We start from the raw sequence: 72,089 nt of genomic DNA, 5'->3' as shown, positions 1-72,089 counted from the left end.
TTTAAACACCTGTGTGTCCCTTAGTGGTGAGTGACACTGCAAGCTGAAACATTCCCATCAATAAATCATGAAATAAACTGATTGTGTCTGCTGTCATTTATGAGTGCCAGTCTCTCCCAACGCCTTATCCTACTTCAGATAAGGTCGAACAGGTCTAATGACGCGCTCCTTTGGGGAGGTGAGCTCAGCACACGGCAGAGGAAGTCTTTCTAGAATACTGAAATGAAGGTCATTTTTCTGGGCCGCTGTTTCCCACAGTGACCATTCCGCCTGGGGAAGAAGAGATGGAGGATGCAAAACACGACCGCTGCACAGTTACGCAATACCAGAGAAAGTGCAACAACAGCATTGAACCCTTGCTCAGAGGAGGGAAAGTGCCAACAGTACACAAAAGACAAAGGAGAGCAGGAGGGAAAAGAGAGGGAACAAGAGGAGGAGGGGGTAATTCAATCACATCAGCGTCCTCATTCACAGGACAGAGAGACAGAGAGCCAGAGTTATGAACAACTAATGAAATAAGCAAAAGCTGAGTCAGATATGTGTGGCCTGTCTTGCTCTCGGTGGAAGGAAGGTGGGTGGAGGAAACACCAGGAGCAAAAAGCTGGACAGACAAGCAGCAGGGCTCACACTTTGCTACAGTAACTCCTTCATTCCTTCAGGTCAAAAGGTCGTGAGTACAGCAAGAGAAGAAAGTCCCCAATGTAACTTCCCATCCACCCTAATCCCTCTTCCCATCCATCCTAATCTCTCATGTGAAGCCTCTGGACTCCTCCAGCTGCTCTGATGGTCACCAAACAGATTCATGACTCTTCATATCAACCCTATGGTCAGAGAGAACATTGATATTTAATGATGTAGCCAATTGACATAAGAGCTGCACTGCTTCCTGCATTGACACAAATGTAAATCAGATGTAAATTGCTCATCACAGATTCATCTGATAAGAATTCCTCATGATACTGGGCTGCTTTATATAAATGTAAAGCAGTTTCACCACTGAGATTTCACCAAGATACAAATAACAAGTCAGAGGATTCACATACTGATGGTTTACATTGGTCATATCAAATCACATGAGTTAAAGAGGTATATTCCAAATAGAATCAGTCCAAAGAAATCAATACATTGAAGAAATTCTTAGGGAAACCACAGAATACTTCATTGTATTTTATGAAAAACATTTTTGTAAAGCCAGAATAAAAGTCCATACACTATAGCTCCTAATGCAGGTATAGTTTAATGGGGCATCAAGAATAACCCGGGGCAGTTATATTTTAATGGGAGATCAAGAATATCCCAATGCAGGTATAGTTTAATGGGACATTGAGAATATCCCTATGCAGGTATAGCTTAATGGGACATTGAGAATATCCCTATGCAGGTATAGCTTAATGGGACATTGAGAATATCCCTATGCAGGTATAGCTTAATGGGACATTGAGAATATCCCAATGCAGGTATGGTTTAATGGGACATTGAGAATATCCCAATGCAGGTATAGTTTAATGGGACATTGAGAATATCCCAATGCAGGTATAGTTTAATGGGACATTGAGAATATCCCAATGCAGGTATAGTTTAATGGGACATTGAGAATATCCCAATGCAGGTATAGTTTAATGGGACATTGAGAATATCCCTATGCAGGTATAGCTTAATGGGACATTGAGAATATCCCAATGCAGGTATGGTTTAATGGGACATTGAGAATATCCCAATGCAGGTATAGTTTAATGGGACATTGAGAATATCCCAATGCAGGTGTACTTTAATAGGATATCAAGAATATCCCAATGCAGGTATAGCTTAATGGGACATTGAGAATATCCCAATGCAGGTATGGTTTAATGGGACATCAAGAATATCCCAATGCAGGTATAGTTTAATGGGACCAAGAATATCCCAATGCAGTTACAGTTTAGTGGGGATATCAAGAATATCCCATTCTTCTGTCTTTACAGGTTTAGTTCATCTATCCAGCACCTGTTTTTTTCTTTATAGAACAGACTCACATCACATCCAGTCGAATCTCTGTTTCACTTATTTCTGTAACCCAGCGGAGAGTTTCTTTTGTAATCATTTTTTCTCAAAAATTCAAACACAGTCCTTCGGTTTATTGTAGATATTCAAAGATAAACGAGTATCTCCTGAAGCACTGGTTATTACAATTTGAACCCTTTGTGATATTAAGAATGATACATTTGCTCCCATGACATCTTTTCAGCATGGCAGTGTGCACATAATGTTTATTATCTTATCAGTGATTATCTGGTGTTCTCTTCTATTGTTATCTTTTCTTCTTTTTTTATCTACACCCTCTGCTGTTTAAAAAAAAAACCTCTACACCATTCAGCTTATCTCAACTGGCCCTCGCTCTGCCAACCTGCTCTGTTTCTGTGGGAGTGAACTGCACGAGCAAAGTTTTGGTTTAGGCTGGATTTTTCATATGTTTCAATATTAACAATTTCAACATGGTTTTAAATGAGGTTTTCTTATTTTGGAAGAGAATGCAGAATTTCCTGTTTCACTTTAGCACCCTGTCTTTAAATTCTTACGGTTTTAAAGACGTTTCAAATAGCTCCTGTTCACAAAGAAGGTCAGCAAGACTTGGCGAAAAACAAGAAGGGATAGCTGCTGTTTAAGATTGTGTCCATGTCTTTAATTTGTACTTACTGCAGTGTATTCTGTGCACACACAAATATAACATCATCCTACAGACATCTGAACAGAGAGTCTAAATGCAGGAGACGACACTTCCCCTCTGTGCATGCTATGAAAACCACGCTGTGCGCGAAAATTGTAATTCCACTCCTGCTATCCTCTAGTTGTATCTCATTCTTCATTTGACTTGTCCAACCCTGCTGTGACTCCTTCTCCTCTCCTTCACTGTGTGTGTGTATGATATCTTGGCAATAACATCCATCTATAAATTATTCCTTTTAATCAGAAGCATAACTTTGTATCTGCAGCAGCCTCCACCTCGTGTCAGTCTCGTACTCTTTGAAGAGGTGGAGGATTGACTGTGATGTTTTCATCCACGTAGTGAAGTGATAGATATCTGGGACTTAACTGCAAGCGGGATTCATCACAGTGCAAAAGTGAATGTGGTGAGTGTCAATAAGTGTTGCCTAAATGACTGAGGGCTAATGAGACATGATCATCGCTCGCTAAAGCAGGTGATAAAGAATCTGACCATCCTTGAAACCCCTCTGCTTCTTTCCTCATTCAAAATCCATCTTGGCATAGACCGTCTAAGAAGGAATTTGTTGACTATTGCTGCTCTGAGAGCTTACACGCTCCCTTTAGGAGGGTGTCATCTTTGATATTTCTGTCATGGTATAACGCCGGTTACTCAGGCCAGCTGTCCTTTCAATGAGCAGCCAAACTTAGTCCGGAGAGACCACCGACTGTGAGTCATCACCAACCTTTGGAGTTAATAAAAACCTTCCCACCACTCTGTCAAGTTCTGTCAGGTGTGACATAGCGTGGCTGATGTCTGGCTCAGATGGTGGACCTCAGTGTGTAAGTGTGAGGGCCTATCCCATTAACACTGTTATCCACTGACTGTCTGATGGTGACTTAGATCTGGAGGTATATGTGTGAGTTTGCGCGTGTGTGTGCTAGTATGAAGAAGTGAGCTTTTGGGAAATCAGTAGACAATTCCATTAAAGATCATGTAGCCTATAGGATGAAATAACATACGCAACATAACCTAAATCACAGTAGAGAGTATGTAGAGTATATTCTCTACTGGATACATATGGGAACATTATAGTGATATGTGTATAATATATATGTTATTAGTTTCTCTAATCACTACAACGAAAATGTGCTGCAGTGAGTTATATTATTAAAGACAGCATGGTGCGCCATCATTCTATGTTGTGACACACACATCTCTGTTTTAGTGGAGGAGAGAGAGGGGGAGGAAAGTAGGAGGAGGGCTGTGCGCAACGTCGGTGCCAATAGGCGCAGCGCTATCTAATTAAACCCCTACCACGTAATCCCAACGACTCCCCCCCCCCCCCCCCCCCCCCCCCCCCCCCCCCCCCCCCCTTTAAATCCACTCCACCGGCACACACCATTTAAACACACTGTCCTCCGCCGCTATCCCGTCCCATCCCGGCCCCTGGAGGAGAGGCACAGCACCGCACCTCACTGCAGCACCGTCACTGCTGCCTCTCGCCTGCACGGTGACATGGTTTGCAGGACTCGGCTGTTGTAGCCAAGGGCCACTTTAGTCAGTCACTCAGACACTCGTGGTGCGTGTGGATGTGTGTGTGAGTGTGCAGTAAAGGAGCAGCAGCAGCAGTAGTAGTAACCAGCTGGAGGATCTCAATCGCTCCTGCAACGTTATTCATTAGGAGCTCCGCAGGAAGGAGTCCAGAGCTAGCCAAGCATCCCTGCATCTCTTCCCCGGCTGTCCTGCACACCGGCCCCGCTGAATCGGAGCAGGGACACCCTTCTCCCCCACCGACTCTACCTCGGTTTTATCGGGTAAGAAGAACATTTGTGTCGATATTCTTATGCAGTACACATGTTTCTCACATATATTAAACATGCATGTTTGATATCATGTCATCACCGTAACAATAAAGCGATGCAGCTGCTTTTGTTTACCCGAGGAAGCGGTGCGTATTTCGGATGTGTGGTGACAATAAACCGCGGAGTATCCAGCGTGAACAGCCGGCACGAGCTGAAAACATTCCCGTGTACCCCCTGCGGTTTGTTTCATTCCTCCCAGACAGATGTTTGTGGTTACTGCACGCTCTTCTGAAAGCTGCTAGCCGAGCTATTCACTACAATAATCACGAAAAGGGGTACTTTGTTCAGCCAATAGGATGATAGCGATGCAGGCCTGCCATATTTATGAATGATCTGAACACGGGACAAGAGGAGGAGGAGGACGGATGCGAGTGGTGGTGCTCTGGATCTTCATCTCTCCTCCTCCATGAGCTGCATTGCTACTCTCACTCCCCCCTCCCAAAAAAAAAAAGCATCATCTGATCTATTTCTACACAGCTTATAATTACTTGTCCTGTTGAAGGACATTGTTATGGATAAGACATTTGTATTGTGTTTATTGGCTTTCAGTAGTAAGTTTATAGTTATTTTATTAATACTCAATTATATTTTGTTGCACAGGTTTGCTTTATAATTTAGATTGCAAATAAGGATCCAAGTTGTAAGGTTTGGGCCTTTGCAAATGAGGCTATCTTGCTTCTTTGTACTAGGATAAAAATAGCCTAATCTATTATTGTGGTTGTAAAGCAGTTCATAGTCTGCTCAGTTACTTTACACCCTGTGAAAGCGGTGATCTCAGCATGATCTGTAATCATGTAAAATTCATCATCTTATCCATATTGGACATGGAAAGTTGAAGCTCTCTGACTGATTGACATCAGTGTTAGGGACTAAATAAATAACATAAGAGACAGGAGCCCAGTGGCCCCTCAGGGTATAGAACATGTCATCTTTAATCATCATTTGTCACTTAGATGTTTAGGATCTCTGCTCCTCTTTTCCGCCTGCTTTCGCCCGGGTTCAGGCCATGCACTGATATGATACACTCCATGTTTTCTCCCTTAATTGTCTCCCAGTTGTTTTCTCACCTTTTGTATAACCCTTTTTCTGAATTAACTGGTTTCATTCAGGCTTGTTATAAAGCACAGAGATATGAAATTGAACCTGTCATCCACTTAGAAATATTCAAAGTCTGCACATGAGCGTCAGTTACATTGTGGAAAGACACTGTAGTCATTTTCTAGTTGTCATTTAGGAGACCTTATAATGAAGAGAATGATGAGAGATACGATCATGTGGCCGTTATTGGGTGTGACCTCGGGTTAATGGGAATGTGGTGCACGGTGGAGGCACAACCCCTAACAAATTGATTTATATTTGGGGGGTGGAATGTGTCCTGAGGAAATCTGCTCACCTCTATCTGCTCGGGTCGTGTTATGGTCAGAGTCCCGTCTGTTGCTAATGTGTGTTTGGGTAGAGGCAGCGCTTAGCCTCCATGTGCTAATGCTAGTGTAGTTGTTACATAAGAAGATAAATATGTCCCGGAGCATTACTCTTTCAGTTACTCAAGCTCACGAACACGCTCGCCTGCACACACACACACACATACACGCTCATAACTTGTATACACGTCAGCAGAGCCTTTAACCCTCAGGCAAAAGCACCTCAAAGCAGATGATGGATGTTGTGGTCAAGGTGTTTTGCAATGAGGCAGGTGAGAAAGGGAAGAAAGGTGGGACATTTTTTGCAAAAGATATCCTCTTTTCTTTGTCTCACTTTCATGGCTATTTCATGCATGCCTCATATGTGTACAATGCATTTCTTACTATATCCTAGACTTGAGGCTCTCTCAGTAACACAAGAACAATCCAGTGTTGCTCATATACTGTAGGTGACCTTGATCTCATACTGTATGATGCTGCTAGAAATTCTTGACAAGATGCCCCTCTGACCGGCTGGTACGCATGGAATACATAAGAGAAAGGGCTGAAAGTCACTTTGAATTAAGGTTTCTGTCTCGTCATGTGAAGGCAGGTCAGGAGTGGATCATGAGATACGAGCACTCAGCACTGTGGCTTGTTGCTCTTTCTTCCGAGGAGACAAGCGAGAGCTTTCAGTCTTGACGCTCAGGAGACCTTGGTTGAACAGCAGCGGCCTGGGGGGGCATAGGGTAAGCTTAACTACCCCCACAGAGGCCTGCTGTTTGTTCATCTTCCAGCAACATGATGGATGTAGAAGGCCAATGGAATTATCTTGGAGGACAATTCTAAGGGCTTTATGGGAAAAAGAGAGCCTAATCATTTAGAGAATAGCAATGAGGTGGGCTTAAAGGCTCCATGTAAAATGGCTCTGTGGTCTGGTGGTATAGCACGGTAATGGAGAGGAAATGGTTCTGTTTATCCTTTCCGAGTTATGTTACATTTTCTCTTTAGTGTTTCTTTTCTCGTAATTAGCAAGTATTGAGCTGCCACTTTGCAGCAGCATCACCATGATTGTAATGGTGATGAGTGCTTTAAAGTTTTTGATGCACTCAGTACAAAAGATTGTCCCCGACTCAAATACAACAGCATTGGTCATTTGTTGCATGTATAGACTGACCTAATTTAACACTGTAGTTGTGCAAAAGATGACAGTCCTCACTCAGAAGTCAAGGTGGAAGTAGTGTGATGTAGGTCTGTCACGATAACTACTTTTGTTGGACGATATATTGTCTCAGAAATTATTGCGATAAACGAAATTATTGTCATTTTATACCACTGATATAATGATAATATAATAGCATGATAATACAAGGGAGCGGGGGTTGGGATTTGAGTGTGGGCGCTATGCTTCTGTAAGAACACAGGGTCCCATTAAGGGTCGGGACAGAGTTATTTACCTTTTATTCCATATAAGTGGCGCTGCTCACTTCTACAGTCTCTACTCAGGACATGCACAGTGAGGAACATTTTGCTCAAATTGTCTGATTTTGACAATATAGACTATGGTTTTAGCATTTAATTATTAAGTATTTCATGGAAAAATAAGCAATAATTAAAGTTAAAGCTTGTAAACATAACATTGAGTTATTTATTAAGAGCTAAAGCATGACAAATCTCAATCTGTACATTAGGCCCACAGCTTTCAGCAGATGTTGACTCAAATGCTGATAAACTCTTGATTGGTGGACAAAAATGCATGACATCACCTTTATTTAAAAATGAGGCCCACCCACTTCAAACCAATGAGACTAATGAGGATAAAGACACAAATACAGGAATATCTGATGTGAAATAACATCAATTGTAGCAGACAATGTGTTGTGTACTTGTAGGACCCCCATCACTTATTGTAAGAAGCTGATTGAGAAAACATGTTTTCAGGGCTTTAAGCCATGAACATGAACTTTCCCTGACCCGTTACAGAGTTGTTTAAGTTGCCTTAACTTAAAAATACAGGTTTCAGATCAGAAAACACGCACAACATGGTCCCTTAATCGTTGGAAGCTGGTTGAGAAAATAGGTTTTTAGGGCCTTAAACCATGAACACAATCTTTCCCTGACTTTCACTCCGTAGTTTTAGTCGTCCAAACTTAATGATAGAGGTGGTAAATCATAAAACACCCATGCTGCACTGCAAGCAGGTCTGTGCCTTCATGATTTACAGTACTATATTTGCTTTCATTCCTCTGTAATGATTATTCTGCCCAGCTAAATCAACAGCCACCTGTGTAAATGTTAGTTTAAGTTTGAAGCTGCCATATCTGTCTAATAGCGTTCTGAAGAAGCTGAAAAGAACTGAAAACATATTAAAGGGGTTCTCCATTTATTTTGTATTGCACTTCCAGAAAGTTGGGGGACTCACAGGTGAAAGGTTTAAAAAAAGAATGGTCAAAATTGAGGCAGCAGAAGCAAAGATATTCCATGTTTTAGACTTTAGTATGTGTCAGACTCCTGAAACACTAGATCCTACAATTCCCATAATGCAACCTAAAAGCATCTTTCATTAGACCTTAACCAAATCTCCTAAATGTCCACTTCTTTCAAACCCCACAGCTCTAGTTTTTAACACAGGCTTTCTGTTAAAAATGTTACGTCTCAAAACCAAGCCAAGACAACCCTGATGACATCACTGTGACATCTGCAGGGTTATAGCTCAGGCTTTGCAGAGCTCCTCCAGAGCCACAGAGGATATTACACAACTATTTTCACATACTAAATACTGCGACTCATGACAAGTAAACTGCACTTCATGTTGTAAAATCATTGCAGTGCTCCTTTAATCAATGTCGCTAACCATAATTCATTGTCCTCGGGAAGCCTGGATGACTTTTTACATATGTAGGGGAGTGGGATGATTGGGATGTGGCCTGCATTGCATGGGTTGACATGAGGTCTGTGTTTCCCATGCACACTACCAGCCCTATAATCTGCTCTGATCCTACTGGGAGGGGCGTCTCCTGCCCGTCAGACATCCAGTCTGATAAAGCCTACAATAAGGCTGAGAGAGCAGCTGCTCTGCTGGAGGCAAAAGGCCTGAAGGAAAACACAGCGCTGCCCTAAACCAAAGACTTTACCAATCACTCCCAGGTGGCGCCATAGCTTAGAGCTTAGAGCCTGTAGTGAACCTCAGAGCGTCCCACATGTATGATTTGGGAATTGGTAGTCGTTATTGTTTGGATTTGTTCCATAACTTTTTATGAATGGACCAGACTGACTGCGCTTAAGTAGTACGAACAAATCAGACATGACGCTAAAGCACAAATCCCTTGTTATAGAAAGGGTCTTACAGCTCAGCCTCAAGAGAATCCAATCAAAAGACACTGGCGTGGAATAATTTGACTGAATTGGTGTGTGATCCCTCCTCTTCTCTTCAAACAAAAGCATAAAAAGCAAATTAGAGACGAACAAGAAGACCACCATGAAAGAGCAAGCGGGTTAAAAAACAACAGAGCGGCTAACATGAAGGATAAAAGAAATCAAGTGAAAGCAACTGTGAAAATAAGTTTTCAAGCAAGGATTTTTATTTTTTAATAAATGAAATTCTACTATTCAATTCTACTGTTTCACCTCCTTCTTCTCTCCTCTAGCCATTAGGAGGCTGAAAGGGCAGCCAATTACTCCCTGAGCCCGGCATGTGGTTCGGCTAATGAAGTCAGGGGAGGGAGAAAAGTGTGTGAGTGTGTACAGTATGTGTGTGTGCGTGTGTGTCCCTTAGAATAAAAGGTCCAACAGCTCTCCACTGATAAGGCGTGGTGGAGAACACACGCTCGCCGCACACTCCAATACCTCTGTAGAGATTATATCTCAAAGTGGCTTCTTCCTCTTTCCCTTTATCTATCTACCTCTTCTGCCATCCATCACTCCTCTTCCTGACCACAAGACTATTCTTCTCCCTCCCATACGTTTCTCGATGTGATTTTTCCCTCCATCTCTCCCACTCAATCATTTTATATCTCGTCCTGTCACGCTTTCATTTTCCATGTTTTGCCTTTTATCTTCTTTCACTACATTTCTCTTAGGTTCACCCTGTTTCTTTCTGTACATTTTTTTAAAGGCTCCCTGAGAAGTACAAGAGTGGTTTAATTAGTCCCTTTACACTAAAAAAAACTGTACAGTAGGCACAACAAAAACCATTTCTGTTCTTGTTGCTCTCCCTTGACTCGACTCCTGGAGGGTTTCTCTCTCAATTTAGATGCCTCCTCTTACGCCTGAGTAGAATGTGAGGTATGTTATGGAAGAATTACCACCAGCTGTGTCTCTACCTCCGCATAAATATAAACAGAATGGTGGACGTTTTTTATTTGTTTTTTTTAATAGGAGAAGAGAACAGTAGTGCCACAGTGAGCAGAGTGAGTTACAATGTTCTGGTTGAAAAATTACAACCTGTTTCATATGGTGACAGCATCAATTAAACTCAGCGTTTTCACCCACCCGCCTCTCGCAGGGCTCTCTGGGCAATAACAGAGGGCCAATCAGAAATAGAAAAATCGATCTGGCGCCGGCTGGCTTGGATGCATTTACAAGCAGCCATAATGACTGCAGACTCGTTTCTCCGGCTGCTGGTGCAATCACATAGCAACCTTTTTTCTGCCGAACTGTGAGCAAAAGAGCAGTGTTATTCTGTAGGCTGTTCAATTAAATGTGCTGTCTGCCTCCGAGGGACGCAACAGGGTAATCTTAGCATATGAGATGATATAAAGCTGTCCCCTCCCCCTTTTGTGTTATTTGACTGACAGTTGCTAATTTAACTTTATTTTGTAAATGTAAAACTTAATTTGCAAACATGCTCTATAGCCTGACTGATTTAAACATACTACGTATAATAGATTTTCCTATTTTAAATAGGACTGTAATTGTAGCAGAACCCATGATGGTGATCAGTAGTAGTAGTCTCACCAAGTTCCCATGAACAATGCTGGGCTTTGAGGCAATTTGAAATAGTTGCCAAACCGTGTAATTACAACTTCTACATCCATCACATGATGCACACTGGCCCAAAAAGACTTTTTCCCATAGTGAAAGAGATATGTATATATCAGTGGATAAAAGTGAAAAGTTTGAGTGTCACAATCCCACAAAATGACTCATTTAATTGCCAAAATATGATCCATTTGATCCAGAAACATTTGAAAAGTCTAGAAGAGCCACACAATTTAATTAATTTAACCCCATGTAAGTTAGACTTAAAACATTGCTCCATAGTGCTACTAGTGGTCAAAACCTCCACAGGGTTCCTTTAAAACCTTTGTATCCGAGGGACGCAACATGGGGTCAAAATTTTCATCCCTTAGTCTCAAAATCATAACGCTGCCAACCCAGAACGCACATCATACACACAGTTGAAATCAGCAGAACTGTTTCTCTCTGATATGTCAATCCACTATGAAATTGTAGAAAATTAAGCTCCTCATAATTTGCGATCTTGGCTGATATTCATAAAACTTTTTCTTCAGTAACAGTAACTCAGTCATTGCTGTGTAGCCGTGGAATAGATTCTCCATCATTGGAAAAAAGAAAAAAATATGTATTTGGTATTACCGTGTGACATAGAGTGGCTTATCCTATAAATGGAATGGAAAGAAATTAAAAATGAGCAAAAACATCCCAGAGTTCAATGGGTAAATGACAACCACCCAGCAATATAAAACAAAAAATCGGAAGACCTACCACAACCCATTCTGTCAAGTCGATTACTTTGGCAAAGCAGAGTTGGATGGCACAACTCAACTAATACAATAATTTGTTCTATTTGAGACTCTGTGGGGTCCATTCCCCTCAAAGGTCAGCACTGTCGAGACAAATTGGAAATTGGTCAATGGCACAAAGTTGACAAGTTGACCAGTCAGGAAGAGGATTCTTATATTACATAGAAAATACGCTACTTAAAACAGCCCAGAAACAAGCTGGCTCCTAACCACGTGTTTTCATGCTTTGCTGTAATGTCTAAAGAAGTGTCAAATTATGTTAAATGTTCCTATTCTTTTTATCATGCACTCAGTTGAGAATAATACTTTTATTCATGATTACAGCCAGAGAACAGTTTAGTTTAATTATTTCTCCAGGTGTGGGAGGACCTTGACAATACATGGTTTCAGGACCAAATAACCATGGTAAAATATAAAACCGCACTCATGCAGACTGTAAAAGCCAGCATTTAATAGGATAACATGTTGCATGTGTCATAATCCTGCATTTTGCAGAAAATCCCAAATACGTTTTGATGTTTCCCAGAGCAGGGATAAGCAGTGTGGCAGTTGTAAATAGAACCGTCTCTGTAGTTGATACATATGGCAGAATACACACAGTAGGACAAAACAGAGTAGAGGTGGGCTTAAATGGAAGGAATGACAGCGACTGTTGAAACTTACCAGGCTTTCACTGATCAGAGTGCTGTGCTGGTGTGCAAGCTGTGACTCTCTGCGGTGGAGATGTGAGATGTGTCATTGCTCGCACGTCAACCAGTGAAAGAGAAAAAAAACAGATGTAGAGAAAAAGAAAGATGAAGAAATTAAGGAAGGAAGGAGACAAATAAGTCAAGAAAGTGAGAAAGGACTTCTGGTTATGCCATCAAGCTGAGCAGCAGCACTTCCCCTGCTCTGTAATTTCAAGATAATTACTGCATAACCACCCAACTATTCTTATGTAAGTCTCTTAAATTTAAGTTAAGGCCATTAAAAGTCAAATATGCCCGGAGCAACAAAGAAGTCAGACTTTCAAGTTAACATGGACATTGTCTCTGACTTGGTGCTCAATGAGGGCGACGCCATACTGATGGATACAGACAGCGGACAAGTCAACATCATTACCGGCACAGACATTATGAAAGCCATCAAATCCCTTAAAAGGGCCTTTCATACCGAAATGAGTTGTGTACTAACAGCTAACAGCCATAAGTGAATGAGATGGTCGCATTGCACAGGCTGAAGAGCGTGTATCCACCACCAAGGATGCAATCAGCAGTCTGCAATCAAAAGTCAATGTGCTGGAAGGAAAGATTAAGTTCTCTGCAACCATGACAGAAGATCTCTAGAATACTGGGCATACCAGAGTAGGGAGAGGAGATGGATCCTTGTGGTTTCCCATTATGGAAAAATGATTTACAAAAGCCCTCAATGACCCCCAGTGGTACTAGAGGGAGCACATTGTATCACTGGACAAATGCGTAGTTCTCCTGAATCTTCATAGGTTTTTTAAACCATCAAGACAAGGGACGTGTGGAAAGCATCAACAGCAAAAGGTCAGCTGTAACAATAAAATCAGGTTCCATCCAGACTTATTGGCTTAAGTATGCAAACAACAACAAAAATTCTATGGAGCACCACGGAAACATCAGATTCTTTCCCCTGCAAAGCTACTCATGCACCACAAAGACTCACACTTTTGATACACTGTCAGCAGTTACCCAGTATATCGCTGGTCTAAGAAGAGGCATAGGGAAGAAATGGTGGATATCTGACAGTCATAGACCCCTGTACAGACTGAACATTGTCCCTCTTTATTTTCATCTCTTGATGCTATGAAAGGGCCATTTTTTGTTTGTTCTTTCAGGGAGAGAGAGAGATAGGTAAATAAAGATAACTAATGGCTCTTTACTTGAATGTGGAGGTAAGCTATTCATATTTTGTTTGGTTAATGAGATTGGTTTTGTTCTTTTTATATAATAATAATAATTATTATTATATAGGCTGTCTATTATTATAATTATTAGAAGCCCTTTCTTTATAAACCAGACTAGATATTGGAAGCATTCTCTGCTTTAAAAAAAAAAAAAAGCTTTACTCAAATATTGATGCATACACTGACTATGAAAAATGAGACTACCAAACACAATCTATAGATGGTCCCCCAACGGTAATGTAAATGGTGGAGGTAATTTAGGGTTTGAAAAGCGGCAAAAGCCCAGTTTCAGATGGGTATTCTCTGAATTCTACAAGGTTTTCACGAAAGCTTATACTTATGCATTTGAAACTGGGTAATTTCCTTAAAATTGGAAGGAGACAATTATTTCAGTGACACAAAAGGAGGGTATACAGACCCTACAGAGTGTAGCTCTTATAGACCAAAAGCTCAAGTTAATGAAGTGTCTTGGGACTTTTGGTGTTTACTCAGGTTATAAAATAAATGTGACCGAAAAAGAAGCATTAGCCTTGATTCCCCTCAATTGTAATCCTTATTCTTATCCATTTAGATGCCCCACGGAAGGCATCAGGTATTTGGGAATAAATATACCCCCTGACCTCAGTTTAATAGACAGGGAAGTGGCTATTAGAATGAATGTACTCCCAAGACCTCCTTTTCTTTTTCAGACTTTACAAATTGCCTCTGATTTAGTGGTTATTAGAGTAGAAGATGGTTCAATATAGAACAAAGTTGTAATATTGATATGCCTTGATCCATGGTAACCATTACTAGGATTAAATCAATTAAATCAGGACTCTCCTGGAAGATTCAGGATGGAAAACATGGGGATCAGCAAATAACTAACATATAGAATCCTAGCTTTAATGTGAAAGAAAGTGGGACAGAGAGCCACAACAGGAAATAAGGGAGGAAATTTGGCAAGAGATCTGCACTCAGGCCCATACAGGGCCTAATGCCAAATTGTGGAGATAATTTCAATGGAAGATAATGAAAAGATTATTCAGAACACCACAAACTGTGGCAAAGATCCAAACAAGTCAAGTAGATGTTGGAAGGCATGTGGAGAGAGATCATAGCTACCGCTTTGCATATATTTTGGCAATGCCCATTGTCAGATAACTTTCGGAAATACATTTTTTATCAATGTGAACAAAGTATTAGAGCCTCTAATAGCAATTCCTGTGATGAAACTGGATGTATCACCTACAAATATGATCAACAACAGCAAATTACAATATAATGGCTTTCAAAGGACCTCACAACTGGACATATAGATTGTGCATTTTTTTCAGAAGCAATGACTCTCACTGATCAAAACTGATGCAATATAACTGTATCCCAGCATTAAATATAATCAAATATACGAATAACTAGTAGAAAGTTGTCTTGTTGTTGTCTTATTGGATTTAACATCAAATTTAGGAAAAAAATATAGTAGAGATTTAAACTGTTTTGATACTGTGATAAACTGTACACTGTGGTGTTACTAATTTCTGTCTTGAGGCACATTAAAGCAGGTAGTTCAGTCTTTGTCTTTGTCACATCTGGACTGTTGTAAGCCGGAATTGTTCATTGAGAAAAGAAGTCGAAAGCAAGAGTTTGATTTGTTCTGTTTTTCTGAGGTATCTGTGTTTTTAAGAAGCCGAACAGCACAAAAACATGAAGAAAAAAAAAGTGATGGCAGGTACAAACTCTTCCACATCCCATAAGTAATGCTCTAAAGATTTTCGAGCTCATTTGATTATGAATTATCATCAAAGGCCAGGTTAAAAATTCCTTTTTATAAACAGTTTAAAAATGAATGAGTCATTGTCAGAAAAACCTCAAACAATCACAACTATGAATTAATATTCACATATATTAGTTGTAAAAACATTGTATAAATTACATGTACATGTAGCTGAATCTAAAATACTTTCTCACATTAGTTTTCAGATTTTCAGACTTATCCGTTCATCACAGTTTGCTACTGTAGTTTTCTCCAATTTGTGGTAACAAAGAGAACAAGCGTAGCTTACTGATAGGACAAGTTAAATATGTCCTGTCATGCTTATGCGCTGTGAATTTAGAATTTTGTCATTTACTGGTTGAATATTCCATTTTAGTTTTTCCAATTTTCCCCCTATTTAAAGTGTTATTGAATTTTGAGACAAAGCAATGAGTTTAGACCGAAGACAGTCTTGACTGATACAGGATGTACATAGTTTCTTATATGAATAGATCTGGAAATAGTATTGTTTTCTGCTCTTTTTTTTTTAGGCCAGGGTGCCACAGATGGAGTTTATGATGCTTATCTTTATAAAATATTATCACGGTATGACACTCTGTTTTTATGATTTCAGCAATACCTCAGATGTATCACTGTCTTGAGGTCTTGTGCAATATGTTAGACATTTTCTCACAGGATTTACTCTCGAATTCAAATGTTTAACAGGTTCAATATGCAGCGCTAATTGAAGGAGCAGAATGTATTTTCATCACATCGTGACAGGTTTTCTTATCACCCAGGTGTAGTAAAGAATCACACTTCCAGCAGTTGTAACCCACAGGTCAGCAGTAAGAATTAGAATGAGCATTAGATCTGCCTCTTTTCTCAGTATGAGAAGAGTGATGTATGAACTTAATAGCCAAGCCTGCAGGAGATGAGGAGGGAGGATCTAGAGCGGCAGCATAAGAGAGTCTGCAAGCAAGACAAAAAGTTGTCTGAACGTGTGATCTTTCCATCTGAGCCCACAGCGAGCCCTGCACGCCATTACAGTACAAGTCACGGCACTGCATTGTGGGATATCTCCGTCACGCAGCTTGCGGGCCTCTATCAGTGCGACATGATCTCTTGTGAAGGGGAAATTCTCGCTGAGTTGGTCATTTGCCTTCCTGACAAAACAAGGGACTTTTTTTGGTATTTTTAAATGCTTTTTTGCTCATTGACAGGAAATAATAAAGTGACACTGTTATAATGTGGCAAGGCGGTATGGCATATTTTTCCAGTCACCCGTCGCCCCCCTCTTACAGCAGCATGAGATTGAGGTTGTTTCCCAAGCTTTCTCCACCTCCCTGCATATCATACACTGCATGCCTCTGCCTTCTTTGGGAATTCGGGGGCGCATTTGAGTCACATAAGTGTGCTCTAGACTTTGGGTTCGCTGACATAATATTCCCCTAGCACTGTTAAAATACTATTGAGGCACTTGATTTTCCATTTAAAAAAAAAAACCTGCTGCGTACATGGTAATGTGCAATCAACTACGCTTGATCAAATCGTCATTGGATGAAGAGAAGTTGCTGAACAGCACGAAATAAGCAAGGCTGAGTAAGAGTTAGATTATGGTTTTGAGAACGCGAAGTGGAGGCTAAATCCTCTTTATGTAAGTATATTAGAGAGCAATGTTCTTTGCCTTATATTAATGTGACGACTTTTAGCCAAGAGCTCCCATGCCCCCACCCCACCCCTACGAGAGGGAGACACTTCAGAGCCCCAATCAGCGTAATCGCCAAGTGTTGCAGACCAAGGGGATTTTGTCTTCGTAAGATTTGCAGATCTTCTCGGGACGACTTTGCATTATGTAAAGATAACAAGATATACAGAGTGCAAAGAGCAACACAAGGCATGCCATGAATAGCAAATATCTTCATTTAACATTCATCGCTCTGTGGTTGTGAAGGTGAAGCAATATAGCGGACGGACACCCGCAGTTCTCCAACACATATATACCGTCTGTAAAGGCAAACAAAATGTTAGTTATTTTTATAGATTAATTTAAGGCATGTGTGATATGACTCATACATGACGAAGGATGTGTGATTAGTTTGTGTTAGGTGGGAGGGGGGAACGTCAGCCGAAGGAGTAATCGGGGGGGGGGGGTCGAAACCGCCTGTATTGCGTCTGCCTGGTGTTTTTTAATGGGTGATTTGAAAATACATTAGATGTGTCTGCGCTAGTAGAGATGTGATTAAGTGGAAAGAGGCAAGAGTAAGACGCAGAAGAAGAGAGGGTTAGAAAATGAAGTGGAAAGACGGCGGGGGGAAGACAAAAAGTGAAAGCCGGAGGGGTCGCAACCTTGTCGTCAGTGTGTGTGCCAGCTAGCATCTGGAAAAGACTGATGCTCCTGCTTCCCCCATCTGCCTGTCTCATCCTAGCCTCTCTTCAGCTCCAGCTGATCACAGTTTCCTCTTTGGCTTTTGTTCCACCATAAAATCACCTTCTTTTTGTCTCAATTAAAAATATATTCTTTGAATGTTTAGTTTCCCCCACGTCTTTTAGCTCCCCCTCTCTACTGCCACTCTCTGGGCTCGTGTCGTGCCTCCAAAGCTCTTGATTGTTGCCCAGTGTCAGATCATTAAGCTCTGGCAAAGTACCCGCCTGTAATCACATTTAATGTAAAATCGTTCAAATCCACTTACACTGAACTAAATTTCTGGGAACAATGTGGCAAATGAATGATGAGATATGATTTGGTCTATATGTGATGAAATATCTGACCAACTTAGAGGGAACAAGGATTGGGTCACAATTCCTAAAATCCATCACAAAGTTTGTGTTTGAAGTCCTTCATAGGTCTTTAGTAACTACTAGGTATAGCTTCCAACTATTCATTCGCTGAATTGTGTTGCTCCATTAAAAATAAATAGTTTCATAATGTGTACATCGTGGCTATAAAACTATAAAGCTGTCCAATCATCATCAGCTATGCAAAAAGGTACATGCGTTTTTTTATCAGTTCAGCCAGCTACCAGCAGTTGCACCTTGCAATCACTATCTAAAAACTAGTTTGTGTAGTGCAACCCAATTTAATTTAGTGGTACCTATATCTCATATAGTAACCACTCACCTTATTACTGGGCTAAGTTTGAATGTCTGGACAGCAGGTGCAACCCTCCTCGATGTTCTTCCAAAGTCCAGATTTCCAACCACCTCTGCCAAATCTTTGCTTTTATTGTAATGAATAGAAATCAAATTGGACACTTTGGCTAAACCATGGGAAGTGGCACAACTTGCTAAAACCAACAGAAGCACACGTAGGTGTCTATCTTCTTTTATTATCAATTTCTCACCACCAGAGCAATCCTTGACCTGGATAAGGGAATAATTGCCTCCAGTAACAAAGGAAGGAAGTTGATGCTGGGAGAATAATTACCATCTTCATCTGGGGAAGTGTGAGTCCCTGTAGTGTGTGTCTTTTTGTGACTCCTGCACGTGGCTTTGAGTGTGTCTTTTGAGGCTCTCACCGCTGTGCCGGTGCAGCGTGCTGCTCTGGGACATGAGCTAAAATACACTTCGGTGCCTCGAAAGCCCTTCACCCTCGAGGCCTCTCACAGTGAGGGATGTCCCCTTTTTCAGAGCCTGTAGAGAGCTCAAAAAGCAGCGCAGTAACCCTTTAAGGGCTTTTGCATGTGGGACAATTCACTTCCCAGGCAATGTGATACTGTTGTCAATTTGAAAGGAGAGAGGTTTGATTCAGTGGCCTGTTTAACTTGCCCTTACAATATTATGTACACTGGAGCTACAACTAACCCTAACCACAAGCTTCAATATGCTGAACGGACATGACAAGTATACAGTTTCTCTTCCGATGCATGCAGGTTTGTACTTAATAGAACTTTTTGAATGATTGCATTGTAGTGAATGGGCATGCATGCAAAGGACCAGACTATCTCATCAAACCTGAGGGCTAATCAGGTGTACAAGGTTAGCGTCTAACTGCTCTTAGGCTATACTACTCCTCAGCCAGGCAGCTAAACCAGGACACTGCGACTCCTAGCACAAAGCGACACATCTGAACCCACTTTTTGGTCGCTTGGTAAAGAGTAGACAGGCCAGAGGGATGGTTCTAGCGATCTTGTTGCCAGTTTGCATTGGCAGGAGCAGGGCACAAAGATCTAGAGCAATGATACCAGGGGAGCTCAGGCAGCAGCAAGCTAGGCCCAAGGCATTTAGTAAGGATCAAGGGCTGTTAAGAAATGACAAACTGACATTGGAGGCGATTTAGAGGAGAAGGGAGATGGGTGGAAGAAAGAGCAAAAGAAAAAGGAGAGGCTAAATGAAAGGATAGGGAAGACGGGTGTTGTATGTCAGCAGATCGATTGCAGCTAAGGATAGAACTATATCAGGATTCTCCTTCACCTCAGCAGCAGGAATAGCAACACTTATGACCCCTGAGGGGAATGTGTGGATGCTATAGATTTGTTTAGGGGTCAGTTTCACAGCCAGGGTCAATTATTTCTTGGATGGGAATCTTGGAATACTATTTTGGCCTAGGAATACGCTAAATGGGTATTTCGCCCCCAATGACTCTGTTGCGAGAACGTAAACTATTGTGATTTTTGAGTTTCTGGCCTTTGTTACTACAAGTACAAGTTACAGGTGTTCAGTTCCTGAATGACCTAATCTTTAACATCAAATCTTCAAGAATCTGCTGAAACATCAGTGCCACCTACCAAATCAGTAATATTTAGCACAGAAACTTACCTCACTGGTGACGGAAAAGACTACTGTCAGTTCCTCCTGGCCTCTATAAGTGGTGCTTAAGTTGGCCTTTTGACTGTGCTGAACGAACAGACCGAACATACGAATGGATAAGAACATAATCTAAGAGTTGCTAACGGTGAAACGATCACTTAGCATAAGAAAATACAAACTGCATTGAGCAAACCTATTCAATCATTGAAATGGATCATCACTTTCACCTCTATTTCATATTCAGCAGGTGCTTAAAGGTACGTAAAGTCTGTGCATGCATATCATTGGTGAGAACTGCTCCAATAATCTGCCTATAATCCGTAGGTTATCCACAGGATTATCTTGATAGCTGTGCTGTGTGGTTGCTATACCTTGGCAGGTTAGGATGTTGGCGTTTGACTAAATTAACATGCATTAGGGTTCAGATAATGGTTTGAGTGGATTGAAAGAGGCATGGGTGCTTAGTCTGATTGGTTATTGCTAGAAATGTGCTTAGCTGAGAAGCAGATTTTGAAGAAGTCATTGCTTTGTTGAATGAACAGGCATTTCAATCATTTTGCCCAACATTTTTTACAGGTTGTTTCTTGAAAAACAATGTGACTACTCTCACTACAGGTCAATGTCAATGATGTCTAAAGGTTTTAGTGCTTTTTGGAAAGGCATTCATCTTTAAAAGCTTCCTCCTTTGATTGGATACATCGCTTTTTAAGTTAGTTTCTATTAAAGCATGAATATCTGCCAAAGATTCCCGACAATGGAAAGGATTAACTCAAAGGAGAGAACAGCAGAGGTGTTTAACAATGAAATCTAAAAATATCAGTGTGCTCTTGAAGTACTGGACCCATGTCTCCTTAAGTGTGTCTAGCTCAGCTGCTGAGGTCAAGTTGTTTCCAAGAGGAAGACGAGCTAACTTGTGGCCGTGTCTCTCACCCCCGGGAGTGAGGCTGCTGCTAATATAATAGGCTGTCTGGGTGGAGGGCCACGATTTGGCCTGTCAGCAGCCAAGCCGAGCCGCCAGTCTTCCCTTTACTCAGTGTGCTGTGCAGACTCTATGGATTTTCATATATTATTATGCTCATGCCTCATGCTAGAATTACACACTTGCTAAAGGTCAAAGCGCTGCACGGTGCAGATACTGAGACAAAAACAGAAGGAGGGGAGGGAGCAAGAGAAAAAGAGGCATTAATTATCCATCAGCGTTCCTCTTGTTTTTCTTTAATCTTTTCATTTGATCTGCTCTTCGTTTCCTTTCTCTGAGCATGTCTCCACATTCACTAAGTTGGCTCAGTCCTCCACCTTTACTAAATACACTACCTAACAAACATTTTCCACCCATATCCTGACTTGTAGTCTCACATATTGTGTAATCAACAAATGCTAAGCTCAACTCCCTTTGATGCCCCAGCTGTGCAGGTGCTCGGCTTGTCGTTTCCCTGCACCTGACCATTCCCACAAACACATGGTGGAATCTAGCTCGAGCATGGACAGATGCAGTGTTGACCTAAGCCATATGCTGGTGAACACAAGTCTTTCTCAAAGCAACAGCTCAGAGTGTTCACAGCGCTGAGTCAAATGCTTGATTTCCTTTATATTAACAACAACAACAAAAACAATAAGGCTATAACTGCCCACACTTTTCTCTTTTGGGATACTCACAATGCTCTATATCTAGGCACTTTATTCATTTGCATGCATGAAACTGCCAGTGTAAACAGAGGAAAGTGCATTGAAAGAATTGCTTGGGCAGTGTGTGTGCATGCCTCTGCTTAATGTTCACTTCCCAACAGGGCACAAAATTAAAATTGCATAATTACAACACAGAGTCCTGAATGGATATCGCTTTTGTCTTCAACACAGTAGGACAAAATTCATTCATATCATGGTGTGCTTTTTATTATATGCAAATGTCCAGAATAATTCAGGAATTTTATGCAGTATTGTCTCTTATGTGTAGAGTGTAGCAGCTACAAGTCTGAAGTGTTTAATAAATGTGTGCTGGCTACACAGTGAATTTCGTGTTACCAACTGTGAAGATGAGCTTCCCTGTGTAAATATTTCATAAGGAAGGGCTGCGAGGAGGCTCAACATGAGTCTCTCTTCGTGAAAAATATCATATAGATGGTATATAGTACTTTCCCCCTTTGGTATCAACTGGCTCATATCTCAATCCTGCAAGGAAAAAGTAAAGAATATTTACGTGTATGTTCCCGTATGCTGACATATTTGTTCATGTGCATGTTTGAATTCTTTCTGATTAAAAATGAAGCAGCCATAGAGGATTTTCTTTGGTGAATATATCAATAGAAAAAGACACGAAAGTTGTTTTGCTGGGCGTGATTGGAAAACAGTTATACAGTGAGATGTCTCATGATGTAAAAGCTACCAGTTGGGCAAGAAAGAAACATGGCTCCTCATTAACCTCTCAAACTCCCTGAGGACACTGGCGTTCTCGGCAGAAATTAATGTCTTTCGGAGGCTGTAGCGGCCTCAGTTTTGAAGCTGTAGTGATTATTCTTGTATTATATTAAACTATAAGACCTAAGGCATCAATTGGTACCAGCCATGTCATGCATGGTTGGTACCAATGGATCACAGCTTGTCAGGAAGTGCTCCAAAGTTGGACTAAATTTTGGTACAGGAAAACAGGCATGATCATTTTTAAAGGAGTTCCTTGACCTCTCACCTCAAGATATCTGAATTAAAATGGGTTATATGGGACATTTACGGACATGTCCACTTTATGATAACCCCATGCATTTCTGTGCAAAAACCATGCCGTTTTTGCAGGCAGTGTAAATGTGTTATTTTCTTCTGTTCTGAAAATGATGTAGTTGAATATATTTGCATACTGGGGTCCCCTAACAGTCTTGGAATTGCATAAATTGGGTATAACTGGAAAGTTGAGACTCTTGTGGAGTCAATGAGCCCCACTGTACTGATGTGTGGTGATGTTAGTCCCCATAGTAGCCATTTAATTGTAGTGAGGCCAAAGTTAATCTCACTGTATAAAGTGACTTATTTCGACCTCTAGGATAATCACAGCCTAATGACACTTTACAACCACAAACTAGAGACCTTGGGCATTGACAGCATATATGGCTTTCCTGGGTATATTTACAATAAACTGTAATTTTCTAAGCAATTTCCAGAACAGAAGTGCTTGCCATCCAATTGGATTTTTGAGTGGTCAAAAATTGTTATTTTTTGCATCATATCTGTGTAACAAATGGTATCAACTCCAAATTGCTGCGTCTTATGAGTTGAACATGGGAATGGTCATCCTTTACTTCCATAATGTTCTAAACCCTTATAAACTCTTACCTTTCAAAATATGAATAGGCCGATGCACAGTGTTTATTATAGATTTATGACTAGAAAAACTTGGTCAACGGTGCAGAGCTGCATCTAAAATGAATCTTCAGGTTACCAGTTTTCAGATGTTGTTATTCATTTTCTATCTGGCATACACTGTTGACCTGCTGTTACCCCTTACAGATCCTCTGTCCCCCACTAAAAAAGACAAAAATGGGTCTATGGTCGGAATGGGGGGTGGGGTGGAAGAGATTAACCAGGAGCAGGACTGAATGTGCTTCTTTCTGAAATCTCTACACAGTGCCAAGAAAGCTATTATCACAAACTGCTTTATTCTCCACTGAGGTGTTTCTGGGAATAGATTTACCTGCATGACTTATAAAGGTCCTTAAATAGTTCCAGATTTCATCGCAGAGAATTGATCAGTATTTACTTGCTTTGGATAGGCGGTGGCACTCTGCTGCTTGAAGTTTTCGGTCACATAACCAAGATCGCTACTTCTTGATGGAGGACATTATTTCTTGTCTTTGTGACCCAGATGGAAATAGCATTGCCCTCCAATGGACATGATATAAATGAGGTCAGTCTCCTCCGAGATGGAGTTCTGGAAAAGAGAAAAGAGGTCTACCACTGTGGTCCTTCTCCAAGATAAAGTATTTGTTAAAGCTACATGAAGACAATTCACATGCTCGAAATCCCACAGAGTGGCAAATAAAGCCGTATACAATGTTGCACAATATGTCTGATATGAAAGGTAGTGCTTTTAGTAATTTGTATGACATTAAAAATCCCCCATGTAGAGGAAATTATTATTTTTTTCTTTCACATTCATCATTTTAAAGCAACCAGCAGGTGGCATGAGTTGACTCCTTACCTTACTACCAATCATGGGGTGTTAAAAGGACAGGTTCACAATTATTCAAGTCTTTCTTAAAACAACTGTCAGGTGCCCATATGAACGTTGAAAGAGGTTTTTCCCCATTGTAATCATTCTTCATGTTCATACTGGCTATCAAAAGATCCCCTTCAAATGAGCATTTGATCTAAGTGATGGGGGCCAAAAGCATTTTGTGCAAAAATGTATTTAAAAGTTTATTTAAGGATTACATGAGGCTTCAGCAGTCTGAGTTCATCATATCAAGTGGATATCTGTGACATTTACAGTCTTTTTCAGTCTCCCTCTTTGTGTTTCTTTGTTGAGCTGTAGTGGAAGTATAGTGACAAAAAGAGGGACTTTGGCACTAAAATTACGAAAGATATCTACTTGATTTGACTCATTTGGATATTTTAAACAGGAGTACTGTGGATTTTGGCCCCCATCACTTAAATTGAAATTGCATTATGAAGGAATCTTCTAATGGTCACTATGAACAAGAGGATTGATTATGGCAAGAAAAACCCATCTTACTGTTTCACAGTTGTGAATCATTGAAGTAGGTAAGCTAAATATCTGGCTGGTGGGTAAAAGTGGCAAAGATGTTCAGCTACGATGGAGTAGTCCAGTTTTCTTGACTCGAGTACCTACTCCTTCCAGAGAGACAGACTGTATTTTGTCTCTTTACATTTTTATCAACTTATCACATCCCTCTTAAAAAAAATGAGACTAACATGCAGAGAGTCATACACAGTTTCAGTCCATGGATACCCAATATTCAGCATGAAGAAGTCATGTACAGGTTAACAAGAGAGTAAACCCATCTGCAGTTCTTTGGATTTGATTAAGATAATCTCTTGAGTAGGATTTTACCATTAGTCATTATTTCACCATGAGTTCCATCAAAAAAAAAAACAAGACATCCCTGATGACCCTAACTCTCCCTCTCTGTCTGTCTGTTTCTCTGTCCGTCTCCTGTCCTCTCTCCCAAGTGAATGCCACATTAGCCTTTTAAGCCTTTGACCTTAAATGTTACTTCATCATATGTTCCTCTTTCCTGCTCTCTCAACCCTTGCCAAAAGAGTGCCTGTATGTTTTATACAGCAGTGATCCTAAAATAAAAAGAAGCACGACTTCCAATCATACAGTGCGACAGTATAAGGTATGTGTGTGCATACATGTGTGAGTACACGTGCATGCATGCACTCCCTTTTTGACAGAGAGTTATTATCATGAATTGGACATGCTCTGAAAACTCTCTTAGTGCAACGGGAGAGAGCTCCACACGGAGGACCAGTCCTCATTCTTATTTTTAACCTTTCCATTAATGTCTTTTCCTTCAATAACTCTCTGTATTCTCATCCATCCTCTGGCTCTCCTCCCTCCTCTCCACGTGCCTCTCAAGATGGCAACATGGTTAACGTGATATATGACACATTAGCATTTTTACCACAAATAAATTAAGTGATTGGCAGTGTTTATCAGACCAGCAGTGGATATATATCGTTGTAAACCACAAATAGGAATCTGGAAGCATAGGATTCATGGGGAAAGTAGTCTTTAAAGTCCCCCTCCTCTCAAAAGTGTGTTTTGCTTGTTGTTACTTCATGTGGATGTTTGAGCTCTATTGTGCAGAGTGAGTCAGGATCGTTAATGATCTTAAACCATGTTTTAGCCTCATAAGCTTTTGAAATGAGTTGTATAACTTCCCTGGTCCTGGATAGTAGGGAGAGGAGGTTGGTGTTGGAGTAGGTAAGGAGTGTGGTGGTGGAGAAAGTCAGTAAGGTAGGAGGGAACCTGGTTATGGAGAGCTTTGTGGGTAAAGAAAAGAATTCCAGGTCGAATTCGTGGGACAAGGAGCAAGTGGAGCTGCTTAAGGACAGGAGTGATGTGAGTGGGTGTCAGTGAGTAATGGAGTTAATGAGGACCTTGGAGGATGTGAGAATGCGATTGCAGTAGTTGACTCTGGATATGATGAAGGCAGAGTTTCAGCAGCAGAAAAGAGGAGGCATGAGTGGAGACAAGAGAGTATGATTTTCAAGTGGGAAAAAGCAGTTTTGGCAATGATGTTTGTATTGAGTTCGAATGAGAGAAGAGGAACAGGAGAGGACCAAGTAATGATCCCTACAAATGTCTTTTCAGGCCGTTCAATTTAACAGTGTCAGAGTTTCTCTGCTAGTCCCTGAATACAGCAAGGAAGAGCTTTCAATACCATTTTTTTAGAGCACCATTGCCACATTTACCATATTGCCGTATTGCAACTTGTCATGTACACAATACACCTCACACTGCATGTGCAACATGAGCAATATCGCCATCATAAGTGACAAAAAGAGGAAGAAAATGGACTACAAGCTGTCAGTGACAACAATGTGAGAAAGAAAAGCAGATAATGTGAGGCTATCACTTCTCTCTAGTGTGACACAGAGAAACGACGGGATGGAAGTTCCATCAGAAAAAAAGAAATACCACGGAGTAGAAATTATGGGAAATTGCGAGTGGGATAAAAAAAAAAGAAGAAAAGAAAATCAGGAGGGGAGGGATACAAAAGAAAAGAAATATGGATGAAAGGTGTAAGCTGCCCGCCGTCTCAGGTGGCCTCTCAGATTGCAGTGCTTTGAGAAGAAGCAACGGGAGACGAGATGCAGAAAAGTGAAGAGGGGTAAAAAATCAATGGTGCCTGTCAGTTGTTTTGATCTGTCGCTTTTTTCACATGGCACCAACTCTGTTTGCTTTATTCTACTGCTGCATACCACTTCAGAACCCCCCCACCTCCCCCCTTTGTTGTCTATTTTCCCTTCCCCTCTCTCTAGTCCTCTTGCTTTATTTTCTCTTTCCATCCCTCTTCCCTAATGATTTAGCGTGTTGGCAGGCAATATGAAGGCAGCATTTTCTCGTCTTAAAAGCACATTAAACAGTCGAGAAAAAGACTCGCTCTCCAGAATGTTAAATTGGACTTATCTCTTCTCTAACTCTCTCTGACTTTCTCTTTTTCTAGTTCGCATTCCTCCTGCCTCTTTTCTCGTTTTCCTCTCTCCATCTCAATCTGCTCTCCACTGCTTTGCTTTCTTCCTCGGTTTATTGGAGCTGAAGTTAGGCTGACGCACTGTAACAGCCCTTTTATTAAACACCTGATATTGGCGAGCCGGTGTCATCTACTTCTGTGATGATGGTGGTACCCTCCCTGACCACAGCCAGTCAATATGCTTTTAATATTTTTTTATTCCACATGGCTGCCCAGAGAAATCATTTCAGTCTGGTGTGGGAGGATTTTACACAACAGTCTGTAAAACCTACTTCCATCCTCCTTAAGGAGCAGCAGCAAACCCAACTCAAACCCAACTAAATTATTTTTGTGTCCAGTGATGTGATTTAAGGAGCTACTGAGGAGTTCTGGACAATAAAATAGCCATATTAAAAAAATCTAATTATAATGTTGGCACAGACTCATCAGCTGTTGGCAGCTTCGTAATTTTAACATCAGATTCTGCCTTCAAATACTTTATTTTAATGTTTTAACTTAGCTCAAGTTTGTGCCTCTCGCATGTAGGCTATTATCATTAAATTCAAGTATGTTTTTTTTCTGAAAGATTAAATTAACCACACTCACAGCATTTGTTATATTCCATAAACATTAAAGACTCCATCTGGAGGGGGAAATGTTCCTTCTGCTGCATGACTAAATAATATAATTTGAATATTTGCTAATCCAAACATGCTAGATAGAAGTGTCATAGCTCCTAGATTTAAACAAAGTGTATATTTCTCAAGTTATAGAAAAGGGCTAAGTTTATGCTGGCCATATATATGAAAAATGTCATTAATTACTTATAACACATTACTCACTAAAAGAATAATGACTAATTTCTCAACAAGAAAAGTGCTTAGTCACACTACTCACACTAACGTTAGCTTAACTTTAGCCCTTGACTGCACTCTCCAGTTCTGAACAGAACAGGTTTGTTCCTGAATGCAGGCTTATAGGGTTAACGTTAGCAAGGCAGCTAAAAACACACAACATTTAAATGAAACCGTTTTGGTTTTACTGGGAGCAGCATTCCTCCTTTTTTTATGTAGAGGTTAACAGCTCTAAGCTAACATGTAGCGCACCAGTCTATTTGCTGAACGCAGAGATGGAAATGAAATTAACTCTTCAACAAACTGCCAGAAAGACAGTGAACAACTGTCAACCCTGAAATTGTAGTAACGAAAAGCAGCGTTACTTTAATTACAAAAAGTTGTGATATAATGACGGAATTTCAAAGTGTCGTCAACGGCATTCACTGTTAGCTCGCTGGTTAAGATGCATGCCACATAACATCAACATCTGCGGCTTGAGTCCTTGTTGCATTTCACCCCTCATCTCTCTCTCCCTTTATCTCCTGTCATATCTACAATGTCCCTGTAATGAAGGCATAAAATAAGTGTAAGTGTGTCATATAAGTGTCTAAGCCTTGTTTTCTCCAATAGACTGTCCAATAGACCACCTGATAACAACCTTTCTCATGAAGAACCTCTTGTCCTTGGATCTGATTTTTTCTCTCACCCCAGCTCACCTTGTCTCTGATCCTGGTCTTACATCATTTTTCTACATGTCTTTGTCCTTCTTCTTTCTCTGTCTTTCTCTCCTTCCCCCACTGTGCAAGAATAATCAGCGCCGAGGTTGGTGACCCGCTTAGTAGCTCTGGAACAGATGTTCAAGGGGCAGAGTCTGCGTATGTGTGTGTGTGTGTGTGTGTGTGTGTGTGTGTGTGTGTGTGTGTGTGTGTGTGTGTGTGTGTGTGTGTGTGTGTGTGTGTTGACTTACGATGAGGCTGAACAACTAACAAAACACTGGGCACATAGTCTGGAGAGATGGATTAGTGCTTTATGCCTCAGGATGGAGGGATGAACTATAAAAAGATAGTAGGAACGGATTGGAAGTAGGGTTTGGGTTTTGGGGGCCACAGGGAGATTAAAACTACTGAGGCCTGTTAATGATAGAAGCATGGCATTTTTACTATTCTGCAGCTCTCAACAGGGAAGAGTACAGTTAGCTTTCACAGGTCACAGCTGGGTTGTAGAGTTAAAAAAAAAAAGGGAGGGGAAAGAGTATTGAGCGCAATGAAAAGGTCATCATGTAAGAATAGGATTTGTAGTGTGGTTAAAGAGTACTGACAGCCTTCCTGTCCGTTTACACTCTGCCACTTTATGTAATTTGGTCTCCAAAGGATTTTTTAAAACCTGCATTGGGCTGTCGAACACTTCCTCTGGTCACCATGTTGGATGCCCATAGTATAAAAAAGCAAAAAATGATGTCTCTAATAACACAGCACTTTCAACCTAACAGGCATGGTTCATTTCTATGATACTGAAAAAGGGTGGATGAATTTTCTAGATCTTTTCTGAACAATTTTGTGTCTGCTTGTTAGCTTAACACTGGAGCCGTGTCCCAGATCTGTGATATATACTAGTTCAAAGCATGTGTGAAGTATGTAGTGTGTGAAAAAATTGAGTACACTCATAGCAGCATTCTAAAATCCCTTGATTTTTAAGTGTGCTGTCAGTGGATGCTATTCTAGCATAATGCAATTCACAAAGGAAAAAAATTTGCATCTTGTTGAAAGAGCTCAAGAATATTTCAAAAAACAAAAAATTACTTTATTAACACATTCTTTGCTGTAACTTTGATTTAATTTAACCCTTTAATTGCAGTGACATTGTAAAGTCGCAGTTTGGTGTTAGCACACATTTTGAATATTTTTCTGTATATTCTATTATTATAGTACACTAACAAAAACAGTACACTATAAAGATCAGTACAGTATACTGTACATAATATACAAACATAATTAGCACAGCATGTAAGATGGAATTGGGGCGCATCATGTGTGTGGCTAAGTAGCTACAGGCTAATTTAGCTTTAGATGTTCATGTCAAATTAGCCTCAAATTAGTTAAAAAAGCCAATAGTTTTAGCATTGTTACAATACAATGATGTCTAAGTTTCCTATTTGTTTGGAAATAGTCTACATTACTGCATCATTACACTCAACAAATATCCTCTAGAAATTGTGTTGCATTGTCATTTATAAAATGAATTTGCTGTTGGTAATATGAAAAGAAAAGAATACTTTAGACATCAATTTATGTCAGTTACTGGCCAATTACCATATTGCCTGGCTGAAAGAACAGCAGATCAGACTCTTCCAGTAAATGCCTTGTTATTTGCCATATGTTAAATGACATTTTAAATGTCCTTCAAACAGCCATGCAGTCTATTGAAAGGGCACTCCACTGATTTTATTCTTAAATGTCAGTTAACTGGTTATGAAAGTACTACTCAACCTGCGAAAACAATTGCATAATTTCTTCTTTCTAAATCACAAAAGATAACTCAGATGATGCCATTAAGATGTGTCATTTTAAAAGGCAGGAAGGGTCTACTGAAAAGACACTATAAAGTTGCATTATGGAAAACATATATTAAGTGTTTTGGGCATTGGATCTATCAAATGGGCACTGCGGAGAAAATGACAGTTGAGCCTGGGTATAAATTGAAGACAATGGTTAATTGTTGAGAGTTGGCAAGTATTACTGGCACTGTATGTACTCTGTCTCATAGAGAATCAACAGAATTAAGTTGGAACAGTAAGGTCTGCTATGATGGTGTTGGCCATAGTTTCAATAAATGTATCATATTACTGCAAAGCGTATAAATTGAGTTATCCAGTAATGCACCATGCTTTTAGGTCACTTTGATTTACACATTTAACAAACTCAAATGATATGTATAAAATACTTAACACTTATATTTTTATTCACTTACTTTATTCACTTTTGCTACAAGCCAATTAGGATGAAGGTTTGCTCCGTGTGTCATCATGAAGCATTGCTTGCTATAACAAGGGTGTAAAGAATCTTCATCTCTCCAATTAAATTGAATTCCTCTCTTCCATGCTTTGCTCCTGATACAACCCCACACACACCCACTCCCACCCCCCTAACCTAACACACTGCCAACCCACACACACACACACAGAGGCACAGACTGTTTGTTTTGTGGTTTGTGTTCTGTTGGTGACAGTTGGACAGCGTGGGCGGCTATTATTAATTTCTGCAGGTACTAAAAAGTGTGTGGGTCAGTGCGTGTATGACAGGTGTGTTTTTTCCAGACGCTCATCTGAGGCACAGCGGTGCACTAGTCTGTTCTCTGTCCGCTTGACAAAAACACAAATTACAGGTTTATGGTGAGACCCACACGTAGCTTCCAGTGCTGCAGCAAGTCAGTTACTCCTTGAGGAGAAATTAATCTGTGCCTGCTTTTGTCTTTAGATTGTGTATTGGACTAAGGACTTACTGACCTGTGCTGCATGGTACAGCAAAAAGGGACAGAATGTAAACACTTAAACCTCATACGGCTAATATGTCCCCATTTCACATGTAGACACCAGAGAACAAAGGAAACAAATCAGATAAGGAACAGATGAAATGAAATGTGTGATGTCAATTTAATAGGACAGAAATATAAAGAAAGGCACTGAAATGTTCTTTTGGTGTGTTTTTATGGAAAGATGTGAACAGTTGAGCATTTTAACAACACTGCAGTTCAGCAAATCATACCTAGCAAATTGTACGTTTTTTTTAATGCCAGGTCATAGTGTGCATCATTAACTAGTCTCCAAACAGAGAGGAGGAAATTATAATTGATGGCTACAGTCCTCCCTTCAGTAGCCTGGGAATTGGCTGCAAACATTGCTGTCAGTGTACAAGCATTCGCTCTAATGCCTTCAGGATGAAGGACTTAATATGAGTCTAATTGTATTAGAGTAAAGAGACAATCGGGCGTGTGGGTTTTGTTTTGCCAGGCAGAGATAAAGACCTGCAACACCCACACCGTCAGTCTCATATGCATTACACATACTGTATGATTTTCTCAAATCTGTACGAACACAAACAGGCCTGTGTTTCTTTCTCAGACACACACACACACACACACACACACACAAAGTTGTTGGTGTAATTACCCAGCGTGACTGAGGAGAGGCTGGAGGTCGGGGAGGTCGGCCAAGTCGCATCGGATGTGTTCAAGCCCTGGTGATACTGTAATTTATATCACTGCTTACACACACACATAAACAAGCAACCACTTTGATAGTTGAACACGAGCTAATTAGCAGACTGGTAAATGGTAGAAAAACTAACAAGCACAAGTTTGTTGTATTATTTTATACACAGAATATTAACAGTGTCGTATCAGTGGTAACAGTGTCGTATCAGTGGTAACAGTGTTATATTAATGAATAAATGATTTCACCACGTTTCTCTGCATGCACTATGAATAGCATTAATTTATCCTGAATGTACACTTGAAAACACACCAAACACCTTAATCATTAAACAAAGTTTTTTTGAGGTGGAAATTATGATATTTTAAGGGAATTGTATTAAAAACAGTACTGGGATATTATAATATATTAAATAACGGGTAAAATTACAAAATAATACATCTACAGATTAAAGTGAGTATGTAATTTTGGAAAAAAAAGAGATACATTCTTTCTCATACAAAGTTAAAAGTTGAGTCAATATATTACATTCCATTGATTATAACCCTGAAAACCCCCTTAAAATGTACATAATTACATGATAACATTACAAGCACAATTTGTACCTTTAGAGGACCTTAATTTCTCAATTCAGGTGCACTTCTATGGGTAATCAAACATGGTAATAATCAATGGACTTGTACTTACTAAGATTTTTTTTTTTTTTAATTGTCCCTAAAACAAAACAAAAAAACATCTTTGATTTTTACATTGATTAAAAATGTTAACCTTTTTTAAGTACAAATCAGTAAATGTTTTTATGATTTTTGTCAATTTAAAGGACACTATGTCCGAAAATTAAAATAGAGAGTATATTATAATCCATTAATTCATTCATTAGATATAACCTTAAAATCCCATCAGAAACACCCTATTTACATCATTAATAGCAGGTAAATGAATATGATTTTAAAGTTAAAACTTAAGGGACTCTGTTTCATAGTGATGAGTGCACTACATGGTTGCATCACTGAAACTGTGTTTTGTTACTGAATGAAAGTTGAGCTGAGATGAAGATTAGGAGATCTGAACACACACAGACACACACAAACCAAACAGCTGATTTGACACACAAACACACAGCTGGCCAGATAAACCCATAAATGTGATCAGTGGGCTAGACGTCACAGGGGTGCGTTCGGGATTATTTAATGTTTAGCGAATGTGATGCAGCAGTTTAAAGACCTGCTGTGTTGCATAACATCCCGTGTGAAGGGGATTGGGATACAATACTGTGGCAAGGCTCGCTTTTATTTTATTGAAGAAAAAAATGCAGAAAGACAGTGCAGCTGGTCAAAATCCTGCTCAATTTGTCAATGTCTTACAGGAAACTGCTTTATGTTACTTATCCGTTGCTTGCTTTGTGATTAGATTTGCACAAACTGAATTGTTGTCTATTGCAGCTGCCTGGTAGTGGTACCCTATAGTTAACCATCTTGGTTTGAAAGTGCTTTTCCTTGTACTTCCAACTGTGGCTGACAGTCAGCTGTGCTAGTCTTACTTTATGATTTCTACACTCCACTTGTTTTATTTGTGTTGTATGCAGACTTTGTCCTCTTCTCTCAGGGTTCATAAGAGTGCTGGAAATCCTTGAAAAGGCTTGAATTTTAATGTGGTAATTTTCAAGGTTTGTAAAGTGCTTGGAAAACAGCTTGAATGTTCTCACTAGACATACTTTTTTTGTTTATAATGCTTGAATTTGATTTAAGAAAAGATGTAAGAAACGTGTTCTTTTTAATTGCGGCTGACCTGTTTCTTTGTCTCTGATTGACAGGTGTGAAAAGGGGCCTGGCTAGTGCTATAGTCACTGTTGTTGTCAAGGAAACCCAGAGCCCTGTCCCGTTACCATGGGGAAACAGAACAGCAAGCTGCGGCCAGAGATGCTGCAGGACCTTCGGGAGAACACAGAGTTTTCCGACCACGAGCTGCAGGAGTGGTACAAGGTAGATAGACACACTGCAAACAGAGTTTACATCCACACTTTGTTTGAAATTATAGTACAAACCACTTGTACTACAAATTCAGAGATGGAAAAGAATCAAGCAGTACAGTATACTTTACTTGAGTCTATCCCCTTTTATACTACCTTATTATACCCCGATACTTCAGATAGAAATATTGTACTACTTACTTCATTACATTTATTCGACAGCTATATTTATTTCAGTAACTTTGCAAATACATTTATTAATAACAAGAAGTAAAGTTGTTAAAATTGACCAGCTTCAACATAAAAATGTTGCTTACATGTTAGTAAGATAAACTGTTTACTGCTTGTTTCTGCAACCCTCAAGTGACCAAAATAGATTCAAATACAATTCGAAACACAGGACTTTTAATTGTGACAGAATACTTTTACATGCTTACAGCCCAACTGATATATCAGTCAGTCAGTATATCACTCGTATATGTTTCTTTTTTTGGTTTGTTCCGCATGTTTTTTATAAATTCATAGCTAATTCTAATGATTAAATCCCCAGAGAGTAAACTGTTTTAGTGCAGCAATGTCATTTTATATAATAACGTTTGTTGTTAAACTGTAAAATATCATACCTTCATAACATTTGAGGGATCCTTACAAAAAAATATTTGTTTATCTATATATTCTGTACAAGTAATATTATCGATATCATAATTTTTTCATTTCCTAATATCAGTACTGGAATCGGCCCCAAAATTCCAGTATTGGTCAGGCTCTAATTACTACTTTTAGTTAAATCACAAGATCTAGGATCTGAATACTTATTACACCCCTGAACAAACTGAAATTAAATGGTGCATTTCTTCTTCATCTTCTGAAAGTCTCTTATTAAATTTGAGTTATTTCAAAACTCTAATTACACCTTTCCTCTAAAATGTTTAATTGAACTGTCATTATATTCCTACACTGCTCGGGTTAATTTAAGAAATATCAGAAGGAAAAATCGCAATACTAAAATCTGTTCTACTGTGCTCCACTGATCATTCACAGGACAGCAAACTGACGTTTTGAGGATAATGTCAAGGTGTGTTAAAAGTCACCAGTACAGAATGCTACTGTTGTTACACCTATCAGAGGTAGTTCAACACTTCAGTCACTGTCAAACAAGGATAAATAACACTTAGTACACGTACAATAGAATTAGAACAACTGAAGTTACATTTTGGAGCTGCTATACAAAACTGAATCTCCTCCAGAAAACCTCCCTCTACTGCAGTCATGTTTAAACAGTAATGAGTAACACTGACAGCAGCCTGCAATCTGACTATTTGTCTTCTTCCAAGGCCAAGCACCATCCGCCATCAGTCTGTTAATCCACTGGGGAGACCAGATTAGATCTGGGCATGATGAAGTGCCGCAGTGACCTTACCGTAGGAATTATCTCATCTTGTGTGCATGAATGTGTTTGTGTAATGGCTATATGACTTTATGTGTGGATTAGACCTATGGAACAGCTGTGTGAGCTGTCCTGAATATGAGCTATTCATGTTAAACTGCCACCTCCCTGACCTGTGACTTAAGCCTCCATGACCCCCGGGTCCCCTCACACCGACAGTGGTCATGATGGTGTTCACTCTCAGCAGATTAACAGCTCCTGGATGCTGTCATAAAAAACTGCATATTATATTGTACTGAATGCGACCTCTGTGAATTTCTCCAGCTTGTCTTTTTTGGTGGATTTATCACCGATAAATCTGTTTCTTTGAGTCGGCAAGCCTTACTAAAAGTTGTGACGCTCTCTCACAGCAAATGTCAGACACTGGCGATGAAATTTTATTAGGGGCAGGGCCATGCTCACTCTCCACCTTCACTTACGAGAATATTTGATATGGTGATCAAAAAGTAATTCCAGCCTTCAACTCAGAACAATGACTTTGTCACCTCGCTGGTTCTATTTTAAAGGCCTTTGTAAAAAAGAGCTTTATTTCTGCCGAACAAAGACCAAGACTGACATGACTTTTACCTCCCTTTTCTCCTCAAACACAATGCTGCTTTATCAAATGTGACTCCCTGGCAAGTAGATAGAACTGCTTTCAACCATCCAAGACAAAGCTTCTTTTCCACCAGACTAGGTCAAAACCTAGTAAATGGCTGGAAAGTATTGTTAATGTGCATAATGCATTTTTTACAGGGATATTCAGTGGTAGCGTCAGTCATGTAAATTCATGATTCAATGTTCTGTAAATTAAATGAATAAATAAAATAATAAATTGTCTGTATTGATTCCAGTAATATTTGTTTTTAAAGTGTAGTGATGTAGCATATCACTGCCATGGCTAAACAAGGTTTGAGTTATAAAAAAAAGGGTATAAACACAGTTGTGAAAAACATATGGATGAGACCATATGGTTACGTAGGATGAGCATGCTAGGCTAACTGTCAGCTGTGTGACTTTATATCTGCTTTAAAAAAACACCAGTCACCTGACCAGCACGGTGCTGTTAAACCTGAAACACTGTGGCTATACTTTATTTTTATACAGTCTATAGGCTATACACAGCACAGATATACTAATTATGCTAGTTATGCTAACTAGCTGTTAGCCGCCATGCAAATTGGTCAAATGGATCCTTTGCGTCTCTTTGTATCACCCCCTTAGGATGTAATTGAAACCCTTTGCACCCATTCATTTTTAAAGCGTAACAGCCAATGGGGATACTCCAACACTGGGCTGGCCGACCAGTGGTGTAACTTCATCAGTCAGTCAGTCAGTGACAAACAGTCAGGGTTACAGGGCTGGTATGTGGCCAGTCCAGCCAATAAGTACATCATCATTCTGTCCAGAATAAAGTGTTACATAATTTAAACATCTACTTTAATTACAGGCATCTGATTCCTGGTTGTTCTGAAGTACTTTAAGAAAGCTTTGATTTGGGTAAATTATAAAAGAATGTCTACGAATTTAAAAATGTATCATAGATATGTATCATATTGTCCTGGAGACCGAAAGAGAAAGTGAGAAGTACTTGTTCCCACTCCTGTCTTATCTCATGTCATCTTTTTTCTCTTCTTTAGGGTTTCTTGAAGGATTGCCCCAGTGGAACCCTGAATGTGGAGGAGTTCAAGAAGATCTATGCCAATTTCTTCCCCTACGGTGACGCCTCCAAGTTCGCTGAGCACGTCTTCCGAACTTTTGACACCAACGGCGACGGGACGATAGACTTCCGGGAGTTCATTATCGCCTTGAGCGTTACATCGCGGGGCAAGCTGGAGCAGAAGCTGAAATGGGCCTTCAGCATGTATGACCTGGATGGAAACGGGTACATCAGCCGCGACGAGATGCTGGAGATTGTACAGGTGAGCAAGGGACACTGGGTACTGAAGTTTGTTTGGGTAATTTAGTGCTGTAAATTACTCCATACCAACTTTCTCACATTGGAACAGCAATGGAAACTTTCCTTAATGGAAACATTTAGGAAAGTTGGTGCCAGATGAAATATTAATGGATCACCACAGTTACTACACTCCATCCTGAGGGGGCCATGAATGCCTGTTCCAAATTCCATAGCCATCCATTTGTTAGTTGTCAAGATTTCTAATTTAAAACCACAAATGTTATCCTCATTGTGGTCCCACAAGAAAAGTCAGGGGATCACCAAAATAATCAGGATTTATTGCCTGGGACAATGAGTGTCTGTGCAAAATTTTGTACCAATCCATCAGTAGATGTTGAAACATTTCACCAAAAAACAAAAATGTTAACCTCATGGTGGTGCCGGGAACAGTCAGTCTTTTTGTCAGACTCTGTTTTCCTGGTAATTACTCACATCTTTCAAACTCCAGTCTGTAATGCATACCTTCTGTTGTTGAGCAACCCAAAAGATTAGTCATATGGGGACTGATCATGACTCGTGTGTGATGACAGAGAACCCCAAAGTAATGTCACAAATCTCTTTGTTATTACATCTTCAAATTTCCCAGCAACCAACAACTGTACATTTTACAATTATATAGACTTCTGCATAGACAGAGAGAGTGCATATAATTGCTCACTTCAATGATGTCACTTGATACATTTGATTAACTGCATACAGAGAGCCTTGAGAACTAGTGTATACAGGCTTTAATAGACATACTTAATATTGGCAACAGTTGGTATGGAGACTGTTAAGTACAGTACTACATTAGTGCTGCTTGTAATCCTTTCACTTTTGAAGAGTAGAAAATATAGATGCTCACATGGCTAAATATTGGGCTGGTGATCTGGCAGTATGTTCAATGTGTCTGTCTGTGTTGTGTGCGCTTCTGGGTTCTCATGGATTAGCGAGTTAAATTTAACCAGAGTTTATCCCTGAGTGTGCAGAATACTGGGATTATCCTCAAGCTCATTGAGGTTACGCACCACTGGATGAGAGGAGGGGCCCATTGTGTCATTGTACACTGAGAGAGAGAGAGAGAGAGAGATTGTCGTGATAGAGAAAGGCAGATTTTTTTAAAACCAAATTATCACACATACCATCTTCACTCTCCACAACTTGATTAGTAGATATAGAACATTAACCTGAGAGAGAAATCTATGACATAATTAAAATGATCTGTAAATTCATATGTTACCATGTTTTGTAAAAAGCAATATTGAAAGAGATTATTTTTGCCTAAAACAAAGGTGTAAGACGAGGTTGCACTGGAACAATAAGATATCCTGCTGTTAGATATTCAAATTAGATGTGTTCTTTGACAAAAATATCTTTTATACTTCACACGATTTTTACACATCAAAGTCTGTTTACAGGTCTTTGGGAGTACTTCTGCAAATATGAAAAAAGTAGTATAAAGCCTTTTGTGGATCCAAAGGGAGTCGCACGGAGTCTGGTAAATTGCCTCTAGTGATGTCGCTTGAGTCAGCATCAGCTGCAAGTTAAGTCAAACTACAAGTTTGAACATGAAAAAAAGGAAGAAATTGGGGACAGTGGAGTTAGACAGAAGTAAAGTTAGCAGACCTCTGTACCTCCTCGTATCTGCTTAAGGCTACATTAGCTGGTACTTGCATAACAAACCTGAATATCCTGTGGAACTGTTGGCGGTTATGTTGCCTTGTGGGTAATGTAGGCACCAGAAAAAGGGAGAAGATTTTTTTAGAAATTTTTTTAACTGTGCGTCATGATTCGGACAGTGCAATTGGTGCAGTACTCCTTATACTGTAGGCCCACTTAGCATACTAATTTTTACAGCTTTCAACAGTATATCATTGTCTTCATGGCGGAAGTTTCCTAAATATTTAACAAAATAATTCAACCCTTTAGGAAATATGCTTTTTCACTTTCTTTCTGGAAGTTAGAAGAGAAGATATTGGAACCGAGCCAACAGGAACAGTGCCAGGTGACATTGTGGACACATTGTTGAATTACAATTTACAGGTCTTCCTGCATACAATCATGGGAAAAGGAGCATAGTATGTTTTTAGCCATGACATTTCTTTACAGTTGAAAGTGTTTTTTTTTTTTGTTTTGTTTTTTTTGGGGGGGGGGGGTTTCGACGTTGTATCCAGGACCTGGACCGAGAAAGTAATTAGAGTGGTTGCATAGGGAAACACCTATCCTGGCTCTCTTGAATTTTCAAAAATGAGCATGTTGTATCTCAGTTTGTTTAATCTGCACACAACACAATTTATGGTGTTATAGGAAGTTATAAGCTGGATCTAAAGTCCAGATAATGTGGGAGGCGGAATTTTTCCCTATACATCTGGTCATCACCCTTTTATGGAGGAAAATATGTACACTTCAGTTTATAGTCGGAGAGATAACATTTTAAAGCCTCTCTGATGTACCAGAAAACACAGAGGGCTTATTCATATTTCCCATCTGAGGGTGCTGCAGTGACACTGATCTACGCTGTTTAACACACTATTTTCCCAATGGAGGAGATTTAATGGGCACCTAATTGTAGATCTGTGCCTGAGGCTGCTTGATACTCCGAGCTTTTCCGTGCTCAGGGGTTAGTTTAATGCTGTCAGGGGGACAACAGCTGGTCGTATCCGTCAACAGATAAAGATGTATCAGATCAATACAGTAAGCTCTGCTCGTAAGCCCCCCCTCCTACCCTGCTGGCACATGCAAGCTCTGTCACTGTGGTACAGTATGGCAGTTTGGCCTGCTACAACAGACCCTGCGTGGGTATTTGCGGGACAGCTGCCCAGGGAGCAGCTCTTAGCATCGGGGAGTAACAAATGTGAGTGAATCATGTGGACTTTAGAAAGCCTGTTTATCAGCATGTTGAAAGCTACACTGACTTTATTTTTCAGTTCAGTTGTGTTTTAGCTCTCTCCAGCAGAGTCTACTTAATGGGTCCCTGCTGGCTTGAATTCACTTGTCTTTCTTTCCTCCCCACCCCTACCCCCACCCTCCCACCCTGTCTCTCTCCTTGTTTCTCTTTTCTCACACTCTGTGTCTCAGGCCATCTACAAGATGGTGTCATCTGTGATGAAGATGCCAGAGGATGAATCCACGCCGGAGAAGAGGACAGATAAGATCTTCAGACAAATGGACCTCAATAATGATGGTGAGGGGAGGAAATGGCAAGATGGAGTGATCAATATGTTGTGGAGAGGAAGAGGGGCTGGAATGATGAAGAATGCACGATGAATATGACAGTTTATAGAAGATAATCTTTGAAATGTGTTCATGTTGTATTGGAAAGAATATGTTAGTGTTGTTATGTTGTTTATTCCTGTGTCAGGTCAAACAGTGGACTCATCACACACACACACACACACACACACACACACACACACACACACATTACAAGCTTCCGTTGCACACACACTGAGTGACTTTACAGTGAAGTAGGAGACTTTTGTAACCAGCATATGGTGAAGGAGGACATTTTAAGAAGAATTTCTAATGAGGTAATTTAATTTTTTTGAGGAAAAATACAGTAACAAGACAGTAATTGCTATCCAAAGCACAGCAATTTTATATGTCTTAAAACACACAATATCCAGAGTGGATCCTAACACGCAAATGTTGCCCATTCATTTTATATAAATATATAAATGTCTATCTGATTAGCTTTCTTTCATATTCAGTAACTAATACCATAATTGAGTTAGGCATGTTACTTAAAAAAAGTATATATATTATTTGTTACATGTATGAAAGTCATTTCATTACTGTATTAAGATGTTCAGTAAAGCAGTCACCCTTTATTTTGAATTGTATTTGTATTGTATATTTACTGACCAACAGCTAGCTTAAGTAGCTAAATGTAGCAACACTTAAGAATTCCTTCACTCATAGTGAAGATTCAGGGTTCACACCATCTAACAAAACCAGGTGATTCTTAAAGTAGGCTTACCAGTGAGTTACGCTATTCAACTAGCTCAGAAAAATGTCTACCAAATTTCTCCTCTTTGGTAGAGACTAGCGGACATCCACACCAGCAAACATGCAGACATGTAAAATGTTGAAGTAACAAAGTGTTACTAAAATTATAAAGTCATAATAATTACTACATTTCCAATTGTAATCCTTTAAACTACTCATCACTGAAAAAAAAATCCCATTACTGTAACAATGAAAGAAGACTTTACGTACTGTTCATTGAAGTAATAGCTTCTTTTCTTGTTTTTTCTCTTTCTGTCTACCCTGCAGGCAAATTATCCCTGGAGGAGTTTATCAAAGGTGCCAAAAGCGACCCCTCCATCGTTCGGCTACTGCAGTGCGACCCCAGCTCGGCCTCCCAGTTCTGAACCCAACACACCCTCCACCCCCCCCCCACAACCCCCTGCCGCGACTGCTTCTTCCTCACCCTCTCTGTTGCTATTGAAACAGTCACTCAAACAATGCATGATGGTTCTTCGTCTTTCATATCATATTCATTTTTTTGTGTGTCTGTGTGTGTGTTTGTGCGAGGATGTAGGAGGAATTTTTAAAGAGGATTAAGAAAAGTCATCGCTCTCATTTTACTTTCATTTTTTTTATATTTTTGAAAAAATGAAGGGACACGCATAGGTTTAGTGATCAGTTGACAGAGGCATCTGCTAATGTTTCCGAATAACTCGGATTTCCAGGGAGCTGGTGTGAATGTTTGTTGCTGGGGTTTTTTGTGTTTTTTTTTGTCTTTTTGCAGGATGTGATGATTTTGAGAAGTGTCTTGCTCAGTTTCTCCTCCAACACACATGTATATCATGTATATACTATATGTCTATGTATATCATAAGATGAAGTACATTCGTCTTCATGTTTGGTGCACACGCTCTGGCATTGAACGGCAGTATTATGTAGCGTAGCCTCCTGGTCTGATCTGAATAAGTGGGGTTGGGGTGGACGTGGGTGGGAGTTGGGGTTTTTGGGGGGATTATTGGGATTTTACTGCTATATGATCTTTCGCTGAGAAAAAGAAGGCCTAAGATCCCATTTCGATTTTTATTGCTATCTACTGGCATTTTGTTGATTTTTACATTTTAAATGATTTCATTTGTACATAATATTGTTTTTCCTCCTTCATGCTGTTTTATTTATTCATTTTTATTCTTATTATTGTGCTTTCACTTTGATATGTTTATGATATTCTAGTTTACAGTGACAGAGAGAGAGAAAGAGAAAATGTGAGTTAAAGGTTGATCTCTTTGGGATTTGTGGATTTGTTAAAGTAGGCAAATATCAAATTGTATTGTTGATACAAGTATAAGGAGATCCCATAATGCATTTGATCAATGACACCAGTAGCACATATCATTTGAGTCGCCATGTGTTTATAAAGTATGGCTGTGCATTTGGTCTGAATGCGTTTGTGTGTATGCGCGAGTGTGCATGTGAATATGCACTGTATATTTGAGGCTAACTTTTACAGTATTATCATGTTGTGTTGTTTCTTAATTTGTAAGTATTTTAAAGTTCTTTATCAACGAGCAGTAAACTTAAGATAGCCGTAATCTGTCTCTATACTGCATGATCCTACCGACCAGACAGCATCAAAAACAAAAAACGACAAAATCGACAAAAAACAGTAACGCACAGCAGTATCTTTTTTGTAGCTCTGCAGCCTCCTCAGCACTGTACCGGGCAGAAACACACATTGACATGACTGAATATTTGTCTTGCTTTGGGACAAACCCTCCCTACTCTCTTTTTTCCTCTGACAGACAGAGAACTCACTAAGGGCTTGTTCATCACTCTAGCTGAATGCTTTTATAACCTCCTGGATTAGTCTGCTTACAGAGCAGTTAGATGAAGGGATATGTCTCACGGGAAAGGAGCAAGTTAAGATACTTGGTCTGGTTTGAGTTTTTAGGGTTTCCAGACATACAGGATGTAATCACCTGACAAATCAGCAGCTGTGTTTACATGTACAGTGGTGTAAATCTTAAATAATGTATATTAATCTAATTGATGCCATTTATAATTGTCACCAAGAAAATGAATGAGCATCTAAATAGCCTCCGAAATAGAATAAAATATAAGATTTTAAACTATTGACGGTATGTGTGCTACTGGAGGTTTTAAACACTAAATCAAACACGCTCCAGAATAGGAGCCTCTATCTGGAAAAAACTGTGCACATGTAAACATAGCAACTTCTTAAAGCACCACTTTCATGCAACCATTTGAGGCCCCTCATTGCCAGATCACTGTTGCCATCATGGAGATTAAATACGAAGCAAATTCAGTTTGTGAAGTAGTTCAAAACTGGGCAAAAATCCAAAGAGGACAGCTGTTTCTTTAAGGTTCTCATTGAAGATACAGATGGGGACAAAAGCAAATTTTTCAGTTCAGTAAGTTTAAAGCATTTAAGGCTCACTGTGTTATCATTAAATAATGTATTATTGTTAAGCTGGCATTTCTTTGGTGTTGTCGTGTTTTTGGTATCTAGCAGTGGTAATATGTTACTAAGTAGGAACTATTTTGAGGTATTTGTACTAAAGTCTTTTTTAATTTTAAGCTACTTTGTACTATGAAAGGTTGTTCTATTTACTCCATTTAAGATTTTACATGCAAAAGATGATTCATTTATATAATACATTTTTTATAGATAAAACTACCCAGAGGTACCCAAGCAGTTCAATGTAGCTCCACAAGTACTGCTTACATGTTAATGCATCAATAATAATCACCCACTAATACCATAATACATCAGCAGGGCCATTCAACACATTTTGTTGCCAATACTTATGTACTTTTAGTCAAATTTTAAATGCAGCACTTTCATTTACAATTGAGCATATTCATATTGTTTTATTGCTACTTTTACTGAAGTAAACAGTCTGTATACTTCTTTCACCACATTTAGCAAAGCTGATATTCAACAGTCTGCTCTTATCTTACCCCTGCTCACTGAAAAGGAACCAGAATTCAGGCTTTTTTTAATTATATAATTATTCCATTAATTTATGTTAAAAGGGCCTTTTGAAACACTCCAATGAAACCCAGACTAATGTAATTACTTCAGATGAGTTAGCAGCTCCATAAGGCAGGTTCAGGCAGGCTTCACTTTACACACTGTGGTGGAAGTTGAGGAACACATATATCACACTAGGATGATTTCTCTGTCTGCCATGTTGAGATAAAAATAACTTTGCTGTAGCCAGCCAGAGAGGAAACTCCCTCATACCAGATATGTCAGATTTTTTTTAAAGCCCAGTGTATCAGACATTTTACTACCTCACAAACTGAATTTCTGTGTGTGTGATGATGGCACAGAGACCTAGCAGCGAGAGCCTGTTAAGAGCTGTTCTGATGCAGCTGTGATAAAACTTGTACAGAACATTTGCACAGGAGCTTCCTATCCAGCTGCACCTCTGCTTTGGGATCCTATAGTGTCACTGCCATCTGCTGGTAGGATAAGGAACAATCATTGCTTGCCCCCTGAACTACAGTTTAATCCTTTTCTATTCTCACTGCCTCTGATGAACTGGTACCTTGTGTTGGATAAATATGCCCCCTTCTTTCTTCTTCCCTAACCAACCCTCCCCCTTTACTTCTTCCCTATTTTTCTGTTGCATGAAAACCTCACATGAGGATGTCATGTTTGTTCTGTTGGGCCTGAAATCGAAATATACCTATGTGTTTTAAAGCTGCATGTGTGGACTGCTTCTTTATTTGTGGTTGTTTAGGATATGTGAGGAATGCATTAAGTAGAGGATTATTTCATAAGATTAATGTCTGGTCTGACAGCTGAACCCTTATGACCATTGCAGCCTGTCAAGGTTCTTATTAACACACCCCTGAATGTGTTTGTACCAGCCTGTCAGGATGTTGACATGTGTGTCTGACTGTAACCAGTCATTCCTGTCAGACCAATGGTTGCTGACACATTTCCAGCTATTTAAAAAATATTTGTTTTACATTACAGAGAAACACACAAAATAGCTGCATAATTATGAATAAAAACTTTATTTACTTAATAAATACAAAAACCTTGTCGAACAAGTTTCACATGTAACCAGTTTCTCTTGACCTAACTGCAGAAAAAATGCACACACACACACCTGATTCTTAATTACTCAAACAGGCAATGAACACCAACGACTTCACTCTCAACAAAAACAGGTAGAGGGTTGAAGGCACACCCACACACTTTCTGTACACTGTATTACTTCACTGTACTGTATGCCTCCATTACATGTGAAACACAAAAATAACGACTTGATTGGACAGTTTGAAAAATTTGTCAAGAGTAAAAAGATCAATCAAGCTTCTGATCTAACTCTCTAAAAAAAAATGTGAATAAGCCTCCAAACTGTTGACCTATCTCTTGAACTCTGAACAAATTCCTCCTGTAAGAGTGGCGCCACATTGACTCATTTAGCCTTCATTAGTATAAAAATACAACATCAGACACACTCACATACAGTAACTAGGGTTCTGCACACTGCAAACCATCTCCAAGATTTAGAAACTGTATACATCAGGTTTTAGCTCAGGTCCATTGCAATGCTAAATAAAACATCTCCAGTCTCTGAGCCCACAATTTTGAAACACTGATAAGAAAAGAGGGTTGTGAGTATGATGTTCAAATCCAAATGGTACAGCTAGAAGCATATACCTTCACAGTACCTTGTTCTCATTCTTCAAGAAGCTCCTGCATCTCAAATGCTAACAGCTAAACCCAGAAGCTGGACCTTTCCATCGTACCTCTCTCCAGCAGTTGGTGTTGCTCTGGTGCCCTTTGCTGGCTGCCAGCCCTCGTTTCCGGCCTTTCTCTGTTTGACCTTTCTCTGTGCGGCGGACGAAGAGGCCGCCTCTCTGAGGGAGGAAGACTTCTGTGCTGACTGGGGAGATGCTGTGGAGGAGGAAGTTGGCGGTGCTGTCTTGGAGGCTCGGTATTTCGTCTTGAAGGGTCATTGAAGCGTCTTGGGGATTCAGAATAGCATGTTGGAGTTTCGTTATGACTTCTTGGAGGTTCAGTATAGCGAGACGGAGCAGCTTCCTCGATTGGCCTCACCACATTGATCTACACAAATGCAGAGAAATGATTTAATGAGTTTCTAAATTTGATTTAAAAATATTACCTTATTGAAAATGGTCATATGCACCATCTAAAGGATTCAATTTTGAGCACAATCAGTACTAGTGTCATAGTCCATATCTCACCGCTCTGTTAAAGTCTCTAGGTTTCTTCCTGTGAGTGCAGCAATGCAGACCCAAGAACGAAATGCACACAGAAAAGCACCGAGCGGAAAACACCAACTGGATGGTACAAGTCACAATCAGAGGCACCCACAGGATCAGAGTGGTACTCTGGGGAGGGATGGAAGAGAGAGAACAGTCAGATTTTAGTGGCAACCAGCAGCTGGACCATACAATTTGAGGCAAGAGCAGTTTCGGATAAATGGGGATACGGTGTGGTTAATGATGTGATACAGAACCCAGTTTCTCTTAGACAGCTGCTGAGTGCTGCAACATAACAGCAGCATGTCCGGGAGTTTCTGTTCACACAGGAGAGTCAGCATTGTGAATAAAATATGCAGAGCAGAATGTATCAAAGTAAAAATGTGGGGTGGGAATTCAAAGTAAAAGAGCTCCCTTTGTAATGCTGACTCACAGACTACAAAGAGAATGAAAGTTAATAGTTTTGAAATATGCACAAAGCACAAAAAAATAAACCTTGCATAACCATTATTACTGTCTCTAAGCGGTGTATATCACAACCAGGAGTCCAAAACACATTTTCAGATGATGTAATACACCCTCTGGCGGCCATATTGGAAGTCCCTAGCCATTAGACAATTCTGACTGAACACCACAGTTTGTAGTCTCAGCAGACAACAGCAGTGTGACTTCTGTGCTGATTTAGAGCTGAAACTTAATTTCTGACTATGGAATATATTTGGTTTATTACAGCTTGTATCTCATCGGATGATGTCATGATAATATCATACTCACCACATCAAGTGCTGAGATCTGAAACACGGCAAATTGCCACATTAAGGTCTGGCAATGCAAGAAACAAGTAGCTAGATTATAAGACAAGTTTTAATAAGTCAACAGTTTAGCCAGAATTCTTCACTTTGATTTGGAGGTAAACATGAGCACATATATCTGAAATGTTGCCCCCTGGGTAATAATTTAAGCATTCAGATTCACTCTTTAATCTATAATAGGTTTTTAGCTTATAGCAGCTAACCTGGATGCTTGTTAAAAAGCTGTTTGCTTTTTTAGGGGGGATCCATACATCCCTAGTTAATGGCAATGTTTCAGGTAGTTAGCTTTAGTGCATGGGCCTGCACACACTGTATAGCGTACTGTTGCAGTCAACCCAAGTGTACACAAGCTAAGCTAACGCAACAAGTCGCTAGTAGTTGAGGTTTTGCTAAATTAACCTCTTAATTAGCCTTTTATTTTAGGTGAAAGGTGCAGAAATTTAATATAATAATCACAAGTATGTTCTAATTAGTGTGCAATCACCATCATTGTGTTTTTGTTACTTACTTGCCACTAAATCCTACACACTGCAGCTTTAACTGGGGTAAACTGTGATGTAATTTGTGAAATTTAAAGATGTCCCATGGAATATTCTTGTAAACTAACAAAAGTTATTTACAGCTTTGACAGTTTTCAAAATATTTTAAATCATGAATCGATTCATCGACACTCATTTTTGTTTGCCAGTGGTCGTCTTTTTCACTGTCTTTCATGGCACCAGCTGTCGATGAGCAGAATAGCGCAAAAACAAAAAGCAGGATTTGAAAACACCACCTGTATGGTTGTATATTTCCATGTGGGTCATTCTGCACCTGCACAATACATAACAAACTGGGGCTCACTAGCTCCATAGTGCTGCAAGTGGTCAAAAACAAGATACCTTTAACTTTGACACCCAAACTATATCAGCTGCATGTTACGCACAGATGTGTATTTTATACCTTTGAGGTCACTACAAGCAACTGTAGTGGACAATAACAGCAACTTAATGATTCAGTTACATTAAGAGAAAGGTCACTTAACTGACAAATTGTAGACTACCAGGCTTGCTAAAGTGCCAAAGTCATGCTGATGTGTGGAAGCAGCTGTGAGGCTAAGCAGGCTTGACACGCCATCTGGAAGAACACTGGAACAGGACAGAGCCTGAAGTGGGCCGGCAGGGTCAGGTCAGCATTTCTGCCACCAGCCCAGCGGCTCCAGAGTGTGACTGACTGAGTGACAGAAATGACAGAGACCCATCCTCCCACGTCCTACACACACACACACACACACACACACACAGTAATCATGATGCGCAACCTCGCCACTCTGTCCTGTTTATGCCGCATTGACAATGGTCAGCTGGTCAGAGAGCCAGCTGCTGCAGAAAAAAGGACAGAGTTCATGCTTTGATGTTAGTGTTTGTCGTCCACACAAATACACTCACATAGATGCGCGTGGGGTCAAAAGGACACTCATTGGTGATGCTGGAGTAGCCAATGGCGTCAGGGAAGCGGCAGTGAGTCAGGAGGCTCCGCCCACCGTGAATGATGGCCTTCACAACTGACACGAAGAGTCCAATGGCTGAAGCTGCTGCCATGAGGGCTGCGGCCAGACTGACAGTGAGAAGTGCCAACGTCTGTGGAAAGGATGGAAACACAAGTCAAATAATTAGGAAAGCAAAACTTGATGAGCAGTTAGATAAAACTAAAGCTTTAATCCTTCCCGTTGGGAAACTGGGGCATCTGCAGCAGTAAATAGATAAAAGCACAGCAAAGAATAAGCAACATTGATAAAAAGAGAGCAAATTCAGCAAATGTAAGGCTAAGATCAATTCAGACCTAATCATTTTGTTTCCCATCATTTATCATATAATCACACAATTTCCCCAAAAGCTTTAATTTTGAGGAATTCATTCCTTTTCTGCAGCTTCTCACGGGGCTTTAATATGTCTAGAGGAGACTTAAAGCAGCATTCCACTGATTCTACAGTTGAAGTTGAGTTTACTCATCACAAGGAGGATTATTCATCCCATGAAAACTGTTGTATAATGTATTCTTTGGCTCTGGGAGGCGCTTTCCAAAGTTTAAAAAAAGGTTTTGGGCTTTAAGTGTTTTAATGGAAAGTCTTTAATTTCAACATAGGCCTACCAATGTGTTGGAAGTCAGACTGTGAAAACTCACAGTTCACACCTCAAAAGTCAGAAGTTCAAAATATATACTCAGAATTCAGAATATATACTAATAATACTACACATACACGCACAGGATCCAAGAATTTATGCAAAATAAAATATAATAATATGCGTTGGGACCATTTTTTGGAACATTTAAAATGGTCTGAATTAACTGTGAGATTTGCAATTATTGAAGAATATTTCATGGCTTTTGAAGGGCTAAACAACTGATCCATACTATGATGAAAAGACAAGCCTGGCAATACTTTATAGTCTTCTTATTGTCAACACATCCGATGAAAAAAATCAGCATTTCATTGATCAACAAGTATTTCCAGTGTACCCGAAACTTGATGAATCATGTTCCTCTGAGCCACAGAGCTCCATTGTTCCAGAAACTAGTAAAGCAGGTGAATGAACCTCACCGTGGCACTGGATGACATGTTCACAACTCCTGTCATTTTGATTCAATCTACATAAACTGTCCTGGCACTGTATATATTCACTTATGCACCACATTTGCTGCTGAAAATAGTCCCCAGCACATCCACAATTGAGCCCCATTTTTACATAACTTTGCCAGAAACTACAGCATCCAGCTGTTTTAGGAAATTACTGAGGCTTTTTAAAGAACAAAACTATATATTTGTGATCCATCTCATAACATATTTGTCTTCAGAAGGAACTAGCGGGCTTGGGGTCACACTGTGCCATTCAAACCAGGCGGATGTTGTGTGTATTGAGAAACACTGTGCTGGTTTCGATGTAATTTCCCGATGATAAGATATAGAATAATGCCTAACCTTATCCTTCAATCCCAGTACGAAGCTGCAGCATTAGAAAGTGAACGTATCAGATATGCACGAGAACAAATGATGTTCTGAATGCTAAAAAAGTGGGCCTATCCTTTAATAAGTTTACAGAAGGTGCGACACACCGCAGTCTCCCTACCTTTAAATCACTTTGTGACGACAACATGAGCTGTTCAGTTGAAACTCGATAAGAACATTAGGAAATAATGCAATAATCAGGAGATTAGAAGTGGTAGTAGCCAGCACATGTGACAAGTGACTGTGTTCCCAAGGAAAAAAGGAGTGCTGAGATTATATTTTATTCATGCCTTATGATTCCTGGATGATTAAATAAGATAAGATGAGTTGAAGTGCTGCTCGTCAGCGTTGCCTTGCCTTGCCCAGTTCATGGTTGTGTTAACTAACAAAGGAAAGCTGGGAGTGGTTTATCGTGGCAGCTTTACTCACTTTGTTCAACTCACTGTCTCGTCAGTCCCGTCTGAGCAGCCCGACAGCTGATTGAATAAACAGAGAGAAGCCACTGTGCATAACTGGAGGTAGGGAGGAGCGGGAGGGGGCGGAGGTGGGACAGACAGCTCTACAGGGCTAGATCTTAACACCCAAAGCAATAGACAGGAGCTCAGAAGGCTTTTGTTTTGAGACAGAGACAAGAGCTGAGAACAAAGTGTGAGAAAAGAGGAGAATATCAAAGTGAAGCGCTCTGAGAATGAGATCAAAACTAGTACAGAGTGTGCCTTGAAAATACTGATGTGGTTAAAAAAAGGAGAGATCAGTGAAAAGAAAGCTGGAAGGAGGGAATATTAATCGTCACTTAACATCAGTGGAGATGACTGACAGCAACACTGTCAGAATGTTCTGTGGATAGGTTTCTGTCTGCATTTTTAAATGGGTTTATCGTTTTTGGATAGCATTCAAATAAAACAAAAACTGAATTAAGAACTAGAAGTGATACTAACCAGACTTCTGCTCTTCTTGTTTTTGGACAGGACAATACCCAGAATGCCAACAACGATTCCCTGTAGAGAAAAGACAGAAAGGATTTAAGAAAACGTTCATTTTGTTTAAATTAACAACTTCTGCTGGTGGATGATGTTCAAAATGACTACAGCACTTAGGAGGAGATGATTTTTCTTGATGTAGACAGTCTCTGCTTACTCAACATGAGGAAAGTCTAACCCTTATTTCTGTCACCACCTCGGCACCTCTGTGTGTTTAAGTGCCTCTGTGGGTTTTGAAAGTTGTTTTTGTCAAGACCAAGAACAAAATAATCATACAATGTCTTTAGGTTAGCATCCAAATCAGATTATCAATTAAAGTTGTAACAGATAACTATATAAAACCAATGCAGTCAATGTTCTATACAACTATTTTCTGCGTTTTTGTGCATAAATTACATTTATTATAAGAATATGTGCCTAAAAATGCAGTTTTTTCTAGGGCTCTTTGTTTAGAGAGGTGATTTTACAAGCAACTCTAATGATAACAGCAACACAGCTTTTTTAAACAAAGTTTCAGAAGTGAGCCCTGAACTGAAAATGCTGTTATTGTAATATAATGGGAAAATGTGTAAAGGAAGTTCCCTTATACTCCATAATGTCCCCAGTGCAGCCTGTGTGTATGCACTCACCACCAGGCCAGATGTGAGAGCCACCACATTAGAGATAGCGTACTCCATGGCTCTGGCCTGCTGGTGGAGGTTGATGTGTCTGAGCACCACACCGTGCACCAGCGCTGCCAGCAAGAAGTTAACATGGCCAACGAGGACCATGCTCAGCCCCATCTTCATCAGGGCCTCAGGGTGCTCCAAGTTGGCACAACACACTCCTGAAGAGAGGGTAAGGAAGAAAGGCGGACAGGGGAGAAGAAGAGAAGAAGAGAAACGCTCCAGGCAATGAGATACAAAGAAGCAGGATACAAAACAGAGAGAGTTGCAGTGATTTTAGATAATGTTACATCATCCATGTTGTGCAGGTTCAATGTACCATTGCTATAATCCCTGTTGTATTGATCAGTGTCAGGTCAAAGCCACTGCAGATGTCACTGGTATTAATGATTAGCTGCTGAGCACATAACTACAGTACAGGCAGTATAGACTGACACGTTCCTAAGAAGGGTTTTAGAGTGATTAAAAAACATGAAAGAAGAAGAAAATTACATTTACATAAAGTGAAATTAAGTCAGAGCCAGATGGAGAGGAAAATATAGCAAATCAATGCAGTACCTTCTTGTACTTCGCACATGAAGATCAACAAAAGACAGACTGTGCTTCCTCATGGAGGTGAAAGTATCACATTCTAAACTACCTCTAAAACCTAACTCTTTGGAATTATAGAAATCAAGTTGGACCAAGCAATTTCCATCTGAAAAAGAAGTAAAATGAAGGGGGATAAAAAAGGTTACATTTTCTAATCTGGTGTGTAATTAATCTGAACACTGACAGTGCTTTCACATAAGGTTGCAGGTGATTAATACTCTACTGCCTCATTTGAAACATCAAAAATGAAGTGCTCCTTTAACAGTGAAGCTTCATAAAAAGGATGTCAATGTTTGGTGCCTCACACCTCTATATTTGTGTGTTTGTGAATTGGATATTTCCATCATGAGACCTATTTTCATAAGTCCATTTCTCCCAAAAAATGTAATTCCTGCACTGATTAAGACAACCAACCTGCAGAAAAGACTATTTGCATTTTACATGAACACTTTTCAACCTCTGACATATAAAACCAGTCAAAGAACGTTGGCTCAAAACAGCTTTTTTGACATTTTGGTATAAGTGGTGTGATATTTCTAGTTTAAATATCAGGTCTATCAACACCATTTGATGCAGGTAGTGGTGTTAAAATGGTTACTGTACTGGAATCACACACGTTAAAGAACCTTAGAAGTGATTTAGACAAAATTTCAAAGGATTCTTACACAAGACTCCAGACTGACTGGTGTGTCACACCACTACCACACCCAAACAAACACTCCAAAACGTTTAAATTAACATTACTGCACGTCACACACGTTTAAATAAACTTCACAGGTGTGTATATTACCTGTACTGGCCATCTTGGCCAGGTCAGCATTCGTTAGAACTGATGGTGAGTCACTGATGGTGAGTCTTGTGTGTTGATGTTAGCAGTGTGTCCTCTCCACTTCTTCAAATCAAACAACACACACCAGTCAGTCAGCAAAGCACACACACACACACACACACTGACACTTCTGCTAAATAATTTCAAAATAAAATCTGATCTCAGAATGTATTTCTGATCATGTATTAAGTGTGATGAGCATAACATGATTTTTGAATAATTTGATGAACCAACTGAAAATAGTTTTGAAGTGAAAGATAGAAAATGAAAACAGAGCAAAACTATACAGCCTAGTGTTATTGATAAAGCAAGTGAATGAAAAGAACCAAAGTTAAGGATTTGTTTAAAACCTAATTTTTGGTAAATTAATATTTCATCAAACATGTTTTTATCTTTCAAAATGTTCCATAAGTATCTTCACTCCAACTTTTAATTGTCCTTTATGTGGTACATTTATGCTTTTATTTTGAAGTCAAGGTTGGTGGTTACCTGTTGTGTTTAATTTCCACAACCTGGAGGCAAATGAGGAGAAGAGTCTATTAGCACTTTTGCATACTTAGATGACACACCCACTTCACCATTCAACACACCCACTTCACTGCACAACACCCCCCCAATAGTCTCACCACCAACCCTGTCCATATTACTCCTCATGCCCAAACCCAGCCAGCCTCACCAGGTGGGTGTGCCATGTACTAAAGTGGGAGTGTTGTGTGGACACTTTAAGTCTGTAAATAGACCTACTTGCAAATGAAAGCAGGTGCACCTGATGGCACTTCCTTCATAGATTAATGCAGGCTGCACTAAAGTTGACTTACTTTATTCAACAAGTTTTTTTTTTTTTTTGGTTAAATATGGTGCATTAACCTGCAATGCTTGTTGCAGAGGAAAAACAAACATACAGCCCTACCCTTTCATGATTCTTTAATACATTTTAGAATAATAATATTCCTTGTTAAGAAGTTATTGAAGAGTACCGCAGAAGCTATAGTGTAGGAAATTTGTCAGAGTAATAAAATTGCCTTTCAAGCAACATACAAAACAATTGAACTATGGGATCTTGTTTTCTGAAGGCTCCTCAGCTTTCACATGATAATGTAGTGGGTCTTTGGTGCCACCAGGTGGAAAAATGGTGGTATGCAAGAAGGAGAGAGCAGATATTTTCCATGAATGTGCATTTTCTCTGGTTTCCAAGTATAAACAACTTTATTCTCAGTGCTTTTATAAACTTTGTAAGGGAATACATTCACAAATAATGTCATTTTCATCAATGACAATGGTTACAAATATGAACAGTCCATTAGTCCTTCATTTAACATTGATCAGTTAGTTCATGATGTACAGTAAATCATTCAAATCTTTTCTAGTGAATAAATATTTATTACACTATCATATAATTGTGGGGGACTATAATGCTTATGTGAAAATAGAATACATTAATATTACATATAAAATTATATATAAAATTACTTTGAAAATTAAAACTCCATCAATGGAGAAACAATATTGCTCTATAGTTGATCAATTGCTACACCTATGATTTAAGAGAACTGCAGCCGTCACAGTCCTTCTCAGTGAAGACCTTTCTAGATGAGGTGCGAGTGCTGCCTCGTTGTTTGAGATTCACCACCCGGGCAGCGATCAGATAGAAAATCTCACAGATATTGAGCACCACACACAGGAGGGATGCCCCCACCATGAAGTAGGTGAAAATGGTCTTCTCAGTGGGCCTGGCTATGTAGCAGTCCACTAAATTGGGACAGGGCTTGATATCACATTGGACCTTCCTGGGGAGCTTGAAGCTGTCGTAGATGTAATGGAGCAAGTAGAGAAATGTGACTTCGAAGGCGGTCTTGATGAATAGGCTCATCAGATAAGTCCACCACAGACCACCGTGTTTTTGGCCAGGGTTGTCATACAGTCGAGTGTTCTCACCATGCTTTGCTCGGTACTTGCGTTCCCGCTCTTCTCGGTAGGCCACATGCAGCACCACCATGAAAGAAGGGCAAGTGACGAAGATGAGCTGAAGGGCCCACAGGCGAATGTGGGAGATAGGAAAGAAGTAATCGTAGCAGATGTTGGTGCAACCTGGTTGGCGGGTGTTGCAATCAAATTGTCCCTGATCATCACTCCAGACACGCTCGGCAGCCACCACATAGACCAAGACCCTGAAGACGAAAACCACTGATAGCCAGATGCGTCCAAAGGCAGTGGAGTACTTGTTGACTCCACTGAGAAGACCCTGGAGAAACTTCCAATCCATGAGTTCAGCTTTAATTCACTTCTTTTGACTTTGTCTCTTTAGAAGTTTGCCTTCGAATGCCGCAGAAAGTAAACTTTATCAAGAGCTAGAACATGATAAAAAGACAAACACAAAGGCTGAGTTACGCAATCATCTAGAGAATTACAAGAAACTTAAGGAGCAAAATGTAATAAAATGAATCTTTGATTTGCCAAAATATCGTACTGTAATTCTGTTATCTGTTCCAAATATTTCATTGCATATTTTAGACAAATATTCCCTTTTCTGATCAAACCTGTTTTTGGTAGCTCTGACAACTGAATCCCATCTCCCATTTCTCACAGTTAAAAGTGCTTTCACTCAAAAAGTTTTGCACTTTGAAGAAATATTCTTTGAATAATTGATGAAACACTTGGTTGTTCAACACCTAAAACTCTCTACAGTGCAGAGGAACACTTAGTGTCAGTGTTGTATACCTATAGTTAAATTTAGGCTGAAGCTTAATGGTAGAGTTATCTTATCCTGTATCTGAATAAAGTAGTCTACACTGATTTCTACCCTTAAATCTCATATATTTTGTTTTGCAATAAATATGACAAATTACACAGTTAGAAAATAAACAGTAACATGTCATATAGCTTACCGGAAGAGCACAGGTTGTCTTCAGTCCATAGTGATCCCCTGTCTGAGAAATAAACTTGATTATGTTAATAAGTTCAGCAGGGAGGTTTGTGCAACCTTCTTCCTACTGTACAGTGGGTCTCTGATATTGACTTGGTCCAAGAATCAACTCTTAGCCATGGTGTGGAGGTGTGGCCACCTTTGGCATCCACCCAGAACATCGCTTTAAACCTCCAACTCGTTATGACGAACCCCTTTCTTTATCCTCGTTATCATTAATTTAGCTATTTAACTGAGCCAAGAACAGTGAACCTTAAACTCACTGGAGACGGGTACCTTTACTGAAATTGGTCCAAGAAAACAACAAAAGGTACACATCAGTGGTTTGACCAATCTCGGATTTTGGTTGCAGAGTGTGACCTTGAGCAAATTACTTAAGGTGATACCATATAATACAAAACAAGCAGACTTAGACTTAGTAAATCCCATTAAGGTGTGTCTGTCTTCCCTAATGGTGGCTGAACCTCATGTTTCTGAAAAGGTGACTCAGTGTCGGTTACATTAAGCAACTGGAGTTTGAAGATAGGCTTTTTTGCAGCCTTTGATTAATCTGGATTAAAATGGGCCACCACCTAACAAATGTTTGAGCAGGCACTCACATACGCCTGAGATATGGAGAGCCAATATCGCAAAACCATATAACAAAAGTTTGCTTGTTCAGTTTCTTAGGTGATAATGTATAACAGTCTCTGCCTTATTAGTACACACAGTTTTACGATACCGTCTTACACATGTATACACTCCTACTGTTGTTCTGCTTACAGAGGAATGCAAGATGTAGTTAATTGTCAAAAAGGTGGTTTGAAACGTAGGAGTGGTGGTCTTATCAACTATTGTCAATAATACTACTCCCATCACCAACCACATGAACTAATGTCATTTTCTACCCAAGTTTTGTTACATCACATGTTTAAATCAACAACCTGGATCTCTATTGGTTCAGTTTCCTTTGCAGCCATTCTATCTGTCTTGCATGTTGCAGAGTTGCTACAGGTGTCAGAAAACACATTTTATAAATGACCTGAACAATTGACGTAAGGTTTCCAAAATGTTTCCTACAGAGATAAAATATAGTGTATGTACCAAAGTAAATAGATAGCTACCAAAGAAAATTTGACAAGATGCTTTTTATGTATTCATTTTTTATTTTAGAAAATATAATTTCCATTTCTCTTTGATAGTTCTGGACATGTGCTCATATAAAGCTCTGCATAAACCCAGTCTGATTTATGTTCACACAAATCAAACAATTTTATTTTGTGGTGATGATATTCAAGAAACAGATAACAAAAAACATAACAAATAATCATATAAATAGTCAAAGTACAGCAAATAATCTTCTGCACATCAATCATTTCCTGTCAGATCACAAGATTACAGATTACATACATGTTCAGCTTAACAATATTAAGGGATAGAAATATTATGTGGTTCTGATGTAAAATTGTTTTAGACAATGACCTTTGTAAACAACATTTCTTTTAAACTGCTAAGCTTTTGCAGATAATTCTGGCTGACAATAGAAAAGCTGACAAGGACTTATTTTGTTTTCTTATGTCAAACACATTATGTCTCTCAGGAGACTGCTATGGTGTACGCAGGGGCTGAAGCTGAACTGTCTTTGCCGGCTTCTCCATTATCAACCATTTTGGCCTTCTCCAGGACATGCTCCTTGTACGCTGAGTTGTCCTTCCCATTAAGTGGAGTTCTGGTCATCATGAAGGAGTTTTCTCTCATGGAGCCAGATCCTCCTCCACAGCACTCCCAGAACCTCTTCCCACACAGATAAAGGACCTCACAGAAGGTGAGGAAGATGCACACGAAGCTGGTCCCCACCATGAAGAAGGTGAATAGTTTCTTCTCTGTGGGCCTAGGGAGCACAAGATGAGAGAGATAGTACAACATTAAGATTGATTGATTCCTTTAGAAAATGTGGTTTGCTAGAGCAGGCCAGGGGCCAAGTTTAGCCAATGAGATTCCAGGATCTTTAATAAATTAGAGTCTTACCCAAGTACACATGATGTTTGATAGATAGGTAAAGACTAAGAAGTACCCTTACCTAGCAATGTAGCAGTCCACCACATTGGGGCATGGGTCTTCAGTGCATTTCACCAGAGGTGGGAAGAATGTGGCCTCATAAATGTAGAAAAGCAGGAAGACAAACACAGCATCCACTGTTATCTTGAAAATTAGGCTAAAGAAGTAGGTCCACCAAAGCCCCCCTCGCTTCTTTCCTGTGTTATCGTAGAGAGGGGTGCAGTTCTCTCCGTGTATCAGCCGGTGTTTGCGCTCCCGTTCTTCTCGGTAGCTCACATGGAGTGTCACAAGAAAGGACGGGCAGGTGACAAAGATCAGCTGGAGAGCCCAGAGTCGAGTGTAGGAGATGGGGTAGTAGTGGTCGTAGCAGACGTTCTGACAACCAGGCTGGCGGGTGTTGCAGTCAAAGTCCTTCTGCTCATCTCCCCAGACCTTCTCACAGGCCACTAGGAAGACCAGGAGCCTGAAAATGAAGACTATGGCAAGCCAAATGCGACCAAATGCTGTGGAGTACTTGTTCACCCCACTCAGGAGGCCCTCAAGGAAGGCCCAGTTCATGGTGCTGTTTCAGAGGATGTTAGGTTGGATGCTGCAAAAAAACAACAAGCACTTAAAACCCCGAAGATGTAGCACACAATCTGCTGAGTGCTCGAATACAGATGGCTTGGACTGAACTGAACTGAGCACGTCAAGCACAAAGGTTCTTTAATATAGTGCTTATTACTACTGCCGTCTTGGCAGAAGTTGAAGGGGAGGGAAGAATATCAAGCAAAGCAAACATAGACTCATTCTTCTGCTACAGCCACCGATTGACTTGATGATAGCAAACGCCCTGACTAACAGGCAGGAGGGAGAGAGAGAGAGAGAGAGAGAGAGAGGGAGGCAGAGAGATTGCTGTTCAAGGTACTACAGGTTATTTAAGGATTTTAAAATACATTTAGCAGCATTTCAAAGCCACTTCAAATACAATTATCTAGTCTACACTGCTGGACAGGTGTGTACCATCATTACTTCAATGGACGATGTATGGAAAGAGAATATATACAGCCACATCAACAAAATTCTATCTTCAATCCAAGTTTTAATTTGGGTTCAAAATTGTATCTGTAGCTTCCTACGGGCAGTTGGATAATGAAATCTAGGCACAGTATGGGGATGGTTCTGTCGGTTTGACCCAGGCTCTTCCTGTCCAATGTGTCAAAGTTTCTTTGAGGAAGAAGTTGCTCCCAATTGCCAGGTGTATGTGTGTGTGTGTGTGTGTGTGTGTGTGTGTGTGTGTGTGTGTGTGTGTGTGTGTGTGTGTGTGTGTGTGTGTGTGTGTGTGTGTATGTGTGTGTGTGTGTGTGTGTGTGTGTGTGTGTGTGTGTGTGTGTGTGTGTGTGTGTGTGTGTGTGTGTGTTTTGAATATTTGAATGAGAGACAAAACATGCCTTGTCCGTTAAGGTAGAAAAGTGCTATATAAGTGCAGCCCATTTACCATTTACCATATATTAGATTACTCATCAGTTCATATTCAACGCAGCTGAGGCCCCCTCATGTCTAGACCACTAACTGCATTACTTAGCAGAAACACAAAGCTGCAAACACAAGTTCAGGTTGACCATTGAACCCATCTTTTAAAAGAAACTGAAAGCTCACTAAAGACTTTGGGGGCAAAATCAATTCATTTTACCTTGAAAAGGAAACAGGGAGGGTTCAACAACCATGATACTGTTCAGCTAGATAAAGTGCAGGACCTGAATACTCAGGGTTGGTACACAATAGGGCAAAAACATTTTTGTTTGGAATTCAAACTATCATGATGTTAAAATGCACAGCCCATCAGGCCCATTGCTTGAAGACACCCAAAATGAGAGGAGGTAACTGGGATCAAGCCCCAGCACCATTCAGCTTGACTCTATTAAACACAATTGTGTCTATGTACACTGTTACAGGACTGTGATATAAGAGGAATGTTTTTTTAATGGTGAAAATAAATAATGAAGTTAGGTTGGCTCAAATGCACTTTTGGGTCAAATGGTAGGGGTACAAATAAAAACCCTCCCAAGAATGGTTACAAGCTCTCTGGTTACTTCATCATCTCCCTTCATCAGCAAACGCACACTGGGGAAGGGTATGATGGGACAAGTGAACTAAACAGTATGTTCAAAGCAGCTGTTGATTCTCAGCAGGACTAACAACCCCTCCACACAACGAGGTGCCAAGGTATGAAGAGGTTTTAAACAGTTACCCTCACTTGGTTTCATCAGTGATGATGTGGCAAGAAGGCTATGTGACACACAAAGAGTGACTGAATCCATTAAAGGACATGTCTGATGTTTTTTCTTTGAGACAAAGGCAAGGAATCATTGAGAAATAGCCTATAAATCCTTAGCAGTGTGTACAGGATTAAGAAAGTTATTAGGACAAAACTGCATTTTGACATATTGTCTTTATTTGAACTGTAATTCAGTATTAATTTCATATAATAAGGCTGCTTGCTCAATCAAAGCTTGCAGATGAGAAAACCATCTTATATCTGCAGATGGACCCACATCTGTGTTGGGTGGTGCTGCGTCAAGGCAGTCAGATTTACTGCAAATGTTTCCTATAGCTACAGCCAAATTAAAAGAATAAATGTAACTCTTGAAAATGGAATAGTGCTAATGAATAGTCTATTTGTTTTATATGTGTTGAATAAGCATTGTTTTTTGTTTTTTATTATTTCCAAATCATGTCATTAAAATATAGCCTTTTCTATCATGTTGGCACCGTGTGATGGCCAAAAATGTCTTCATAACCGGAAGTCAGGAATATCATTCCCGCTGCCTTGACAGTGGTGTCGGTGAGGGGTCATAAATTGAGACAGACTCCTCACATTTGCATACAGTGTTTCCCCACTGCATAGCTGAAAGACAACATGACCCCACACTGTCCCCGCTGTGCTCGTTAGTGAGCATCCAGCTCCGGACCGAGGAGTTACTTTCTGTAGCGGGATTTTGACGGACACCCACTTTCTTTACGGTGTTTTACGGTCCCCCTCCTCTCCGTCCAGCCGGCTGCAGCTGTCTCTCCACGGCTACGGGAGGTAAGAGCGAGCTGCTCCGTGGTGGGACACTCCGCTGCTAGCCCGCAGCTAACGCAGCTAGCTAGCGAGCTAACTCTCAGACGGCTGGTTGTTAGCCACATACTCGACCAAATACACTTAATGTTTAACCGCAGTCACGTATAGCCGTAAATGCTTTGCATACAGCGGCCAGTTTGAAATGCTGTCACTGTAGCATCCAATGTGCAAGTTTTAGATAAGTTATTAGCCAACACGAGATAGTTAGCATCAACATAGCAAAAGCCAATGGTAGAACTTCCTGTGCCCTTCATAATAAACAGACCTTTTTTTAGTAACAGAAAGCCATTTGTCTCAATTTTATTTATTAGTAACAATTAATATCAAAACATGATGACTGAATTTATATAACAATATTCTACAATGTTGACAATTAATTGGGATATGGAAAAATGTAAAAGCTTGCTGCCTTTCTCTGTTCTCTAACATGTTTGGATGTACAGTGTTAAAGATACAGGACTAGTGTGCAAGATTTAGAGGGGTCCATTGTCAAAAATAACATTAATAAATGTTTAATCACCTGGAAATAAGAATTGTTTATATCTACATATGGAGCAAGTCCTTTTCCACACAGCCCACTGTGTTGGATGTTTCTACAGTAAGTCATATATAGCCTTCCTAAGTTTTGCAGCCACCACAGGTTTCCCTACATGCTTGGAAGAGGAGGGGTGGTGTATTTAATTGGTTTCTATCTGCAACCCTATTGCTATATGTTACTAAGCCTTACACACTGGTCCTTTAACTTAGGGAACTGTAATATGCTCTCTGAGGGTGTCCTTCACACTAACCGCCAAACATCACAGTATATGTTCAGTACTCTCTCATCCAGGTGAATGGGAATGTGTGTCCAAAATGTTGACTGGTACTATACTCATTTTGTGTTTTAAGCAAAGGCTCCTGAGAATATTATATGAGGGAGAGAGTTCTTCTAATGTAAGTTTTTCTGGTCAACTTTTTAAAAAAAAATTAAAAAAAACAACCTTCTTAAGATTTCCCATGTAGCTGCCACAAACGCGCTTTTATTCTGAATGTGAGCGCCGTTTCCGTGCTGGTGCCACAGTCTAACTTGACACGTCATGGCAGCGAACAGCTATCCAGGCTGGTGCTCAGGGGAGCCGACCGGAGTTGACTGTGATAGCTTAGCCAAGATAGCCTGCTAGCGAAGTCATCTGGTGTTGTAGGTTTGCCAGCATGCTGATAGAAGCAGCTTAAACCGCAACTCACTGCAGCAGGTCTCCTGTCTCTGTTTAGAGGTCCAGCCGAGCCGAGCTCCGCTGAGCCATGCGACAGTGGTGCGTCCCCGCTGCGACCCCACGCACTGAACCACTCCCGGGGTGCCTGTCCGTGTCGCCCCCTCCATCATCAGGTAAGGGTACGGGACACACTTTTACTTTTTTTTTCTTTCTTAAAAAAAAAAAAATCAAAGCCAGCTTACTACTTTAGTTTGTGTTGCACAGACAGAACTCCAAATGTAATAAAAGTAGCTGATAGTTACCCCTGATAGGTGCCAAAATATGACCTGTGAACACACAAAAGGTGAAACCAAGATTTTTTGTTAACTTTGTCTTGCTTATTATCAAGTATACATCTTGGATCTGAAGCATCTTCTAAATGTAATTATCATTTTGGTAAATTTGGCATACATCCCATAAAAAGATAAACTTTTTAAAGGTAGTTGAATCTGTTTTTGTAGCTCAAAACTCTCAAAACTCTCAATTTTATTGGACATATGGGTGTAAAAACATGAAATCACATTATACTGAATTAAAATCTGGCATCAACACATTAATCAAATCTATTAAGTTATGTTGTCCCATGTGTGCACCTTTTCAAACTAGCAAGGTCACAGAACACGTATGTATGGCCATGACTAGGCTGACCGGACCCGAAGTTAGCTTCTGTGTACCAAGGTGATCTTACTTTTAATTCCACCCTGGACAAATGGAGCAAGGTTAGCCCCAAGAGTCTGTGCCAAGTGTTTGAAAGGGTGCCAAAATTTCCGAATGACCCAAGGGTTCTTCAGAGGAGAGGATGCAGTCTGTTTCTGTCCCAAGTTCAGTTTCATTAACCCCCAGTTTTTTATTATAATAATGCAATAAAAACGTTTGTCACATTGCATTCAGTGTGTGTTCAAGATAAATACATCCTGATAAAGAAAGTATGGCGTTTGAATTCAGCCGTGCGTTTTAATCTATTAATAATCCTTTTATCATTTATGTGTGTGTGTGCAGGTTCTGAAAAAGTCAAAATGCTGTATTATCCAAATTCCAGGTCTATAAAAGGAGCTGAATAGAGATAAATATAGCAGTATATGTCTTGGTAACACTTTGTGAAGTGTTGGGGTGCTGTTTATCTGGTGGGAAATCAACCCAGCCAATCAGGACACTTTGTATATTAATAGGGCTACAGCTGGTTCATATTCACTTATAAAACTGGTTGTATAATTCATTTTAATCGTCTTTCAAAAGGCCAGTCTCGAGTAAATTTGACTGAACTTACACCTCCCATCATGTGTGCAGATGCCAGAATGGAGTGCTACGAGGTGGAGCCGCGCTACACCATCGAACAGATCGACCTCCTGCAGCGCCTGCGCCTATCAGGTATGACCAAACCTCAGATCATCCACGCCCTGGAGTCCCTGGAGAGGCTCGACCCAGACCACCGCCCGTCACACTGCGACTCTCACCCGGCCCCATCCAACAACACGCCCGCCGCAGCCGCCCCGGCCCCGTCCTCGTCCTCCTCATCTTCCTCCTCCTCGCTGTCCCTGGCCTCTGCCACCACGCAGACCTCCGGCCTGGACGGCGCCGCGCTGTCCCCCAGCAACAGCTACGAGGCGTCGCCCCCTCCCCTCTACCCTCCCAGCGTGGCCGTTCAGCGGTCGTTCAGCTACGACATGATGGGAGAAGAGGAGTGGGACCTGGAGGAGAAGGTGGAGGAGTACATGAGGTGAGCAGGACGGCGTTAGCAGAGAGCAAGAGATGAATTTTAGTGGCGTGGTGAGGACTATTTGGAAGGAAAGACTAAAAAGAATATTACAGACAAAAAGAGACTGTTATAACATCAGATAATGACGGCTACTGTCCCCGGAGCTGCAGGCTTCTTCTCCAGAATTTAGTGGAGTTAATTCAGGTCAGGTGTATGGGGAGAGCTGAAAAAAGAGAAGCTTCAGTGAATAAGGTTAGTGAGAGCAAAGGCTGGTGTTTTAACCACCGTGTAATGATGGGATTCTGTTTGCTTTTACAGGAGAGACAGCAACCTGGTGAAAGAAGAGATCAAAACGTTCCTCAACAACCGCAGGATCTCTCAGGCTATCGTAGGACAAGTCACAGGTACTCTGCACAAAGTCTGTGCGCCTCACTGAACTGCTGCAAGGATACATGGGAAATATCTCTATAACATAGTAGTTATTAGATAGGAAATTAATCAGCGCTGATTAATGGAAAGACAAACATTCAGTGATTCCAGCTTCTCAAATGTGAGGATTTGATGTTTTTCTCTTTTACATCTGTGTAACTTGAAAATCCTTCAGTTTATTTGCTCATTTTATAGATGTATAGATAAAGTAAATAATGGGCAGATTTGTGTTATATAAAATGCACAATAATTGAACATTTTGTATAATAATTGTGAGATAGAGGTTGGCGATAATTTACATTTTTCTAATTGTCAACAAACCCCCTTTTAAAAATACCCAAACTAACATGTATCAGACAATCTCTCAGCACTTTCCCTCTTCCCTTCCCGGTCTGTGGCACTAAGCCCCAAACTCACTGGTACATACTGATGTATACTTTCTTTGGGAACTTATTTAGCCATTAAAAAACAAACAGCAGGGCACTGTAGTGTTTAGCAAGTGTTACTTAAAGGAGAATAAATAGTGTATTTGTTGGGGTCTATTTCAACTGTGCATGTTGTGGTCTGGCAAATATTTATGGCTCCAAGAATAGATGATGTACGTCATCTTCATAATATATATCAGAGGTCAGCAAGTAAGTTTGGCCTCGGACCAATTTTTTTCTAAGCCATTAGATGGCAGGCCAGAGCATAATCATCATCATCATCATCATATATATATATATATGTATATGTATATATATATATATATATATGAAGCAGCAAAAAGTTAAGATAACTCAACAATAAATCATTTTAATTTTCCTTTGTTACACACAACACATTACCACCTGTAGTGGAGCCTAACTTATTCTAATAATTGTTTGACATACTTTTACTCTCAAAATGATTCCTTGGTATCATTGACCTCAAGTCATATGTCACGATCAAGCGGATTCTGCTTTTTGCACCAATGTCAATGTTTTTCTTAAAGGGTTGAGCAGAAGTGTGTGGGGGTGTGGGCGTGTTTATTTGTGCTGTTGAACGTAACCCTTGCGAAACAATCAGAAAATAACGTTGTATTGATCTGGTTTACCGGCTTTCTCGGTGTCAGCGCTCCCTCTCTTCACTCACTCTCAAGCTTGCTCGACCACAGCTGCTAACAGAACAGCGTCAGCTCCCTGTCCTGCCATGCCAGCGTTGATCTGGCTCTGTGACTACACCTCTGCAGCCGGTTCTGTAGCTTTTATACAGAAGAGCGAGGTGGAGTAAAGGCGCAGCATTCCCACCTAAAATGGCCCACAGTCAATGAACACAGCATGTTGGCTATTTTAACATGAGGCGCTGTCTACCTTTTTTTTCTTCATACTACATGTAGCATGGCTATTTCAGCAAGGCGCAGTCCACTACCTGTGGCCCGTTGTTTTAAAAAAACAAAAAAAACCCAGTTTATCAGAATAATCTGGTGGGCCAGTTTTGGCGCATGTGTTGCAAACTAAATGCTTGCTGCAAAATTAATGCTTACATTTGTTTCAATTAAACATTTTCCAACCAAAATTGACAAAGAATAATGTTTAATGTTGTTAAAGCAGGAAAGTCCGTAAATCAGTGTGCATTATTGATCTAAAAATGATGAATGTGGGTGATTGATACAGTATCAGATGTCCACAGCTGCTTTATACTGTATGAAAAACGTCTTCAGTCCTTCTGAAAGCAGCAGGACTGATATGTTGATAAATCTGCAGCCTCTGAGAAGTGCAGTGCCGTTATGCCTGACCGTCCAGCTTCATAAAACACCTTAAAACGACACCAGGCTGCTACAGTATAACCACACACAGCTCTACACACACCAGACTGGTTGGTTATAACTTGATTTTCTGTTTTTTATGAAGGAGAAGTCCGGAAGTCAGGCTTTGTTTTTATCCTTTGTACATACTGCTGTGTAAACACTGATTTGTAACATTACTAAACTTGCCCAATCTGTAAGTGAGACACATTAGTATTATTACTCAAATAGCATCGGTCCAATATAATCATATAAATAGCTTCACCAAATGTATTTCTGTATTTTTATTTATAAAGTTATTATAGTGACATGAATTAATGATGAAAAAATGACTTGCTGTCATTAGCAGCAGATTTGTGGTGATGTGCGTTCATGTCGCTACACTCTGAACTTTCCAGAACTTTCCATTTGCTGAACTGTCGTTACCATGTTGAACTGTGATTGGCACAACTAACAACAGAGCTATGAGAGCAGTGATGTGATTGGCTGGGAGAGTATTTACTGATCACCACATCTGCTAATCTATACTCGCCTTCGCTCAGCCCTTTTGCACATTACGCTGCTGCACGTGCATGAACATAAATAGCAGGTGTGCATGGAGACACCCAAACAGTGTGTGCGCCTAAGACTTCCCACGCTGTACTTGGCATTTATTATTCAAATTTCAACTGAAGGTGCAAAATATTAAACTGAGGTGCGGTGCAACGCATACTTTTGCACCCTTGTAGAATTGGGCTTGGCCACTGAGGAGGGAAGTTGACATACATTTACTGTAAAATAAAGCAACATTTCTTTCTATCAATAAAGAATCCATCGTCTGAATTTCTCTGTTACTGACATGTAACCTATATAACCTATATTTTAGGCTAAAATACCACTACCATTCTACCATTTGGTTACCATGGTAATGATTTACGTCTGACTATTAACCACACCTCTATTCTCTGTTTCAGAAGCAACGCAAAGGCTACAAATAATTAATGCTGATGTTTTTTATGTATAGCCTTTGATGGACATTTTAAAAAGGGTTACTTAGTATGATAATAGATTGAGAATAATGCAGTAGGCAAGTGCTGTACTCACAAGTAGCAGCATGTTCACATCAGTAAACTTTTTTTCTCCCCCTCTGGAAACACATCGCACCAGTGCTTAATGAAAGTATTGATATTAGAACGGCTTCATTAGCTTAACAGGAGTATTTCAGAGCTGGCTCACAGCCGATTGTGATTCTACAGACCCTACTGGCGCACCACGAGAGAAATCAATGTCTTTTTATTGTGTTAAGACAACGTGCCTCTACCCCTCTCTCACACAGGCATCAGCCAGAGTTACATATCCCAGTGGTTGCTGCAACAAGGCCTGGAGATGAGCGACTCTAAGCGCAGAGCTTTCTACCGCTGGTACCTGCTGGAGAGGAATAACCCAGGTGAGGGGTCGACCGTCACAGACCGGAGGACGAGATGATAGATCGTCTCGGGGATGATGGATGTCGGGCACAGGAAGACTAATTATGAGATTGAGTGCAGATCAAGGTCCTAAAGTTGAATGTTAATGATAGTCGATTATATCAGTGGTTATCAAAGTGTTTCATGTCCAGAACCTCTAAACGGACACAAATTAGACCATGGACCCCCATCTGATAAGAGTTTATCTCAGAGTCTTGCAGGGTCTGATAAGGTTTTTGCTTTTAGATGCTTTATTACAGAAAGTTAATGAAAGTGCATGTTTTTCTGGGGACCCCATGAAGGATCCCTGGGGTTCTCCAGACACTACTTTGTGACCTGCCGGGTTAGATAATGTCGGAAGGGAGGATTGTGTTAAGATTTTGTCTTTTTATTTGAATGTGAGTTGCTGCTTGCTAACCCTCCCCCTTCCATCTACCTTACTCTTTACCCGACCCTCTTCCTCATTGTCCTGCATGGTAAACCCCCCCCCCCCCGACACACACACATACCTCACTAACTCCATCCTGGGGCAGCGAGGTCACGGAAGGACACGAGACAAATCTATAATTTCAGAGCAAAGACAAATGATGAAGGTAGCCCTGTCACAGGAGATGCTAATCAATACCGTTAAGGCTTCTGGTTTGGAAATGAAACAGTAGTGGGTGAATGTGGTTTGTCTGTTCAGGGTAAAGTAACAGCTTGGGTTGGCATTGACCTCTCCATGTCCTAGGATACAGGGATGGGGCTATGTTTTTTTGTTTGTTTGTTAATGACGACAGCATACGTACGGCTAAAGATGCTCAAGCTTTGATTGGTTCATGTCAGCATGCAATACATCATGTCAAAAAGCCACATTTTTACATGAACACCTCTACGATATGAACACCTGCTGGCCCCCCTTCATCTTTAATCTTTCTATTGTTTTGAATTGTTTTATTTCTACTCCCCACACCCACCCAAGCTTTGCCGTAGCTCCTCTGTAGTTCTCAGCCCTGATGCTGGAGGTACTCTGGTGCTGGTTTTCATTCCTACATGGCTAACAAACTAACAAAAACTACTTCTCTCTGCAATTAGTTCCAATCCAAAGCGGCCACAATGCTTCGCTTCTGATTTTAAGGCTTCTATTGACCTGCCAATATCCAGTCTCAAAAGAAGTAATATCAGTCATATTAACTTCTAATTGGCAGATGTTTATTTTTTAAAAGAAGACTAACAGGAGTGTCCATAATCCAATACTGAAACTCTCACTCTCCAATTAATGTTTCCCCAAACTGGTGTCTCTAATCTCAATCTACGGCCTCGGCCTGCCTGACCACTGGTTTTGTCCCGACTGAAGGGCTGAGGTGGAGTGAAAGCCAGCACAGCGTGAGCCCCATGCCCAGGGCCAGGGGAGGGGACAGAGACGGCACGCTAGCAGGGGCAAGCGGCAGCCTCCCCAACCCCAACACCAACCTCAACCCCAACCCAGTGTGGAGCAGGCAGAGAGAGCTGCTGATGCACTTGCTGCCGTGGTACACTGCTGCCGCCTCAGCCGCCCAGGCCCAGCCAGGTAACCACGCCCTCCCCCTGCCACAAACCCCCCTCGGCCTCAGCGGCTCTCCACTGGAGACGCCTGCAGTGCCCCTCACCCCATAGACTCGCCGCTGTCTGGGGAAGCGTTTCGTCTTTGTCAAACCGCTTTTCTTTCCTCAACAGAGATCTATTAGAATATTATAACCCTAATGCTAAAAAATGAAACCGCTGCATACAATTCAAATCCTCTTGACCTGACCAGCAAGCTGTTGCACTATCTGCGTGTTGGAAAAGAAGTGTAGCCAAGGAGTTAACTCTACATTGTAAGCCAAGTAAGATACTACGTAGAATTAAAAGGAAACTTTCTGTATTTTTCAACTTGGGACGCCCATCTTTTTGTGTCTAAGTGACTAATGGGACAACAATTTTTTGAAAGTGGACTATTGTTATTATTGAGCGAGAGTGCTTCAGCCAGCAGCTGCTAAACGCGCTGCAATGTGATCCAACTGATTTCAACAATAAATCTACTCTTGCGAGATTTTAGAACAAGACTTTCTTAGACACCATAACAAACAGGTTGGATCAAGCAGAAGGTAAAGAAAAATGTTTTATTTCTCTAATATTGTCCTTTCAATAAAGTTATCCGACACTTAGAATATCTATCTGAGCCTGTCATGTCATTGATTAAAAACAAACACTTATAGTGGACAAAATTGACAAGGCACTAATGCCATGTTGGATTAGCGACTGTTGGCTGAAGTGCTCTCACTCAATACTGGACCAGATTCACAGACTTTTGTTAATGTTATATTACAGGAAAGTACAACACAGGATTGTGGTAACCAAAAAATACTGAATGTATCACGTAGGTAGTTCACATGAGATAGTGTACATTACCTTCTTAGTTTCTGTCAGTTTCTGTCTTTCTCATAATACTTGAGTGACACTTGAACTTCCGATCAGGAGGTGCAACAGGCAGCTGGAGTCTTCTCCGTTTGTGTAACTTCTCCACAGTTTAATTGTTGCGTGTGCTCTTTTCGTCAGGTGCCACCTTATCGATGCGTTCTTTGGTGAAGGAGGAACCAGATTGGAGGACGGGGATCATGGCTGGCGACAGGGCCGGGATGGTTGGCGGGCCTCTTAGGCTGCGTAGAGGAAGCAGGTTCACCTGGAGGAAGGAGTGCCAATCAATCATGGAGAGGTGAGCAAGTCTTCAAGGACGAATTAGATATTAGAGAGAGTGTTGACCAGGCGTCAAACAGATTACAGCTGTCGGAGTGTTGCTGTCTGGTAGAAAATCTCCACCTTGACACACCTCTAGAAGCCTCTTCTCTCCTCGTCAACTCTGAGACACGCTGAAGTGATTGAAACGTCCTCTGACAGCGGCTCTGCAGGTCATGAGCTGGAGTGGGAGGGGCGAGGACGGGAGGAGGCATGATTAGTTGAACGGAAAAGACCCTCTGTGCTAGATAGGTCTTAAGTTACATAAAAGGAGACAAGTATGAGCTTCATTCTTGTTGAGTAGGAATGATGGGACTTGAATTTGAAGAGGTAACAAATACTTCTCAAGAACTCAAGGTTTGACTTCCTTTTATTCAAGCGTCATCAATTAAAAGTCAAGTGAAGAAGATTCGATGGTTTGAATACAGTTTATTCTCATGATATGAATGCAGCATCGCTTGAGGTAAAAGTGGATTTTAATAGCCTTCCCGGGGTGAATGTCCTTTACCGGCTCACCGTCGCCACATCCGGCTTTCTTCTCTTTGCATTACCATTCAGTTTATTAAGCAGTTTTTGTTATATTAGGGGTATTGTGTCTCTGCTTCTCTGTAACACATTTGTCCCAGACGGTCTTCTCAGAAAGATGCCGAGAAAGAGGAGTAGGCATCCCTCTACAGTCGGGACCCACTGAGCGCGCAATTGATTTCTCTATTACATGGTTGCTGTAAGTATAGGGTGCAGTCAGGGCACTCACAGTAATAAGACCACACAGGCCCTCAGACAACACTCACCAGCAGTGGCCCCGGATTACGCAATACTACCGCAGTGCTGATCCTTATGAGCTAGTTTAGACCCAAGGACGATACAGTAGAGGTTAAGATGATGTGTGAGTTTGTGTGTGTGTGTGAGTGAGAGAGACAGAGTGGACAGGATAGGGCAAACCGGAGGGTGAGAGGATG

At 40.4% G+C, this 72,089-nt stretch overlaps 4 protein-coding genes across 6 annotated transcripts in view; 2 read left to right on the top strand and 2 right to left on the bottom strand.

The window, feature by feature from the left end:
* Positions 1–34,222: 34,222 nt before the first annotated feature.
* Positions 34,223–42,043, top strand: LOC133996016 (hippocalcin-like protein 1). Its single transcript, XM_062435547.1, has 4 exons — positions 34,223–34,318; positions 37,372–37,653; positions 40,749–40,854; positions 41,946–42,043. Exons 1-4 carry the CDS (start codon positions 34,223–34,225, stop codon positions 42,041–42,043), a joined length of 582 nt encoding a protein of 193 aa, XP_062291531.1.
* Positions 42,044–45,667: 3,624 nt separating this feature from the next.
* Positions 45,668–56,030, bottom strand: LOC133997020 (gap junction beta-3 protein-like). The gene is made up of 3 exons (XM_062436565.1): positions 55,395–56,030; positions 51,298–51,337; positions 45,668–46,575 (listed from the first exon to the last, which is right to left on the bottom strand). The coding sequence occupies exons 1-3, from the start codon at positions 56,028–56,030 to the stop codon at positions 46,382–46,384; spliced, it is 870 nt and encodes a 289-aa protein (XP_062292549.1). The 3' UTR covers positions 45,668–46,381.
* A 2,235-nt stretch (positions 56,031–58,265) lies between these two features.
* On the bottom strand, positions 58,266–59,285 carry LOC133996313 (gap junction beta-3 protein-like). Its single transcript, XM_062435859.1, has 2 exons — positions 58,750–59,285; positions 58,266–58,560 (listed from the first exon to the last, which is right to left on the bottom strand). Exons 1-2 carry the CDS (start codon positions 59,283–59,285, stop codon positions 58,266–58,268), a joined length of 831 nt encoding a protein of 276 aa, XP_062291843.1.
* A 2,292-nt stretch (positions 59,286–61,577) lies between these two features.
* The window catches only part of zgc:91944 (uncharacterized protein LOC436941 homolog), a 16,822-nt gene continuing 6,310 nt past the window's right edge, over positions 61,578–72,089 (top strand). For 2 of the 3 annotated variants that reach the window (XR_009927237.1, XM_062436562.1), the window contains exons 1-7: positions 61,578–61,794; positions 63,082–63,202; positions 64,350–64,779; positions 65,077–65,162; positions 68,268–68,378; positions 69,734–69,946; positions 70,954–71,110. Coding sequence is in view for 2 of the 3 variants with exons in the window: in XM_062436562.1 (XP_062292546.1) it covers positions 63,112–63,202; positions 64,350–64,779; positions 65,077–65,162; positions 68,268–68,378; positions 69,734–69,946; positions 70,954–71,110 (1,088 nt within the window). In the remaining variant the exon portion in view is untranslated. The remainder of the gene's footprint in view (positions 61,795–63,081; positions 63,203–64,349; positions 64,780–65,076; positions 65,163–68,267; positions 68,379–69,733; positions 69,947–70,953; positions 71,111–72,089) is intronic. The other variant, XM_062436563.1, reaches the window with a different exon arrangement.

Source organism: Scomber scombrus, chromosome 16 (assembly GCF_963691925.1).
Source record: "Scomber scombrus chromosome 16, fScoSco1.1, whole genome shotgun sequence".
NCBI classification, from domain to species: domain Eukaryota; kingdom Metazoa; phylum Chordata; class Actinopteri; order Scombriformes; family Scombridae; genus Scomber; species Scomber scombrus.
The sequence above is the reverse complement of the archived record's forward strand: the minus strand, read 5'-3'. Positions and strand labels throughout refer to the sequence as shown.

Bases quoted from the DNA above. Each gene is read 5' to 3' on its own strand.
- LOC133996313 (XM_062435859.1), bottom strand. From the start codon at position 59,285: ATGAACTGGGCCTTCCTTGAGGGCCTCCTGAGTGGGGTGAACAAGTAC. The intron at 58,561-58,749 runs GTAAGGGTACTT...TGTGCTCCCTAG, and splicing joins GTGGACTGCTACATTGCTAG to GCCCACAGAGAAGAAACTAT.
- LOC133996016 (XM_062435547.1), top strand. From the start codon at position 34,223: ATGGGGAAACAGAACAGCAAGCTGCGGCCAGAGATGCTGCAGGACCTT. The intron at 34,319-37,371 runs GTAGATAGACAC...TCTCTTCTTTAG, and splicing joins AGCTGCAGGAGTGGTACAAG to GGTTTCTTGAAGGATTGCCC. The intron at 40,855-41,945 runs GTGAGGGGAGGA...TCTACCCTGCAG, and splicing joins AATGGACCTCAATAATGATG to GCAAATTATCCCTGGAGGAG.
- LOC133997020 (XM_062436565.1), bottom strand. From the start codon at position 56,030: ATGGATTGGAAGTTTCTCCAGGGTCTTCTCAGTGGAGTCAACAAGTAC. The intron at 51,338-55,394 runs GTGAATCTCAAA...CTTTGTTCTCAG, and splicing joins ATCTGATCGCTGCCCGGGTG to CTCTTGTCTCTGTCTCAAAA. The intron at 46,576-51,297 runs GTCTATTGCTTT...CCTCCTCCACAG, and splicing joins CAAAAGCCTTCTGAGCTCCT to CATCTCCCCAGTCAGCACAG.